General features: G+C 42.2%; 2 protein-coding genes across 3 annotated transcripts; both read right to left on the minus strand.

Annotated features, from left to right (window-relative positions):
* Positions 1 to 6483: 6483 nt before the first annotated feature.
* On the minus strand, positions 6484 to 28177 carry scin (scinderin). Its single transcript, XM_060942851.1, has 16 exons — positions 27864 to 28177; positions 25737 to 25891; positions 24445 to 24606; positions 21821 to 21970; positions 21504 to 21596; positions 21259 to 21391; positions 21001 to 21089; positions 20033 to 20248; positions 16074 to 16207; positions 15862 to 15952; positions 13414 to 13584; positions 13071 to 13248; positions 12557 to 12678; positions 11359 to 11436; positions 11167 to 11227; positions 6484 to 7683 (listed from the first exon to the last, which is right to left on the minus strand). Exons 1-16 carry the CDS (start codon positions 28054 to 28056, stop codon positions 7538 to 7540), a joined length of 2172 nt encoding a protein of 723 aa, XP_060798834.1. The 5' UTR covers positions 28057 to 28177; the 3' UTR covers positions 6484 to 7537.
* An 8794-nt stretch (positions 28178 to 36971) lies between these two features.
* tmem106bb (transmembrane protein 106Bb) lies at positions 36972 to 52645 on the minus strand. 2 transcript variants are annotated; one of them, XM_060942852.1, is made up of 8 exons: positions 52561 to 52645; positions 46384 to 46628; positions 43596 to 43659; positions 41227 to 41386; positions 40903 to 41043; positions 39762 to 39811; positions 38305 to 38358; positions 36972 to 38181 (listed from the first exon to the last, which is right to left on the minus strand). In XM_060942852.1, the coding sequence occupies exons 2-8, from the start codon at positions 46586 to 46588 to the stop codon at positions 38052 to 38054; spliced, it is 804 nt and encodes a 267-aa protein (XP_060798835.1). In that variant the 5' UTR covers positions 46589 to 46628; positions 52561 to 52645; the 3' UTR covers positions 36972 to 38051. The 2 variants fall into 2 exon arrangements, with proteins under 2 accessions (XP_060798835.1, XP_060798836.1); XM_060942853.1 differs by lacking the exon at positions 52561 to 52645 and adding an exon at positions 50709 to 51080.
* Between the last annotated feature and the right edge of the window lie 15410 nt (positions 52646 to 68055).

A 68055-nucleotide genomic window follows, 5' to 3' on the forward strand; every position in this document is an offset into this window, starting at 1 on the left:
TCTTTCAGGACAGTTTTCGCTCCAATGAAGTTTGTTCCAGGATCGGACCAGATCTTCTGCGGATGACCATGGACAGAAGTGAACCTCTGGTAAGCAAGGAGGAAGCTCTCTGTTGTTAGAGTGTTTGCCAGTTCAACATGGATGGCTTGGCTTGACATACAGCAGAATAGTACGCCCCATACTTTCATGCTTGCTCTCCTTCTGACGTCATCCTTCACTTGATATGGTCCGAACAGGTCGACAGATGTGAATTGGAATGGTGCAGCTGGATTGACACGCTTTTCAGGTAAGTCACCCATGATTTGCTGACAGGTTTTTGCTCTTTCCTTCTTGCAGATGATGCAATTGTCGACAACTTTTTGGGCCAGAATTCTTCCTCTGATCACCCAGGCTCTCTTTCGCATCCGCAGCAGAGTTCCTGCCACTCCATCATGTCTCTCACTGTGTGCTTCACAGGCCAGGAGAGTGGAGACCCAGGCTTGGTATGGTAGCAGGGGAACAGCTTCACGGTCTTCTTTGAAGGCCTGTATCCGCCCTCCACACATCAGGATCCCAGTTACTTGGTCTTTGTATACAACAAGCCTGTCAGTAGTTGTGTTTGGGAAGTTCACACCTTCTTGTGCTGCCAGACATAGTTTCAGGAACACGTTTTTCCTTTCGCTGACAGTAATGACACCAGATGAAGGTATTGGCTCCCACTTTGCTTCATCTCCCCTCTTGGCATGCAAGAACTTCTTAGCCGCCCTCCAAGTCCATGCAACTGTCCCGACCAGCCATCTTAGACTGCTGAAGCGCCTTTCATCCAATAGATTTTGGACTGCTGCTACTGTCAGTGGTGGGTTTCTGGACTTGGATTGTGCTTTGTCCTGGACTGCAATTGGGCTTTGTGCCTTCAGCTGACTTCGGGTGAGTACAGCAGTGAATGTTTTCTTCTGCATTTTTGTGACGTTGTCTCTTGCCTGTGCAGCAACATCTTTCGCTGACTTTTTTGGCCACTCACCCTCAGGAAGCTGAAGGAACTGCGGACCTGACTGTCACTCGGATTTCTCGATTAAGTCATCAGGACTGGCCCCTCGGGTGATAATATCTGCAATGTTCTCGGCACCTGGAATCCACCACCAATCTCGGATGTCAGTGCTGCTCTGGATCTCACCAATTCTGTTTGCGTAAAAGATTTGGTATCCATAACTTTCACGCTGTATGGCACCCAGGATGGTCTGGCTGTCGACTAGATGATACCACCTCTTGACCTCGATTCGGCAGTGCTTTTGGAAGTAATTCTTCAGCCGTGCTGCAAAGACTGCTCCGCACATTTCTGCTTTCACAGGGTCACCTTTATGGTCGAGGGGGGTCAGCTTAGCCTTGGCCTCAACTAGCCTTACGACGACACCATGGCTGCAGCTCCAACGCAGGTACAGCACGGCACCATATGCACGCTCACTGCCATCAGAGAAGGTGATTGCACCTGGTCTTTCAGCTGCATCTGGCGGTGTGAGAGCTCTGGGGAATCTAACTTGGCTCAGCTCAGCGTACTCTTCGAGGAGCTTTATGGCATCATCTCTGAGCTCTCTGGGCAAGGCGGCATCCCAGGTGTCTTCTACGCAGTACATGACTTTTGTCTCTTGGAAGGCCCTGCGGATCAGGATGGCTCCCTTCTGTTTTGCTGGGGCCACAAGGCCGAGAGGGTCATAGAGACCAGAGACTTGGCTTAACAGCTCTCTTCTGGTGAGTGGGTCGGGGGGTTGTTCTCTCACTTGTTCTTTCAACAAGTCCTGGCCGAGGCGCATTTTCTTCCTCTTCTTGGAGAAGTTCACCGCAACCATGACATGTAACTTGTCATCGTCAACGGTGTAGCCGAGGCCCAGGGCTTTGTTATCCTCTTCAGTGAGTTGGTTTGGCAGGATCATGGTGTTTGACTCAATCTTCTCACCTCTCGACTCGCTCCTCCCACTTTGATCTGAGTAGATCCAGGACTTCATGAAGAACCCTCCTGCTTGAAGGATCTGCTCAATGTTGGATGTAAGGCATTTCAGGTGGTCGAGGTTGTTGTGGGAAGTCAATATGTCATCGACATAGGTATCCTCTTCAAGGACACGTCTCTCCTCTTTGAAGTGGTTGAATGAAGGCAGGCTGGCGGTCTCTCGCATGGCAACTTGGGCTATGCAACCAGCAGGTTTGTCTCCAATGTTGACTCTTGTTATGGTGAATTCTTCAATCTCTGCATCTTCTGTGTCACGCCACAGAAATCTGTGCAGGTGGACTTCTCTTTCCTAAAGCCAGACAGAGTTATACATTTTGCGGATGTCCCCTAAAGCTGCGAAGACACCAGCACGGAACCTCAGCAGGACACCTCTGATTGGGTTCAGGACATCAGGGCCTTTGATCAGGATGTCGTTTAGGCTGAGGCCACTGCACTTCTGGCTGCTGTTCCATACCAGTCTCACTGGGGTGGAGACTGAATGTGGATTTGGGGCTATCAGGTGACTTATATACCACACTGGCCCGGTCCAGCTCTGCAGAACCTCTTTGGACAGCTTCACTGCAGCTCTGTGGCTCACCATTTCGTGGACTTGTGAGGCATAGGCCACTTTCCACTCCGGTTCCTTCGCCAGCTGCTTCTCAGTTCTGCAGAATGTGGCTTCAACTGCTCTCTTGTTGTTGGGAAGAGATGCTGGGTCTTCTTTCCATGGGTACTTGGCGTGCCAGTGTGGTTCAGGGCTGTGGTGGTCTCCGGCCACATAAGTCAAGCCGTCCCTCACCATCTCCATCTCCCTTTCTTCGGCCAGCGTCATTTCTTTCCCACCAGGCTGACAGTTCCCGCAGCGACATCCTCCGCATCTCGGTTCGCAAGCTGCTCCAATGCTTTCCCATTTCCACCACTTCAGGAAGTCTCTGTTGCTAGTGGCTGTGTTGGACTGGGAGCTGGGATGTCTGGGAGACTGGCAGGAGACTGGGACTTTGCAGGTGAGTTCGGTGTATCTGACAGCTGCAGTGCGCATGGATCTTGCGAAGTGAGTCTTGGAGGTGTGGGCTGTTAAGGTGGCTTCTTCAAAGAGGTCCGGGTGTGTGCCTCCAATGGTCTTGCCAAGCGGGCCATCCCAGAGCACCAAGTCGCCGATGGAACAAACCTTCTGGGGTATGAGCTGACCTTCTTTGTGGCTGATGAGGAGTTGGATCTCATTTGGTCTTGCCAGATCTTCCAGGGAGATGTCTGAGAAGATTTTCTGCAGTTTTTCTGCCAGGACATGTCTGTGGACTTCTGCTATTTTGTCAAGTCCATAGCAGATGAGTTGGTGTGCTTTGAGTGTCCCTCTTGGGGTGCTGACTCGTATCTTAAGCAAGTAGCACTTGGTTGCAACAGATACCTTCATCCCTCCAACACCATGAACTACCAGTGTAACGTCTTCACTTCTCAGGTTCAACTTGCTTGCAGCTTTGTGCAGTTGAAAGATAAGATGTATAAGACAGTAGTGAGACCAGCTGTGATGTATGGATTGGAGACCGTACCCTTAACGAAGAGACAGGAGGCAAAGTTGGAGGTGGTGGAGTTGAGGATTTTAAGGTTTGCGATGGGAGTGACAAGGTTGGACAGGATAAGGAACGAGCACATCAGAGGAACAACACATGTGGAGAGCTTGGGAATTACGCGAAGAGAGATGAGACTGAGATGGTATGGGCCAGGGGCGATTTCTCAGAGACAACAAGGGAAGCTGAGCTTCCCCTAAAATTCTCTCCCCAAACTGCGGCATCTACGACGTTGAATTCTCATTAAAACAATAACTTGCATAACATAATATATGCCCAAGATTGTATTTATGTTCATAACTATCCTGTAACTTATTTGAGTGATGTCTGACGAACTTGCAGTTCGCTACGAGAATCACCTTTGCTGCCAGGCTGTAACCTTTCTTATTTCAATGGGCTCTATGGACTGGCAGCAGTGTTGCCAGATTGGGCTGTTTTAAGTGCATTTTGGCGGGTTTTGAATATATTTTGGGATGGAAAACGTCAGCAGTATCTGGCAACACTGACTGGCAGCCGGGTATCCATTGCAGTCTACGAGATGGCTCTGAACAGCCAATTTCGGCTAGTTGTTATTGGTTAAAATCAACAAAATCGTCACTTCCAGGGAAGCCAGGCTTCTCTGGGACTAAACGAGACAGTGGGAGGGACAAGAAGCCGGGCTGATAAAGGATTATTGGAGGTAGTGTTTGAAAGACATGAGGAGGGCGGTACTTCGGCGAGCAACACGGAAGTATGATCAGTCAGTCCCTAGCGGATGTCGAGAAAGTGTAGTCGTGTGCCAAAGTGCTGTCCGAATTTATTTTCATATAAACGGTTCTTCTCATTGATGTCTCTGTACATTACTCTGTAAATAAATGTAAATATTACTCGTTGTGCTCTGTTAACTTTCATCCATTCTATCAGTTTGATCATTCGTGAATTCACTCGTTTATTTCATTTGTAGTTCAATCTGGTTGTAGGCTAGCTTGAGCCTTATTGGGATCTGCAGTGCGAGCTGCTAACAGAAATTGGTGAAGTCTCTGGAAAGCACAACCAGCTGGTATGGTCACAGACCATTTTCTGGAAAAGGAGCGGAGGGCAGAATTTGTGTATAAATAGTGTTCATGTTCATGAATCTGAAGTGTGTATATTGTTCAGTAATGTTAAGAGAATGGTGGGCTCTGTGTTATAGGCAGAGGTGGAAAAACTGGATTGACAAAGTAAAAGTCCTGCTTAGGTTTTCCTTCTGCCTGTGCTCTCAACACAGGTGATTTCACCAATTAGCTCATCAACCTGGCTTAGGGGATGTGGTAATTAGGATCAGCTGGTTCATTGAATTGACTGGAGCAAAAATGTGGCAGGGTTTTTACTTTCTGCACCTGGGTTTTTCCACCTCTGGTTATAATATTCAAGGTTCTGTGTGTTGCATAGCCTACCTGGTTATGAATTTCCAGACTGTGTTGCAGAAGATGTTCAAGGATGTGTTGCACAGCTGGGTGTTGTGCTAAAGACTCTGTATTGCATATCAGGGTATGATGTTCAAGGCTCTTCATTGAATAGCCAGTGATTTTTGGATGTTTGATATTTTTGATTAAGGATATGAGGCACTAGCCTGGCAAGCTAGACTATAACATGAAATGTACAAGCAAAAATACTTTCTGCCACTAGGTAGGGTTGTCTAGTTCACTATGCTAATGGGGCACACTTTTCTATGCTTTGATATCCGGCCTACAGGTTTTACGATGAATGCGTAAAATGGGTTTCCCCTGTTTTAAAAACCAGCAGCCGCCACTGGTATGGGCACAGCCTGAGAAGAGATGCAGAGCATGTTGGAAGGAGAATGTTGAGGATGGAGCTGCCAGGCACACGAAAACGAGGAAGGCCAAGGAGGAGATACATGCATGTGGTGAGAGAGGACATGAAAGTGGCAGGTGTGGTAGAGAAGGATGTGGAAGACAGGAAGCAATGGAGACGAAAGAGCCGCTGTGGCGACCCCTAATCAGGAGCAGCCAAAAGAAGAAGAGGAAAACACTTTCTTTCAGTTACAAATAATGTTCAGTAACTAAATGAAACCTGAAAAGTAGCTATGGAAGCTTGTTTCCACCACCATAATAATGAGTATTTCTCATACATATCTCATAATAATCACTTCATACCTCAATAATGAGATCTTATGAGATCTCATAATAGTGACTTAGTATCTCATAATTATGGCTTGCTAACTCATAATGAAATATGAGGATGTTTGTCCTTATTATGATTCGGAATTATGAGATATTAAGGCATTTTGATAAAATGTTCTCAGTGAAATAGAGAAGTCATTATTATGCTGCAAGTCATAAAGTAGGCCTGTCTCAGAATTATGAGATATAAAGTCATAGTTATGGGATACAAAGTTATAATTATGAGAAACGTTCCCATTATTATGACATGCTATGTGATTCCTTCCCACCCACCCCACCCCCAAGTGCCCGAAACGGGCTGCCATGGGGGGGTGTCATGTGAAAAGAGGTGAAAAGAGGTGGTGTCTCGTGATCCATCAACATCTTCTATCGGCCAATGTGCCTGAGATGATCCTGTCTATCACACAGATCACCCGGCCATTAACACGTCTGACTTCAAAAGGGCCAAATACCAATACTGGCTACACTGTGTTTCATACAAATACACACCCGCGGGTTTCTGTCGTCTTTGGAAGTGAAATAGTGTTAATTGGGTATCAGTGAGACAGTTTCTCTTTCTGAGGATAAATAAGCAGGACAAATGCTCGGTTTCTCATGTGTGCCATCTAGCGGTCACAGGTTCCCATGTCACTGTATTTTCCCCGAATCAATGTCTGAACTAGGATTATAACTGATATTGATCTTGATTACATTTATAAGATAAAGCTAACTGAAAGCCTACGCCTATAATTAATCACTAAGACGCTCATTCATCACTCAGGAAGGTGTGACTCAAATGAAACTGACAATGTTCTGATCAGTTTTACATTTTTAATTGATTTTTTTTTTTTTTGCATTTTATTAAGCAGTATCACAATCCCATAAATCTGACACATTAGGCAATACAGAGAAGAATAATCCATGCAAGTTCAATTTTTTAAAAAAGCTGAAGGAAACATTTTTTGGGGGAAAAAAGTGTACTTCCCCCCTTGTCTTTGAGAGGGTACGCTCCAGAGTACACCTTTTATATACACTACCGTTCAGAAGTTTGGGGTCACCCAGACAATTTTGTGTTTTCCATGAAAAGTCACACTTTTATTTACCACCATAAGTTGTAAAATGAATAGAAAATATAGTCAAGACATTTTTCTGGCCATTTTGAGCATTTAATCGACCCCACAAATGTGATGCTCCAGAAACTCAATCTGCTCAAAGGAAGGTCAGTTTTATAGCTTCTCTAAAGAGCTCAACTGTTTTCAGCTGTGCTAACATGATTGTACAAGGGTTTTCTAATCATCCATTAGCCTTCTGAGGCAATGAGCAAACACATTGTACCATTAGAACACTGGAGTGAGAGTTGCTGGAAATGGGCCTCTATACACCTATGGAGATATTGCACCAAAAACCAGACATTTGCAGCTAGAATAGTCATTTACCACATTAGCAATGTATAGAGTGTATTTCTGATTAGTTTAAAGTGATCTTCATTGAAAAGAACAGTGCTTTTCTTTCAAAAATAAGGACATTTCAAAGTGACCCCAAAATTTTGAACGGTAGTGTACTAACATACATTTCCTGCACATTTAAGCTTTAAAGTGCATAATTGCAAATTAAGAACCATCGTATTACCTTTAATATTTTGAGCTTTTAGAATAATAATTTATTTCATGCATCTTTACAGGTAAATGATGCCCAGTGATGGTAGAAAAGAAATGCACCAATCCAGCAATGATGAAAGGTAACCAAGGCGGAGGTACTGTTTTAACATACAGGCATGATTGGGATGTTAGTTTTAAGGCATAGCCTGTTTTTACCTAGATGTCATACACAGTCATACAGCTTCCCTGAGCTTAAAATGACATTCTGTGTCTTCAGTTTGTGCTCCTGGTCTGCCACTTGGATGAGTCCCATGCCAGGAACCACCCAGTGAAGGTAAGGGGCTCATGGCCCTGTTTCACTATGACTATGGGTGTCCTCTTATCCCGTCCTGATGGATCTGTGTCAATATACGCCTTGGCTGTAAAGAAATGGTAAATCAGTAATCAGTGAGAGAGTTTTCACCTTTTCATCTCTGGAAGTCTGGGCTTTCTTGATTGTTCAATGTTGTTTACACATACTTCAGTGATAGACACCAGCCTTGACTTTGTGTGTACTGTGTATTGCACTGTTCTCAGACATTTAAATTTCTGTTGAACCCTCTACTACATTAATGTGCTCTTGTTATACTCAAATGCAGTATCTATTGCTTGAATGTTTTTGGGATTCTTGCATGGTTACTATCCTGGCCCTTTCATATACACATAATCAATAATACATATTACTAAAATACATTGTACTCCATACTTGTGTCTGAGTTATTCAGCCCTTAGGTCTATATGATAATGACCAATATGCATAAATATTTTCATAATATCATCTCATTCTCATCTCATTATCTCTAGCTGCTTTATCCTGTTCTACAGGGTCGCAGGCAAGCTGGAGCCTATCCCAGCTGACTACGGGCGAAAGGTGGGGTACACCCTGGACAAGTCGCCAGGTCATCACAGGGCTGACACATAGACACAGACAACCATTCACACTCACATTCACACCTACGGTCAATTTAGAGTCACCAGTTAACCTAACCTGCATGTCTTTGGACTGTGGGGGAAACCGGAGCACCCGGAGGAAACCCACGCGGACACGGGGAGAACATGCAAACTCCGCACAGAAAGGCCCTCACCGGCCACGGGGCTCGAACCCGGACCTTCTTGCTGTGAGGCGACAGCGCTAACCACTACACCATCATGCCGCCCTATTTTCATAATATATATTTTTATTTATGATTTTTATTTCGGGACGGCACGGTGGTGTAGTGGTTAGCGCTGTCGCCTCACAGCAAGAAGGTCCGGGTTCGAGCCCCATGGCCGGCGAGGGCCTTTCTGTGCGGAGTTTGCATGTTCTCCCCGTGTCCGCGTGGGTTTCCTCCGGGTGCTCCGGTTTCCCCCACAGTCCAAAGACATGCAGGTTAGGTTAACTGGTGACTCTAAATTGACCGTAGGTGTGAATGTGAGTGTGAATGGTTGTCTGTGTCTATGTGTCAGCCCTGTGATGACCTGGCGACTTGTCCAGGGTGTACCCTGCCTTTCGCCCGTAGTCAGCTGGGATAGGCTCCAGCTTGCCTGCGACCCTGTAGGACAGGATAAAGTGGCTAGAGATAATGAGACGAGATGAGATTTTTATTTCTTATTTATGATTATTTATCAGAATTATTCAGCCAATTTATGTGCAAAATCGGTTTTCACACGTTCTCATTTTATATCAAGCACCTTTTCTTCCACATCTTAAATTTTAAGCCTGAATTCTTTCAAATGTACAAATCTTTAAATCATATTACGCACAGTGATTAAGCATATACAGTGGTATGTAAAAGTTTGAGCACCCCTGATCAAAATTGCTGTTACTGTGAACAGTTAAATCAGGCTTATTTAGATGTTCATTTGCAAACTTCAGACGCTGAATTTTGTGGCTAGGACACAGGAAAGGTTTTCTTCTGATGACTCTCCTGCTGCATAGTAGAAGAAGAAACCTTTATTTGTCACATGCACACTTCAAGCACAGTGAAATTCATCCTCTGCATTTAACCCATCTGAAGCAGTAAACACACGTGCACACACACCCAGAGCAGTGGGCAGCCACACCAGAGCACCCAGGGAGCAGTCAGGGCACTTCAGCCCAAGGCCGCCCCATGTCAACCTAACTGCATGTCTTTGGATTGTGGGGGAAATCGGAGCACCCAGAGGAAACCCACGCAGACACGGGGAGAACATGCAAACTCCACACAGAAAGGCCCTCGCCGGCCGCTGGGTTTGAACCCGGAACCTTCTTGCTGTGAGGCGACCGTGCTAACCACTACACCACCATGCTGCCCATAGAACAGTGAATAGTAGAATAGTAGAACAGTGCACCACCACTCCAGGGTCTGCGAAATCTTTCTGAAGGTCTTTTGCAGTCAAACAGGGTTTTTTAATTTGCCTTTCTAGCAATCCAACGAGTAGTCCTTTCAGAAAGTTTTCATCGTCCAGACCTCACCTTGATCTCCACTGTTTCTGTTAACTGCCATTTCTTAATAACATTACAATTTGAGGAAACAGCTACCTGAAAACACTTTGCTACGTTCTTGTAGCCTTCTCCTGCTTTGTGAGCATCAATTATTTTATTATTCAGAATGCGAGGGAGTTGCTTAGAGGAGCCCATGGCTGTTGATTTTAGGGACAAGTCTGAGGAGTCAGAAAATTTATACAGCTTTGAAATCTGCATCATCTGACCTTTCCTAATGAAGAATTTGAACAAGCCACAGCTCAATAAGTGAATTAAGGTCTGGAACCTTGGTAAAAGTTACCTGAGAACTCAAATGTATTGGGGTGCCCAAACTTTCGCATGGTGTTCCTTTTCTTTTTTCACTCTCCAATTGTACAAAACAAAAATAACACAAATCTTGCTGAAAAGAAATGTCATCTTTACTTTTATGCCTTTTGGTGATCAGTGTATCTTCTGCTCACTTAACTATTCACAGTAACAGACATTTTCAGTAAGGGTGCCCAAACTTTTGCATGCCACTGTATGCGCTTTTTGATTCAATATTGTCTATAAGCAACCAGAAAAACTAAACCAAATATAATTCATCTCATCTCATTATCTCTAGCCGCTTTATCCTTCTACAGGGTCGCAGGCAAGCTGGAGCCTATCCCAGCTGACTACGGGCGAAAGGCGGGGTACACCCTGGACAAGTCGCCAGGTCATCACAGGGCTGACACATAGACACAGACAACCATTCACACTCACATTCACACCTACGGTCAATTTAGAGTCACCAGTTAAGCTAACCTGCATGTCTTTGGACTGTGGGGGAAACCGGAGCACCCGGAGGAAACCCACGCGGACACGGGGAGAACATGCAAACTCCGCACAGAAGGGCCCTCGCCGGCCCCGGGGCTCGAACCCAGACCTTCTTGCTGTGAGGCGACAGCGCTAACCACTACACCACCGTGCCGCCCCCCAAATATAATTATAACAATTAAAATAAACTCCAGCATTAGTATACTGACAGTAAGCCTGATTTGAAAATAAGTCATTCTGTTACAACCCCTTAAATTAGTGAGTATGTAATTGTGATTAAGACATTTGATATTTTGTTGTAGGTTACATTTGTATAGTAGCGCTTAATGTAAGGCCCAATGCTCAGAAACAATTTGAGAATCTAATATTTCAACATCGTCATTTTCTTCCATTAGTTTTGTCACACAGTACACGACACACAATACATTTTTACAACAGTCCAAATTGATGCTGGCAATGATTTAATCTGTAATGCATTTTAATGCTGTTAGGTGTGCATTTGAGTGCTATTAGTGCTCCATTTGACACACATAATTATGTTAAATGATACTGATATGCTATTATCAAGCTTAACGTAGTGGATTTTATTGCAGGGAAATAAATGTGTGCAAGAGCTGCTCACCCGACTTTACTGACTCTGTTCTTTCCACTTCATTGGCATCAGCTCCAATCCAGATAAACACCTGATCACAGATATACACATGCATATGGAGAGTGGTAAAGATTTTTATTTTTATTTATTTGTTTGTTTACCTAACATATGATCATATTCACTTATCAAAATGTGAAACTCATAAAAGCTCATTTACTCTACCTGATCCCAGACATCCAGTAGCATGACATCATCCTCTGCCAGGTCATCCTGGGTGAACTCACCAGGCACTTCTTCAATCTGAGTATCAACCAGAAGTGGATGATTTATTTCCGGTTATTATGCTATAAAACATGACTGTATGAGATGATGTTATGCCAGTACTTTCTTAAACATAAAGAAAGTCTGCAAGTTATGTTTAGACATTGGAATACATATGTTGCTATTATGAAATGAGTCTCAGTGTTTGCTATATATGATCTTTCGGGCGGCACGGTGGTGTAGTGGTTAGCCCGGTCGCCTCACAGCAAGAAGGTTCTGGGTTCGAGTCCAATGGCTGACGGGGGGCCTTTCTGTGTGAAGTTTGCATGTTCTCCCCGTGTCTGTATGGGTTTCCTCCAGGTGCTCCGGTTTCCCCCACAGTTCAAAGACATGCAGTTAGGTTAACATGGGGCGGCCTTGGGCTGAGGTGCCCTTGAGCAAGGTACCTAACCCCTAACTGCTCCCCAGGTACTGTAGTATGGCTGCCCACTGCTCTGGGTGCATGTGTTCACTGCTTCAGATGGGTTAAATGCAAAGGATGAATCTCACTGTGCTTGAGTGTGCATGTGACAAATAAAGGTTTTGTCTTCTTCTTCTTTCAAAGGTGGTATTTAAAAATTTACACATACAGTATTTTCCAGACACCCTTATCCAGAGCGACTTACTTTTTTTTTTTACACAAATGAGTAGTTAAGGGTTAAGTGTCTTGCTCAAGGACCCAGTAGTGGCAGCTTAATGGTGCTGTGATTTGAAATCATGACCTTCCAGTCAGTAGTCAAACACTGAGCTACTGCCATAAAAACAAATAAATAACCTAAATAATGCAATTTCCAAGTTCTTAGGTTGAGAAATGACAGTTATTTTGTACTAAACTTAAATCAGATTATCAGTCAAACTAAGAAAAGGTCCTAAAACACAGGAACCAAAAATGGCTGCATTACAGCCAAGACAGAATACAGCCAGGAATTACACACGATGTTTACCCAAGCCGTTTTTCTAGCCGAATGTGGAGACCAAGATGCATAAAATAAGCTATAATTTAAAAATGCCTAATTTAATATAGAGCAAAAACAGGAAACACAGTACATTCCAAACTGCCTTAGCACTTACTCTGCAGTTTTACTGGTAAACCTTCACTATTTATAGGCTGAATACGTACAATGAATCTTCCTGTTTTGTTGGAGCAGGCAAACAGACGAGGAGGCCGTACTGTGCTTTTGCTCTCCAGCTTCTCCGATGTCTGGTACTTGGTTTGTCCACCCAGAGCATTCCAGAACGCCTCTTTAAAACATTAACAAAAGAAACATTAGGCATGTCATATTTCCAACCTGTAAATATACTGTATAGGCTAGGTTTCCTGTAATGGGAAACACCTGGAAAAAAGAACATGGATAATTATCTATCTATCTATCTATCTATCTATCTATCTATCTATCTATCTATCTATCTATCTATCTATCTTTAAATAGTGTATGCCATACAAAGTCTCTGTGTAAGTTATCATGAAATGAGAACATACTAGAATGAGCACATTAACATAAACCTTTCAGACAGAACTATCGTCAGGGTTGTGCTGTTATAGAAAATTAATCAACACCTTTTGACCAATAAGTATTGAGCATTTAACAGTGCTCTGGTATAAATGTGTCTAACAGCAAGTGGTGTGCTCTCACCTGGCTCCTTTCCCTCTGTAATATGTTGGGGGCGACACTGCAGCAGCTCACCCATGTATTCAGCTCCACGTTCCTCTTCTTCACTTGCCCCTTTCCCTACCCATAGATACCCATTCCCCTGAGGCACCTTCAATAGGTAGGCATCATTGGAGTTCAAACTAGCTGCTATGGCATCAACCTGTTCGAAAACATAGATAAAAATGCATCTCCCGTTAATAAATTGACTAATAAATTAATAAAGTTATTAGTTTATTAATCTGATTACTTTATTAATATGAATTAATAAAGTGGAAACCACATGTTTTATATCCAATCACCTGTGCACATGTGTGTTGGACCTCACCTCAGATATGCGTGTGATTGTACCCAGGTTTCTGCGCACTTGAAATAGCCGGGTTGAAGGTGAAGGTTTCTGCCCTCCTTGCCTGGATGTCCCATTTTTATACACAACCAGAGGTCTGGCTTTGAACAGACTCAGCAAATGTGCAGGTTCCTTTCCTTGGGTCACCCGGACCTAAACATTGAACGTTTTAAACACAGCTTTAAATATGACCACAAGATGGCAGTGTTTTCCTGAATATCCATCCATCCATCCATTAGCCGCTGTAGCCGCTTATCCTGTCTCACAGGGTCACAGGCAAGCTGGAGCCTATCCCAGCTGACTACGGGCGAAAGGCGGGGTACACCCTGGACAAGTCGCCAGGTCATCACAGGGCTGACACATAGACACAGATAACCATTCACACTCATGTTCACACCTACGGTCAATTTAGAGCCATCAATTAGCCTAACCTGCATGTCTTTGGACTGTGGGGGAAACCGGAGCACCCGGAGGAAACCCACGCGGACACGGGGAGAACATGCAAACTCTGCACAGAAAGGCCCTCGCCGGCCACGGGGCTCGAACCCGGACCTTCTTGCTGTGAGGCGACAGTGCTAACCACTATGCCACCGTGCCGACCTTTTCCTGAATAATTTACTTAAATTATATGTGGGTCTTCTCCAACATTTTCATTATCAACATTGGGCCCCCACCCTGGAGAGTATTAATTCTTAAGCTCCATCTACTGAGGATCCCCACCTCTCCCCTCTTTACAGCATCCCTGAATGTAGCATCTATTTTACTGCTTGACTATCCATGCTCTTTCAAATTGAGTTATTTACTACACAGGAATATCTCCAGTACATTTTTCTAATATGAAGTTGCAATAAAAATAATTTTTAAAAAATTAAAGTAATATAACATGGTTGATGGCTACAGTTGTTTTACGTCACATTTACCTCATATTTTCCATGCAACTGTTTTGAACATTTACAGTGACTTGCATAAGTATTCACCCTCTTAAATTTTTTGACATTTTGTAGTGTTACAATCTGGAATTTAATTATAAATAATTGAGATTATATGTCATTAATCTACACAAAATAGTCCATAATATTTAATTTAGAAGAAAAGAAAGAAAGAAAGCACAACTTTATTCATCACACACTTGTGAAATTCCTCTCTGCATTTAACCCATCTGAAGCAGTGAACACACACATGCACGTGAGCAATGAGCACACACACACAGCAGTGGGCAGCCATGCTAACAGGACCCGGGGAGCAATTGGGAGTTCAGTGCCTTGCTCAAGGGCACCTCAGCCCAAGGCTGTCCCATATTAACCTAACCGCATGTCTTTGGACTGTGGGGGAATTTGGAAACCAGAGCAAATCCACGCAGACACAGGGAGAACATGCAAACTCCACACAGAAAGGCCCCCACCAGCCGCTGGGCTCGAACCCAGAACCTTCTTGCTGTGAGGCGACTGTGCTAACCACTTACACCACCATGCCACCCCATGGTTTGCATTTCTTTCTAAATAAATAAGTGTAAAAGGTGTGACTGAATAAGGATTCAACCACATTGCTGTGAATCACCTAAATTAGTTCAAGTGCAATCAGTTAAATTACTAGAGGCCATCTGTGTGAGGTTAAAAGGTCACGTGATCTCAATATAAATACACCTGTTCCTGGAAGGCCCCAGAGTTTATCAGCAAACATATCAAAACAAACAGAATCATAAAGACCAAAAATCTATCAGAACAAGTCTGGGACTCATCTCATCTCATCTCATCTCATTATCTCTAGCCGCTTTATCCTGTTCTACAGGGTCGCAGGCAAGCTGGAGCCTATCCCAGCTGACTACGGGCGAAAGGCAGGGTACACCCTGGACAAGTCGCCAGGTCACCACAGGGCTAGTCTGGGACTCATTTAAAATAATAATAATAATAATAATAATAATAAACCTTTACCACAAACTACAAGATGTGAAAATGTTTGAGGGGATGAATCAAGGCACTGTATATAACTTTCAAATATTTGTAAGTGTAATAGCATTACTGTAAACCACCTTCAACTTTATACCAGGCACACCTACACTCTCAGAAAATAAAGTACATTATTGTATCTTTAGGGCTACAATGGCTTGTCACTGGAGCAGTACACTCGAAGGTACTTATTTGTACCTTTTATATACTGCTTAGGAACACCTATGTAGACCTCTTTGGCCCTAAAAAGTAACCATAGTTATCTTGAGCTCTAATAATGATCTACCGTAGGCAGTACATTAGTGTTCATTGTATCTTGGGGGACAGAAATGGATGCCTACTGTACCCCTATTTCTAACAGTGTAGCTCATTAGACGTAGTAGTATGTACAGTATATATGCATTTGCTATCTTATCACAATAGATTAATAAATGAAAACTATATTTCTCTTTTTTATTTCTAACGTGTGTCCACAGCTAGTCACCTGGACTGCGCTTCCACCCAGTGACTTGTCCAGTTCAACAGTGAGAAAGGCTGAAGCAGTCAGCTCATCTATCGTACTGCTGGAACCCTGCCTATAAAGAGAGAGCAGAAAGGTCTATACTTTCAGAGCTAATGAAGAAAATACAGGTAAACTAAGTGTCTGTCACATCACTGAATTTAGTCATCGATCATCACTGAAAAAGTGTAACTTACCAGGTGTAGATGATTTGCCCTTTTCCGTAGGTGTATAAAATGATATAACAGTCCCCCCCATAGAATTGCCCATATGTCTTTGGATCTATGGGAACTTTGGTGTCTTTTTTATTACCGGTTTCCACCCTCCAAATCTGAAAAGTAAAACATTGAAAAACAACAAACTCTGAATGAAAAATACATTTCGATATAAAATGTGTCTTTATGTAAAGGCAGGCAGATGCCAAATGCAAACGTAATGGAGATGGTATAATCACAGCAATGTGATTGCAGTTAGCAAAACTGTCTTCTGAAATGTAATAAACAAGCACTGACCACCCCTTCAATGTCCTTCCAAAACTATGCCCCATCACTAAAAAAAAATGCACACTGCTGCCTAAGACAGATTATCTGAATGCTAGCACACAAGTGACACTTCCTCAATTAACTTTGACTGACAGATAAATAGGGATGCCTATTTGTCCTGATTGGTTAGATGATGATGGTCCACATAATTTTGCTTTTTTCTTCTTTTACATGACCTTAGTTTCCACAGAGGCCTGGGTTTTTCTCTGACCAGACATTTGTCAAAATGTGAGGGCAACTTTGCTAAATATTTTAAAGTATTTGGACATTAAACCACTGACCTCATCTTTAACATTACAGTTACTGTGTAACAAAACTCAATCCACACTAGTTAATTTCCTTCTGATGGGGAGACATTTAGTGAAGTTTAGTGAAGCAGTTTTAGGACCATAAGGTCGCTGGTTCAATTCTCTGGACCAGCAGGAAAATGTGTGGGTGGGAGGAGTGAATGAACAGCACTTTCCCTCTTTTGAGCAAGGCAGCAAGGCACATAATCCCTGAACTGCTCCCTGGGCACTGCTGTATAGCTGCCCACTGCTCTGGGTGTGTGTGCTCACATCCCTAGATGGGTTAAATGCAGAGAAAGAATTTCACTGTGCTCTAATGTACATGTGATGAATAAAAGCTTAAAATCCCCAATTATATATATATATATATATATATATACACACACACACACACACACACACAGCGCCCTCCACAATTATTGGCACCCCTCATTCAGATATGTTCTTAGGCTTCTACTAAATTCTTTTTTTTAATAATATAGGACAACAATGCAAAGAAAGAGGAAAATCCAACCTTTAATTCAAGTGCATTTATTCAGTGGGAAAAAAATCCCACATTAAGAAATAATTATTTTACATGAAATCATGTGTGCCACAATTATTGGCACCCCGATGTTAATACTTTGTACAACTCCCTTTTGCCAACAAGACAGCACTTAATATTCTCCTATAACATTTCACAAGATGGGAGAATACAGAGAGAGGGATATTCGACCATTCCTCTTTGCACAATCTCTCTAAACCATCCAGAGTCCTGGGTCCTCTCCTATGCACTCTCCTCTTCAGCTCACCCCACAGGTTTTCAATTGGGTTGAGGTCTGGGGACTGAGATGGCCATGGGAGGAGCTTGATTTTGTGTCTGGTAAACCATTTTTATGTAGATTTGGCCACATGTTTAGGGTCATTATCTTGCTGAAAGACCCAGTGACAACCCATCTTCAGCTTTCGGGCAGAGGCCACCAGATTTTGATTTAAAATGTCCTGGTATTTCAAAGAGTTCATGATGCCATGCACCCTAACAAGGTTCCCGGGGCCTTTGGAAGAGAAATAGGCCCACAGCATCACCGATCCTCCCCCATACTTCACAGTGGGCATGAGGTGCTTTTCTGCATACTCATCTTTTGTGATGTATTAGAGTGTTTGTTGCCAAAAAGCTCTATCTTGGTCTCATCTGACCAAAGCACACGGTCCCAGTTGAAGTCCCAGAATGCTTAGCGAACTCCAGACGTTTACGTTTATGCTTGTAAGTGAGAAAAGGCTTTTTCCGTGCATGCCTCCCAAACAGCTTGTTGGCATGTAGATAGCGCCTGATGGTTGTTATGGAGACTTTGTGACCCCAAGATGCTACTCTTTGATGCAATTCTCTAACAGTGAGCTTTGGAGAACTTTTTATTTCTCTTACCATCCTCCTCACTGTGCGTGGTGGCAAGATAAACTTGCATCCTCATCCAGGCTTGTTTGCCACTGTTCCAGTTGTTTTAAACTTCTTGATGATTCCTCTGACTTTAGATATGGGCAGGTGTAGGCGAGTAGCTATTTTCTTGTAGCCATTGCCTGACTTATGAAGGTCGACACACATCTGCCTTACTTGAATGGTGTGTTCTCTTGTCTTTCCCATGTTGAAGAGTGGATAAGAGAAATAGGCCTCTGTATCACATCATATTTATACCCCAGGGAAACAGGATGTGATGAATTACTAATTAAAGGTTCCTAGATACTCTGATCAACTTTATAAACTACAGTAGAAATGACAGAAATGCTTCAATTACATTTATTTTCTAGGAATTGTTATGGGTGCCAATAATTGTGGAACAGGTGATTTTATGAAAAATAATTATTTCTTAGTCAGGGATTTTTAAAAAAAAAATCACTTGAGTTAAAGGTTACATTTTTCTACAATTTTCAGTGTGAGATTATGCTTCTGCAATAAAAATTGAATTTTTACTGCAGAAGCATAATCATAAGCATAGGCTTTTAACACATCTTAACCAGGGGTGCCAATAATTGGGGAGCGTGCTGTGTGTGTGTGTGTGTGTGTGTGTGTGTGTGTAGGGTCGCAGGCAAGCTGGAGCCTATCCCAGCTGACTACGGGCGAAAGGCGGGGTACACCCTGGACAAGTCACCAGGTCATCGCAGGGCTGACACAAAGACACAGACAACCATTCACACTCACATTCACACCTACGGTCAATTTTAGAGTCACCATTTAACCTACCATTCAAATTATTATATGGCCATAAGTTTGTGAGCATTGTTTGTGAACATTACACCCATATGTAATGTTCCATATTCCCCAAAAATTCTGTAGCCAAAAAGTTTAAAGTGTACATTTGTCTGTCTTTTTATGCTATAGCATTATGAATTCCAGCATCAATGTCCCTGTGTAAAAAGCAAGGTCCATAAATACAAGGTTTTCCAAGGTTGGAGTGGAAGCACTTAAGTCTCCTGCACAGAGCCCTGACCTCATACTGACTGCACCCAAACCTCCTCAACCAACAACAGTGCCTGATCTATGCTATCGTGGCTGAATGGACAAATCTTGTTAGCCACCCTCCAAAATCTAGTGGAAAGCCTTCCCAGGAGAGTGGAGGTTATTTTAACAGCAGAAGGGGACTAAATCTGTAATAGGATGTTTTACGAGGACATATGGGCATTATGGTTAGGTGTCCACATACTTTTGTCAATATAGTGCATTTTTTACATCTAGTTTTGTGGTACTGCTGCACACAAGTCCAAATTAATCCACTTTTAGAAGAGGAAGAAGAACTTTATTCATCACACGCTTGTGAAATTCCTCTCTGGATTCAACCCATCTGAAGCAGTGAACACACACATGCACACACACACACGTGAGCAATGAGCACACACACATACATACCCAGAGCAGTGGGCAGCCATGCTAACAGTGCCCGGGGAGCAGATAGGAGTTAGGTGCCTCGCTCAAGGGCACATCAACCCAAGGCCATCCCATATTAACCTAACCGCATGTCTTTGAACTGTGGGGGAAACCGGAGCACCTGGAGGAAACCCACTCAGACGTGGGGAGAACATGCAAACTCCACACAGAAAGGCCCCCACTGGCCACTGGGCTCGAACCCAGAACCTTCTTGCTGTGAAGCAACCATGCTAACCACTTACACCACTGTGCTAATGTGGATTATGGCAAATAATCCACATTAGATTATTTGCCATTTGTTAATGGCAAATAATCTAATGTGGATGCCAAAAATGAAACCTGATATTGCTATCTTTTTTTTTTTTTAAATCTTTGAAGACCCCTGACATCCTGTTAGGCCAAATATACCTGCCGCTCTTCATGTTGCTCACCTGCGTTTTTCCAGTTCCGTCATCCACCATGTTATACTGGGCTGCCATTTGGTGAGATTCGTGAAGTTTAGAAGCGTCAAACTGCACCTGTTGAATCCTAGCAATCCGTTCGGTGACATAGACCCGGCCCAGTCCTTCACTCTGGTCCTTCTCTTTCCAATCCTTAAAGAACTGCTTGAAGATGGGAGTCTCTCCTCCTTCTGGAAGCACCTGAATCTGTGTTTGAGGAAGGAGGTCTTTAATTATTTGACCATTCCTTTTTCAAAGGCAAGGCAAGGCAAGTTTATTTATATAGCACATTTCATACACAATGGCAGTTCAATGTGCTTTACAGAAGTAAAAACAAAAACAGTAAAACAATAGAGAAATAAAATTACATAAAATAATTGTATTTTTATTCTAAAACAATTAATTAAAAGAATTAAAAGAATTAAAAGAAAATAATAAGAATTAAACAATAGTAGAAATAAAATAATAAAATGAAGTAGTAGTTCAAATAGGAGGAGAAAAAAGAAACCAGCAGAATAGAATAAAGAATAAAATAGAATAAAGTTAAAGTTACAATATCATGATCTTTTAATTCTTTTAATTCTTTTAATTAATTGTTTTAGAATAAAAATACAATTATTTTATGTAATTTTATTTCTCTATTGTTTTAATCATTTCAAAGACAGTGATTATGACTCAATTGGTTTATACTTTTTATGATGCATTTAATTAATAGTTAATAGAACTGTGTGGCAGCCTGGGAAAACCCTTCACACGGGGCATATTGTGCTTTTTCATTTACACAAAAGATACATGACTTGGTAACTCAGAGGATATGAAATTATGAAAACATATTATACGGTCATATACAGAGATATGCACACAGTCTCGTACCTGTTCAGTGGGAGAAAAAAAATTTCACAATGTTAAGGGATTTCCTAAACTGTCACATAATTTATTATTAACATAGGGCTGTGAACCTGTGTGTTTGCAGGATAACCCATCTGTTTGATGAAGCCCTCGGCTGTCTTCATAGCTTCTTTTCTTTCACTGGGGTTTGCGTTGCGGCCTACGTCAGATAGGAAGTGGTTTGTACGTCGTGTGATGCAGCATCAGATAAACCAGAAACTAAGATTTAGAAATGCTGATGCTTCAAACCTAGGCAGTTTTTTCTTTTTAGCAGCAGCAGCAATAATTATGAAGATGCTATGAAGATTATAACGTTCAGTTACACACACCCTTCCATACAAAGATCATCTTGCTTTTGCCGTGATCCAAAATAAAGCACTCTTCGGTCAACAGGTGACTCTGAGAAAAAGGATTCTCTTCTGATACAAGTGTCACTTGCATTTTTCCACTGGCATCAGATACCTGAAAAACAACATAATTCTTTTCTGTGTTGTGATTTCATGGTAAAGTTACATCTGTGAATTTGTATTTGTATACTTTGTTGTGTTGTGGTGCACCTAGTAAACTGTCCCACCATGTAAAGTTTTGCCATTTTTCTGTTAGATATATCAGCTGTGATGTCGTCATTATCATCACCATCTGCAAGGTTTGGCTTTTTACCAAGAACCTGTGACATGAAAAATATTAAGAGCAACTTTTTTCTGTTTTTGTAAATACTATACTAGTGGTTTAACACTTCAAGTTGCTAAATAATTTACACCACACACAGTGCATCCTTCCTGTTGTTTTACAAATCAGCATTTCCTCTTTCCATTAATGAACTGCATGACATGTACAACCAAAGGACCTTATATTAGTTCTATATAGCTTTGATTTAGCATTACATGTTACCTTAATCAGCTCCTTGGGTTCACTTCCCTCTTCTACAATTACAATTTGAGCTCGGCCGTTACGTTCATTATCACGAATGCCTGCAGCAACCTGGGCTGCTTTCAGACGCTCAAACTTGTTGCACATTGAGCCACACCACTGGTAGATAGTCTGAACAGAGTGAGCATGAGAGACAGTGAGAGACAGATTAAGCCTGTAGATCATGGTCATATAAGCATTCAACAACACTGCAATTCAACCTGTTTGCTCTGTACATTACAACTTCTTTGTCTTCATGTTTGAATTGCGTTCCAAATATTTTAATTATCGTTAACTACAAATGGTTGATTTCACTTGTATGGATTATTATTATTATTATTATTATTATTATTATTATTAAATGTTACAACACACACCTGAAATGTACATACTGAATTTGGAAAAGGCTTTTAATTTCAGAGGAAAATGTCTCATTACCTTTCATTATTGCCATTATAATAATAAATCATAAAGCACCAAGTTTCTTATTCACACAGAGCAATACACTCAATGTATCATAAGTCATGTTTTTTTCTAAAACAACTTATAAGGAGACGCTACAGAAACTAATACATATGCAACTCAGTGTAAGCTATAAGTATGTTACAATAAGTGTAAAAGTGAAACACTAGTGCAAATGAATACAAATTTATCCTGAATTATCACATTTATCATATGATGAAAATGTACTGATGTACAGGCAGGTGACAAATTAAAAGGAAAACAGGACATAGCATGTCTTCATAAGGTGTCGGGTCAGCACAAGTTGGAACTGTACTGGACTGGTGAACACCATTCTACTAAAAGACATTCCCTCAACAGGTGGGTTGATGATGGTGTTCGAGAGCCCCGTGTAATGTGTCTCCTATCAGTGTTTAACTGGTCTGAGATCTGATCACTATGAAAGAAATGTGCTGTACACCTCTTTTTGAGCCTCATAAAACAATACTTTTATTATGTCAAGTGCTGAGCCATATACAATAGCATGTTATGCATTGCTGGCGGCCTAGGATATGATTAAACTAAAGTTATGCATAATAGTACACCTTGTAATCTTTCTCTTCTTCTATTGGTTGCTCCCGTTAGGGGTTGCCACAGCAGATCATCATGATCTGCATATTTGACTTGGCAAAGGTTTTTACACCAGATGCCCTTCCTGACACAATCCTCCCTAATCTATTCAGGACTGGATAGATTAGGATAGACAGTGCACTAAGTATGCACTGGCTTGTGCAACCCCAGTGGCTGGGTGTTTTACCTAATAGTATACATTGTAATAGTTTACCTATAATACATGTATACATTATTTTGTATTTGTACTTTATTTACCCATATATTGTAAACTAATTGTGAAATAAATTAAACTGCTTGAAACTCATCTCATCTCATTATCTCTAGCCGCTTTATCCTTCTACAGGGTCGCAGGCAAGCTGGAGCCTATCCCAGCTGACTATGGGCGAAAGGCGGGGTACACCCTGGACAAGTCGCCAGGTCATCACAGGGCTGACACATAGACACAGACAACCATTCACACTCACATTCACACCTACGGTCAATTTAGAGTCACCAGTTAACCTAACCTGCATGTCTTTGGACTGTGGGGGAAACCGGAGCACCCGGAGGAAACCCACGCGGACACGGGGAGAACATGCAAACTCCACACAGAAAGGCCCTCGCCGGCCCCGGGGCTCGAACCCAGGACCTTCTTGCTGTGAGGCGACAGCGCTAACCACTACACCACCGTGCCGCCCTGCTTGAAACTATATTGTTAAATATCTTCACCAGCTGTTATCTATATCTGATATACTTTTTTTTTTTAAAGATATTTTTTTGGGCTTTTTGCACCTTTATTGGATAGGACAGTGTAGAGACAGGAAATGAGCGGGAGAGAGAGAGAGAGAGAGACGGGAAGGGATCGGGAAATGACCTCGGGCCGGAATCGAACCCGGGTCGCCCGCATTCATGGTATGGCGCCTTAACCACCTGAGCCACGACGCCCCCATCTGATATACTTTTGACTGAATACATGTTAAATGTTTTGTTTAAATGTTATTGGTGTGCTTTTCTGATTTCATTACTGATATGACTGTTTGAATGATAGTTGAAGCTGGTCAATATATTGAATAGTAATATATTGCTATACTGTATATTGACAAAAGGCCAGATAAATAGCTTGTTTAAACAAGAATAAGCACATCTTGCTAATCCTGTCCTGTTCCTTGAGTTCTCTCTAATTTTGTATTGATATAACCATGGTTTCAGACTAATCCAAATAGCATTCCCTCCCATTGTACATACACAGCACATGTGTGGTGTGCAGGAGTTCCTGTTTCATACTACTGTAAGTGTAGCGTGCACTGAAGTGTAATTAGAAACTATGTAAATTGGTCCCAGGAAACGAAAGATCATATTACCATATTTTAAACCAAAAATAGAAAAAGGAAATAAGTTAAGTTACAGGTAAACTAATAAATCACCAGCAATACACACCATAAACAGAATTTTCTTCAACATCAATGAAGTTGACCTTATCTGATCTAATCTCTGATGAAGATTATTTAAAGTTATGAAGTGTCTAATGCCAGTGTGTTTTTGTGGGCCCTTACTGCACCCAGGTCCACTATGAAACAGTCGCCCTTGTTGAAGCTGGCCCAGTCCAGAGGTGCTTCTGTAGCCCTGACAACATGCCGGCCCTTGACATGGAAGAGACGCTTGGCACTGAGGTCATTGGTGATCACATGCTGGAACCCTGATGACACTCCTCCTGCCTGGAGTCATTAAAAAAACAATGGTTTTTTTTTTTCCCTTTTCCAAGAACCACTTTTTAACTCCATGTATCAGTCCTGTGGGCAAAACTACAAACATGTGCACAAACATTCTTAATTGCCTCCTTAAAAAAACACTTCATACAAACAGGGCCGCGTTAACCCTTGCCGAGGCGGCAGCCCTGGGCAGACACCCCCCCGAGGCCCCACCCCCACCTGTTGTCAACTGCGCTCAGCAAATTCACCCCCTCAGACGTGCCTGTCTAACTAGACACAGAAACTTAAATAATGACAGTGGCACAATTAGAAATACTATTGAACAATAAAACTTTATATCCATCAACACCTATTTAATCGAGAAAAAGCAATGGTGAAATAGGCAATTGCATGGTGAAAAAATCCATCAGACATCACGGTTAACAAGTCTGGTTAACTAAAGTTTAGTCTCAAGAAGCCTTTGAATGAGTGAGTCAATGAACAACATGTCAAGAACATAACCTAGGCCTACAACAGTTTCTTTAGTATTCAGAACAAGAACATTCATTTGGTATATAACCGTTTGTTTTCATTTTGGAATCCAGGTGACTTTTAACTTGTGAAAACAAAGAGTGATAACAAAGAAAGAAAAATCTCTTGCTTCTCAGAAATAAATCTCAAAATGTTAGGCTATGTGAAACATTTCATCCTTTCACACACGTAATGTCCCAAACAGCAGTGGCACACAGCTTTGCGCATTCAGTTTGACAGCCATGGGTCAACTTACAAGGGCACTTTCCTACTTTTCTGGAATGCGAAGTCATTAATTAAATCATTGAACTCAAGCTGGCGTAGCGTGTGAAGACATGGTGGATAGTGATCATATTGACAATGACGGGTGATTTATGCGACGGGACAAGGTGGGCTTCCTTACGGGTGGCGAAATGCATCAAAAATGTTATCAATATGATCAAAACTTCTGAAAATATCGTTTCATATTTTCCGATCTCGCTACCTCCGAGGCCCCCTAGTGGCCGAGGCCCTGGGCAGCTGCCCATGAAGCCCATTAGGATAACGCATCCTTGCATACAAACACTTCATACCAAATATTAAAGTCTCAAAAAGCAGAAGCTTAAGAACTGTGTTGGAAAACTTACTTTGTATGTGATCCCTCCTTTAAAGTAACTGGTGAAAGCGGTGGATTCACAGCCCTGGAGTTCACGGTATTGAACTGGCTTGCCCCCCAAATAATCATCTAGTTGTACTGTAAATATGGCTGCAGATGTGCTTTCATCCTGAGTGCACTCATTACCTGGACAGATTCAGCAATATACACACAGATAGAAAGATATTACAGAATAAGTCAGTATTCATTATTACACTACTGTATACAAGGTGGCAGCATGGTGGTGTAGTGGTTAGCACTGTCGCCTCACAGCAAGAAGGTCCTGGGTTTGAGCCCAGCGGCCGGTGAGGGCCTTTCTGTGTGGAGTTTGCATGTTCTTCCCATGTCTGTGTGGGTTTCCTCCGGGTGCTCCGGTTTCCCCCACAGTCCAAAGACATGCAGGTTAGGCTAATTGGTGGCTCTAAATTGACCGTAGGTGTGAATGTGAGTGTGAATGGTTGTTTGTCTCTGTGTGTCAGCCCTGCGATGACCTGGCAACTTGTCTAGGGTGTACCCCGCCTCTCACCCATAGTCAGCTGGGATAGGCTCCAGCTTGCCTGTGACCCTGTAGAACAGGATAAGCGGCTACAGATAATGGATGGATGGATGGATGGATGGATGTGTACAAGGTTGGGTGTAATATGGTTTGCAAAATTATTTATTTAAAAAAAACTTAAATGCTGTGATTGCATCAATATTCACATATTCCATAATATTTAGGCACTGTATATGAATTTCATAATACTTAACTTTTCCACTGTTGCATATTACATGAATTTGCATCAGTGGCTTTAGTGTTCAGTGTTATCAGTTTATACTATGAGCAGTTTGTCTGTTTTCACACTTTTGCAAAGCTGTTGGTACTTCTTGTGTTAATTCTCACTTGTTGTACACTTCCACTTTTTTATGCATTGCAAGCAGCTTTGATGCTAATCTAGATGATGCACAGCAGCACTTTAAAACACTTATGCTTTGACACTTATGAGTTCTCCATAAAAGTCCTTGAATGCATTCCTCTCCATTATGTGGTGAACTGCATTAGAGTAAATCCTTTCCTAGGATGAAGATGCGATAGACAAAAAATCCATTAAGAGCCCGTTTGCATCCTCAGTGGTCTTAATGATGTGCATTTAAAGAAAGGCAGCGTTAAGAGCAAAGATAAGACAACAATGAGTCAACTTTATTCTCAAGGTGGTGAAGTTACAGAAATAATAGCACAAAACAGATCTGGTTTTTTTATTGTTTGCTAACTGTATCACGTCAGATCTCGTTTTGCAAGGTTTCACTGGCAATAAGACAATAGTAAGCCAGAGCTAGTTTGAATTATTTACATGCATACAATAATGTGTAGTCTTACATCCTCATAAACCATGAAGTCACTCAGCAGTTAGCCAGGCTGTTGGATATAACCTTAGATGTGCATTGCATTGATACAATTTTCATCTTTTCATCATTGTATATTCTAGTACAACTTAATGTGATCAGCAAAGATCAGAACACATCAGTAGTACAGTTAATGTCATTGCAGATTTGCAGCTTGTTAATTTGCATCACAAAATGTGTCATGCCTGTAATAACAATTAATTATGTTTTGATTGTCAGTTCAAGATACAGTAAGTGCAAAATCATTTTTCATGGTATGCATTTCAAGTTTCCATTGTACAGATCTCTCTTCCCCCCCCCCCCCCCCCAAACACGTCAATATAAGTTAGAGGTCAGTGTCATATGGCACGACAGGATTTAATTATCTTCTACCATCTGCACTTTAGCTTTCGACTGTTAGATTTATGGCCTGTTTTTGTTTGAGATAAATCATTAGGTTGTAAAGCAAATGAGCTTCATATACTTCCTCAGTCCATCTTTTCTACTCATCAGATTATATAAAGCCTTACTTATCAGTGTCCACATCAGCATATCATTAAGGAACTGATACAGCCACAGGGAAATGTCACATCCATTTTGACAGGTTATGTTCATGCAATTTGAATAGACTGAATTGCCCATTATAAAAACCCTTACAACATGAGCACATTGCTCTTATTTCAAACTCCAATCAGATAGAATGTCAAGTCCATGTCAGAAAATACAAATTATGCACTGTAGATGTTCTTTAACTCACCCAACCAGAAGTGCAGATCATAGAAGCAGGCACTTTTCTGTTTGACTGTACGAAGGACTAAGTAGGCATCCCCTACATAGAAGCTCCCATGCAGCCTTTCTGGCACTGGAACCAGCTCCATCTTCTCGATCCTCCAGATCTGGAGGCCTGCTTTCTTTCCAGCTTGTTCGAACTCCTTGTGGTAGACAGCCATGGCTGAGTGCAGTGAGTTGTCTAGGTGTGTGGAGTTGAGAGTGTGGTGTGAGACACAGCTGCCTGTCAGGACTGAATCAATAGTAGCAGTGTCTAACACTCTTCTAGAGAGCTCGGAGTGCCTGTGGGTGTGTTCAACAAATATCCAGCCCAAAAGAGACAGAGGTATGGAGAAAAAGAGGAGAGTGTCAGAGGGAAATAGAGCAACAGATTCACTATGTTTGAAACCACATTTCCATGAAAGGGGAAATGCAGTTAATGCAATGTGATTTTATCTCTGTGGCATTTATGAGAGTGTATAATGCAGGAAGGAACCTCATCTCATAAGAAATTTGAACAGACAAGGGATAATGTGATTGGATTTTGTTCCAGTTCATATATATAAAGTCTAAAAGAGTGCAAAAGCTAGTAAAGGGGCTAACCCTAATCTTAACAGATGTAATTTATTCATATGAATTATGAATACAGAAATAAAAAGATAGCACAATGTAATACAAATATTTGCTTGCTGTAAAGTAATTTGATCTGTGTGAACTATGTGGCACGCGAACTAATGTGACTGTACTTCAGTTAGTGTGCATAAATACAGTACACCTTTGTAATAACAGATAACAGAAATCTCTAAACTGTATGCGCTGTGAGGCAGGTGTGCTGAAGTCAGAGGTGGACAAAGTACCCAACTTCATTATTTAAGTCAAAGTACAGATCCCACTGGTCAAATGTTACTCTGATACAAGTGAAAGATGTACAGTCAAATTTTTTACTTAAGTTAAAGTACTGAAGCACTTGCTTTTAAAAATACTTAAGTATTAAAAGTACATTTTCTGTCAATGGATTGTTGTATTCTTACCACAATGCTTACAAAACCTAATGCTTCTGAAGCAACCGACTAGATTTACAAAATGAACGCGTGCTGTGCCATCATGGTGGTTTAACGTTAAGCTAGCTAGTCAGTGAAACTCCACCTGACATGCTAGCAAACTCTTTTCAAACTCAAAATCATATTGGGTAGCTAATGCTACTAGAAAAGAAAGATTTCTACATTTTGTTTATTTGGCAAGATTATGCTAAAATATTTCTGAAAGGACTTCAGATAAGGTAATGTTATTCATGTTAGCATAATTCTGTTTTTACATGCTAACTAACAGTGTGCAAGTTAACTAGCTATGTGTAAACGTTAGCCGTGGACAAGGCGATGGCAACTTGGCAGGCAAATCCATAGAAAGTTTGTTTTAGGCAAACAAAGCAAACATTTTAAATGAAATGAATCTTTAATCCTTTCAGAAAACTGAAACATGGGTTCTAGGTATGGCCATGGGTGCGTGCATTCTCCAGAAGAACCGCCTCCTTCCATTCTGCCATTGACTGGTCGTGTTCAAATAATGCTGCTGAGAAATAATTGAACTTGGTATTATACAGTCTATGGACGTGACGTGACCCTAGTGATTACTGACAGGCTGTCTCAGTGTCACCTGTGGAAAAAAAACCAATCACGTTTTAGAAAAGGAAAGGAAAAAAACATCCACTTTCAAAGCTGCTTCATAGTAACGAGGACTATCAAGGTCCAACTGTCAAGATCCAATGAGGACCTTGACAGAAATGTAGTGGAGTGAAAAGTACGATATTTGTCTTTCAAATGTAGTGAAGTTAAAGTCATAAGTTTCCAAAAAAAAAAATACTCAAATAAAGTACAGATACTCAAAAAGTGTACTTAAGTACAGTACTCAAGTAAATGTACTTCATTACTGTCCACCTCTGGCTGAAGTAGGGTTGTTTTCCTCAGCACACAGCAGAACAAACATACAGTTTGAAAGGCCTGCCACTGCAAAATGTCAACCTTTAATACAAATCAGATTTAACACAAGCTGTGAGTGATGTGTATGAATAAGGAAAGTGTCAACTTTATACATAAATACAAGAGGAAACGCGTGAGAGGCAATGTGTTTACAGTTTCCTGGCAATGGAAATATGGCGCTCAGAATCTTGTCCGGTCAAGCCATTCATAAAACTCGGGAAGGATAATTGATTTCAAAGTCCTTGGAGTATGTTTATACCTGTATACTGCCTGTATTCCAAAGCAGTGCACACTACTGTATGCAGGGTTCTGGCCCTCAAGGCATCTGGAACACCTCTGTTGACACACCTAAATAAGTCAGGTACAACAAATACCTTGAAAAGCCTTGTATAGGTGTGTTGAGAACTGGGAACGGGTTAAAAAAAAAGCCTGCCTGTGGTGGGAAAAGGAGCATTTTAGAAAACTGGTTTGTTCTATGCCCTTCACTCCTCACTTAGCAATACTACAAACCTTGATTATCTCTATAATCCTGCAATAGCTGCTGAGGAGCCACTTTAACCTCACTGTCGGAGTCAGAGATTAACAATAAGTTCCACTGTACTTAAAAATAAAAATAAAAATACTCACCTATATAAACGCACCTGACATCACAATTCATCCCATGCAGTAACCTACTAGGCTTCATGGCAACTTTACTAGAGAACTGTAAGAGGGGAAAAAGTGTTGCTTTCCTTTTTTTTTACAGGCACTTGATGCTGTAGATGTGAAGATGTTATCTAATGTCGTTGCAGTAATTTCATAATTAAGGGGGGGGGGGTGCTGAGCACGAGTTTCATCTGCTGCTTTTATCCCCCATGCATTACTCATACTCAGAATGTGCACGCACGCACACACAATTGTGAAATTACTGGACAAAATTGTGAAAGACTGGATTGGATATAATTACTGTTGTACAAGACCAGACAACAGATATTAGCCAAGCTAAGGTGGGTTTTTTTTTTACACCTTCAAACGATAAAATCAGCTTTATCAGTGTGACTGGACAACAGACGTTAGCTAAGCAAAGGTTTTTTTTTTTTTACACCTTGAAACAATAGCCTACTACTTACGGCATTAGAGTAATTTTTCATACTTGTTTTGCCACTGTCGGAGGCCAGTTTCATTACATATTACATATTTGGTGCACTGCCTTTGTCTTGTCATGCTCAATTTGAAGTGCTCCCAAACTGAAGCCTTCAGAAATTTGTCTCCAATGTAATGGCCAAGGTGAACTTGACGTCCATTATTGTGAATGAGAGGGATGATGGGTGTCCAAGATGAGATCATATACGTATAGTTCCAAATTTGAATTCAAAAGTATAAATATAGTATAAGAATGTGCTGACAAAATATATTTTGCAGTTTCCCTTTATTGATAGGCTACAAAAAAAAAATCCCACACCCAAAAAAATGCAAGGCAAGGCAGCTTTATTTGTATAGCACATTTCATACACTAGGCAACTCAAAGTGCTCTACAGAGCAATAAAGAACATAAAATAAAACCAGATACTGGCCCAATGAACAAATATCTGTATACTCAGCAATTTGGGTCCATCCCGAAGACATCATGTGCTGGTACTGGCTGATACCCAAAAGGCAATGCCAAACTAATCTTAACTGAGATGAATTGAGATGGGTTTTATCATTAAGGGAAGCAAAACTGAAGGTTTGTGTATGTCATTTATTCATTCATACAACAATCAGTGGAAGCAAGAATACACCATGAAAGTGGTCTCAGATGCATGCGCACACGCAATTATACCCTCCTTCACACCTTGGGGCAATTTAGAGTCACCAATTGACCTACTGGCATGTTTTTAGGAGGGAAAATGTAACCAAAGAATCTGGATTACACCAGCACAGACACTGTTCACACAGACGGTAACCCAGTGGATCTGACCTTTCATCTCCTTGCCGTTAGTTCTATTAACGCTTAGTTCCTTGTTTCTATTTTATCTCACAAAACCCTTCAGCACACTTTGTCAAATGATCTAACCATTTTACTCATAACAGGGAAGTCACCACTGATAGATTTAAGTCTCCTTCAGCTCCTCTTTACTCCAAAGTGCCTTCCAAGCATCACATAAGCATCCCAGTATCTATTAGGGCTTTGTGGTTGTACCTTTCTTCTTTCTCTTTTTCATGAGGAGATGGCATTCACTACTTAAGAAAGGAATGATATTCTATATTAAAAACTAGATTTTTTATAATGTTCTCTCTTTTTTTTACATGCTAAGCTATAAGTGAAATTATTTAAGAGTATAGCTGGGCAATATTGCACTAACACATCGCAACACTAGCATTATCAGCAGGTGTCAGTGTCCCTTTGTGCTTCTTGTAACAAGCAACCTGTCTAGATCTCATCTCATCTCATTATTCTCTAGCCGTTTTATCCTGTTCTATGGGGTCGCAGGCAAGCTGGAGCCTATCCCAGCTGACTATGGGCAAAAGGCGGGGGTACACCCTGGACAAGTCGCCAGGTCATCACAGGGCTGACACATAGACACAGACAACCATTCACACCTACGGTCAATTTAGATGTAACCAGTTAACCTAACCTGCATGTCTTTGGACTGTGGGGGAAACCGGAGCACCAGAGGAAACCCACGCGGACACGAGAGAACATGCAAACTCCGCACAGAAAGGCCCTCACCGGCCACAGGGCTCGAACGCGGACCTTCTTGCTGTGAGGCGACAGCGCTAACCACTATACCACCGTGCCGCCACAACTGTCTAGATATTAAAAAACAATTTTTGTACAAAATCTTTTTTTTTTACTTGTAATATTGTAATAGCCCTTTGCTAGGAAAACCTCAATAAAATATATTTTAATTATACACATCAAGTATGGTGAAGATATCAAGTATGAAAATATTAGTACATTCATATCGCACATTTGTACATACTGTAAATATCGATCATTATACCATTCTATACCCTGTAATTTCTGTACGTTTATATTTGTATATTTCACTTATTTACTGCTATGCACTTCTGGTTAGATGCAATCTGCATTTCGTTGCCTTGTACCTGTGACATGTGCAATGATAAAGTTGAATCTAATCTAATCTAAAATGATATATTTATGCCATATGGCCCACCTGCAGTTGTTAACAGACCTATCTGGTACATTAACTACACATTAATATTTCAAATCACTCAGTGTCTTTTCATTTTCAACCTATTAAACTGTATTTTTTTTAAACCAATAAAATTTTAAAATGCAAGGTTTCATTTTTTATGCACTCTTCCTGAATCACTCTCTACATAATCAAAGGTTTAATTAACAACATTGTAGAGAAGTTCATTGTGCCACAGCAGAGGAAGCACAATCTGAATGCTGTTTTTATGACCTTACAAAGCAAATACAGTGGGGCAAAAAAGTATTTAGTCAGTCACCAATTGTGCAAGTTCTCCCACTTAAAAAGATGAGAGAGGCCTGTAATTTTCATCATAGGTACACTTCAACTATGAGAGACAGAATGGGGGGAAAGAATCCAGGAAATCACATTGTAGAATTTTTAATGAATTAATTGGTAAATTTCTCGGTAAAATAAGTATTTGATCACCTACAAACAAGGCAAGATTTCTGGCTCTCACAGACCTGTAACTACTTCTTTAAGAGGCTCCTCTGTCCTCAACTCATTACCTGTATTAATGGCACCTGTTTGAACTCGTTATCAGTATAAAAGACACCTGTCCACAACCTCAAACAGTCACACACTCCAAACTCCACTATGGTCAAGACCAAAGAGCTGTCAAAGGACACCAGAAACAAAATTGTAGACCTGCACCAGGCTGGGAAGACTGAATTTGCAATAGGTAAGCAGCTTGGTGTGAAGAAATCAACTGTGGGAGCAATTATTAGAAAATGGAAGACATACAAGACCACTGATAATCTCCCTTGATCTGGGGCCTCCACGCAAGATCTCACTCCGTGGGGTCAAAATGATCGCAACAACGGTGAGCAAAAATCCCAGAACCACACGGGAGGACCTAGTGAATGACCTTCAGAGAGCTGGGACCAAAGTAACAAAGGCTACCATCAGTAACACACTACGCCTCCAGGGACTGCACGTCTGAAGTGCCAGATGTGTCCCCCTGCTTAAGCCAGTACATGTCCAGGCCCGTCTAAAGTTTGCTAGAGAGCATTTGGATGATCCAAATGAGGATTGGGAGAATGTCATATGGTCAGATGAAACCAAAATAGAACTTTTTGGTAAAATCTCAACTTGTCGTGTTTGGAGGAGAAAGAATGCTGAGTTGCATCCAAAGAACACCATACCTACTGTGAAGCATGGGTGTGGAAACATCATGCTTTGGGGCTGTTTTTCTGCAAAGTGACCAGGACGACTGATCCGTGTAAAGGAAAAAATGAATGGGGCCATGTATCGTGAGATTTTGAGTGAAAACCTCCTTCCATCAGCAAGGGCATTGAAGATGAAACGTGGCTGGGTCTTTCAGCATGACAATGATCCCAAACACACCGCCCGGGCAACGAAGGAGTGGCTTCGTAAGAAGCATTTCAAGGTCCTGGAGTGGCCTAGCCAGTCTCCAGATCTCAACCCCATAGAAAATCTTTGGAGGGAGTTGAAAGTCTGTGTTGCCCAGCAACAGCCCCAAAACATCACTGTTCTAGAGGAGATCTGCATGGAGGAATGGGCCAAAATACCAGCAACAGTGTGTGAAAACCTTGTGAAGACTTAGACCCTGTCCACACGGCAACGGATTCGGGTGAATCCGATAAAATGTTTTATCGTTTCGGCCTGGCGTCCACACGGCACCGGCATTTTGGGTGCCCCAAAACGATATTTTTTGAGAACGGTTTCCAGAGTGGAAAAATCTGGCAACGGCACCGTTGCAAAGTCGTCTGGATGAGTAGAACGGATTTGTTTACGATGACGTCACAACCACATGACTAGAACAAGCAGCACTCTCGCGCGCATCATTCGTAACAGCAACAATGGCGGACCCCAGAGTAGTAGTAGTTCAGTGCCGGGTAGAAGAAGGGGTTTATGCGCATGCGTCCTACTTCTTCTGTTGTTCTGGTGTCTCCGATGGGACCATCTTACAGCGCACATAGAGGTGTGGCATGTGTATTGCATTGTTTTCAGCAAGTGTTGCATTGCCATATGTACCTGATATTTTACTGATCCGTTGCCCATGTGGACGCGATATTTTTTTTTTACCCGCTAAAAAAAAAAATCTCGTTGCCGTGTGGATGTAGCCGAAAACATTGGACCTCGGTCATTGCCAACAAAGGGTATATAACAAAGTATTGAGATGAACTTTTATTATTGACCAAATACTTATTTTCCACCATAATTTGCAAATATATTCTTTAAAAATCAGACAATGTGATTTTCTGGATTTTTTTTTCTCATTTTGTCTCTCATAGTTGAGGTATACCTATGATGAAAATTACAGGCCTCTCATCTTTTTAAGTGGGAGAACTTGCACAATTGGTGACTGACTAAATACTTTTTTGCCCCACTGCATCTTATGAATATATCTTAAACTGAAATATACTGCATGTGGTTGCTTCTGATCAATGCCATTAAGTCTCTTACAGTGTGGTTTATATGACACAAATTCCCAACTATTCCTGAAAGGAGTGGCCTTTCACAATAAAGTATGATATGCAGCAACAATTACCTGCATGGTTCATAAAAGCATGCTAACAAAAGCCAGTGATGGCTATCAACTTAGCCTGTAGCACTTTCCTGTTTTTTTTTCTTCAGGCATCTGCTGTTATCTTTAATAGTACATTTTCATAAATTTAAAAAAAAAAAAAAAAAAAACACACTGCAACCAGTTTTACAACTACTATTTTGTTTGTCTATCACCAGCGCTCAGAACCTCATTTTTCAAAGCATGATTTAATCCCCCCATACTAAGACGTAGCAGCCTTAGTCTTACTTTAAACGGAACAGATACAGTTTGAAAAGCAGATAATCAACCATCTGCCACTATCTTACCATAAGTAAACCACACAACTATATCTAATAGCTGTGGAACTTTAAGCACACACAAGCAAAAAATGAATAAGAGTCAGAGGAGGATGTAGACCTTTATTCAAGCCAAGAAAATATGCTTCAGATGAACATGTACCAAAACTATTAGTGCACTTTTTAAACACACCTTTTTATTACACAATACTTTCAGCATCTAGAACTATTATCTCTTTGTTAAAACTGCAAACTAATCTTAAGCTGAAACACCACTAATAGTTAATCACAGACTTAAATATATTAAATATAACACCTTCAGTCATTTATTATTTGCTGTATATTTTGCCTATATTAGATATGTAAATCATGATTAGCAGAACAGCACACAGACTTTAAATAGACAAACATATGCCCTTGAAACAAATCAGTGGGTTCAGTGTTTAATATCGAATCACTTTAAAAGGAACAGTCCACCGTACTTCCATAATGAAATATGCTCTTATCTGAATTGAGACGAGCTGCTCCGTACCTCTCCGAGCTTTGCGCAACCTCCCAGTCAGTCAGACACACGGTCACTCCTGTTAGCAATGTAGCTAGGCTCAGTATGGCCAACGGTATTTTTTGGGGCTGTAGTTAGATGCGACCAAACTCTTCCACGTTTTTCCTGTTTACATAGGTTTATATGACCAGTGATATGAAACAAGTTCAGTTACACAAATTGAAACGTAGCGATTTTCTATGCTATGGAAAGTGCGCACTATAATGACAGGCGTACTAACACCTTCTGCGCGCTTCGGCAGCACATTGATATCTGAGCTCCGTATCAATGTGCTGCCGAAGCGCGCAGAAGGTGTTAGTACGCCTGTCATTATAGTGCGGACTTTCCATAGCATAGAAAATCGCTACGTTTCAATTTGTGTAACTGAACTTGTTTCACGTCACTGGTCATATAAACCTATGTAAACAGGAAAAACGTGGAAGAGTTTGGTCGCATCTAACTACAGCCCCAAAAAATACCGTTGGCCATACTGAGCCTAGCTACATTGCTAACAGGAGTGACAGCGCATCTGACTGACTGGGAGGTCGCGCAAAGCTCGGAGAGGTACGGAGCAGCTCGTCTCAATTCAGACAAGAGCATATTTCATTATGGAAGAACGGTGGACTGTTCCTTTAATGTAACGCAAAGTAACACATGGGTTAATAAACCTTAACATGTGTCTGATACACAACACACTATCAGCTTATTATTCTGTTATTTAGTTTTGGTTAATAATGTTTGTACTTGAAGGTTTTATACAAATTGCTTAAAAGTTTTAAAAGTGTTCTGTTATCCACATTTCATGTACAATGCTTAAAAATGACAATTCATCAACAAATGTTGATGTTCGTCAACACAAGCTTATTAGGTTTAGAAATAGCTTTCTAAAGGTTATATTGGATACTTCAGTCAGTATACATTAATGCTTATGCATTTTTGCTTTGGAACGTATGAGCATAAATTCAGACGCTGATGGTGTAATTACTTTGCTCTTTTCCCAGACAAACTTCCTCTTTCATAAGCTGTGTTGAAACAAGTATTTGTTTCAAGATGATTTCTTTCCATCTTTGACAGCTCAAAAACAGAGAAATAAAAGGAACTGTATTAGCAAGCTGAAGAGTGAGACTAAAAGTGCAAAACCTTCACCACCTAGAGAACAATAATATCCACTGCAGGCTGAGATGCAGCAGATGAGGGTCTGTGAGTGCCAGGATTTAAACCAAACATCTGATAAATAACTTTACTTAGCAAATAACTATGCTGCATATACTCTTAAACAGATCTCAAAAACATGCATAATCTATTAGCCTCAGTATGCTCCATCAGCCATTAACGTTAATCTATATTAAAGCAGAGAAGTATTCAAAGTGCATATTTTAACAGAATTAGACATTAAGCGGTATTTTCAAGTTTTAGTGTAGCCTGCAACTAAAGTGTGTGTCAGACTTCTTAAAATATATACAGTTGAGTGGTTCAGTTGTCTTATTTGCACTACTGCGAGTACGTTAAAGAATTCAGAGGTCCTGGGAGAATAAAGTGCATCAATTCATGTTTTCGAAACACCCTGGTTATTTAGCAAACGCATGTAACGGAATCAACCAATCTGACTAAATAGAACGGACACGGTGAATGCAGGGAAAATAGATAAACACAGTGTATCCTCAGCTTGAGCATTAGTCTGAGGTAGGAGTTCTTAGATTGTACTCATGAAGTGATGTCGTGTTTCCCCCACAGTCCACATACTGGTACATCTCCTGAGAGACCTGTTCAGCATGGCCGAAATAAACTATGGTGACTGTAACCCTGCAAAGCAAGAGTCAAAACATGTGAAATGTTCCCTCACTGTTTCACTAAAGAAAAGAATGTGTTATTTGTGCTTCTCGTTCACTTTCAGGAATATCCAGACATTCAGGGTGAAATACTCACTGCATCATGACCACAATATTGTGCACTTTGATAACCTGCAGGGTACAGTAGTCACTGAAAAATAAAAACAACTGACATGTACCAATAGAAATGGACATCTAGCAAAATAATTAGAATATCAGCTGTTTATATAATAATAATAATAATAATAATAATAATAGGGCGGCACGGTGGTGTAGTGGTTAGCGCTGTCGCCTCACAGCAAGAAGGTCCTGGGTTCGATTCCCGGGGCCGGCGAGGGCCTTTCTGTGTGGAGTTTGCATGTTCTCCCCGTGTCCGCGTGGGTTTCCTCCGGGTGCTCCGGTTTCCCCCACAGTCCAAAGACATGCAGGTTAGGTTAACTGGTGACTCTAAATTGACCGTAGGTGTGAATGTGAGCGTGAATGGTTGTCTGTGTCTATGTGTCAGCCCTGTGATGACCTGGCGACTTGTCCAGGGTGTACCCCGCCTTTCGCCCGTAGTCAGCTGGGATAGGCTCCAGCTTGCCTGCGACCCTGTAGAAGGATAAAGCGGCTAGAGATAATGAGATGAGATGAGATAATAATAATAATAATAATAATAATAATAATAATAAGGCACTTTGATACACTATAAAGCTTGTGCTGTGTTTGAGACAGTGTTCCAGTTAAAATTTGGCAGGCTCTTTAAACCTATTTAGAAAAAGCACTTAAAATACTGATTATCTATTGTTGCATTAAATTCATTTAAACACCACAAAAGACTTACAACTCTTTTCTGAATTGATGGTGTAGAAAAACATGTAACTGAAATTACACCACTCATTCATGAGTAAAATAACCACAATTTATGTTTTATTTGAAGTACTATAAATCATATCAATATGATACTATCAATAGGATATATAGCATCAATAAAAAAAAAAAAAGTTAAAGTTAGTCCTTCCCGCGCATCGGGCGGCACCGATCTCCGTTTCCGCAACCCTCGGCCTCTTGCCTATTACATAGCTAGGGTTACAGTGGGGGGCTAGTCCTCTGGTAACCACGAGAGTACATTATAGTATCAATAAAGTTCTATCTAATCTAAAGCGCATAGACCATAGAAAAACTTTGCTTATTGATTATCAAAGGCAAGACTGCCAAGTCAAGGTTGGGCAAAGATACTTGTATTACAAATTTAATTTACAGTGCATCATGTCTTACATTGTATTATGAAGACTGCAACGGGGGGGGGGGGGGGGGGGGGGGTTGTTAAAAAAAAAAAAGTGCCAAACGTGACAAGAACACACTGGTTTCCTCTGGTGACGTGATGAATCCCATCAGGGTACTCCTATATTTGGAGTGCCATGGGCATGCTTATGACCTTCGCTAACTATATGCATTGACTTCAGTACAGGCTGATTCTATGCAAGTCTCCACATGTATTCAAAAAGTACTGTGTGGAAAGGTGTGCGCCTAGTTCTGTTGTGTTTGTATGTACAAACTGAAATGCATACTTACTACATGTAACTCATTTCATCAGCTAAAGTGGTAGGCACCATGTAATCAATCTGAAACAGATAATATCAACATATTGTATCTTAATCCTGATTTTAACAACAATTCTGAAATCTAAAACCAGAATGAGATGTAGAAAGAAAGTGATGTGCTGTGACAAGTCTGGATAATATCAAATGATACTGCTTAACTTTAAGTGTGATTAACAGGGCTTTCCCCAAAGCGCGGATACACGGTGCTCTGCCACTCTGTGCGAGATCAGCGCTGCGCTGTCACTTGCACACCCCAGGGGGATGGGACCCCCACAATACCATAAATTGAACAATGAGTACTTCCCGCACAGCTCCTATTCCCCTCTGCAAATGAGTAAGAACTATAGAAATAGGAAAGACAGTAATATCTAGGTCTAGACTATCCTGGTACTCAACCCAGAAGTGAAAAAGGGTTTCGCTGTGTGAACTGACTGCCATTCACAACCATACATAAAACCATGTTCTAGGTGCTGGTCGCTAGATGGCGCTGTTGCATGACTTGACCTCGATTCTGTTCCTGGCATCCTTGAATTGGAAAATGAAGAGGCGTACTACAAAGCTGCCCAAAATCACAGAGCATTTCAAAACACTAGACACTCTTAGTATTAGGGCTGTATTCGGTAGCCAAGACGTTGCCAGATGTGTACGGATCCGTTTCATGCTAGATCCATTCATGATTAGGTGGCAAAACAGCACATGTTCACTGCTGCTGTCAGTTCAGATACACGTGGGCGATAAAAATAGTATACGTCGTCTACGGTATTAGCATACAACACCACGGGGTACAGTCTCCCATTACACATTATGCTCAGTACCAGATGCTGTGGAGTGTGGTTCTGATGTACAAAAGAAATAATTGTGTCCCAGGTGAAGCAGCTGGCCAGTGCTGGCAATAGACAATGTTGAAACTGAAAATCTGCTGGTGACTTATAAATATCATAAATCAATCACAATAAATATGATTGAATAATACTGAATGATGGACAAAGTTAATCTGCATCTCAAGGCCGACCATCTTAAAACTATTTATTTATTTTCAGTAGCACCGCTCTGATATTTTTTCTGGGGAAAGCCCTGATTTATAAATCTAAAATTCTCAGCAAAAGGCCTACCTGCTTCATGTCGAGTGGGCCGATGGTGGTAATATTGCTCACACGTTTTTTTCCAATCACAGTCTTGGAGAACTGCACCTGAACTGTGATGTTGGCCACCTCCACCGAATAGTAGTTGTTGTTAGTAATATTCAGTGTATTCTAGAAAAGGAACCATAACATTTATATATTTAAAAGAAAAAATAAATAAAAAAAATAAATAAATAAACCCCACTATCTTCAGGTCTACCTTTAAGAAATACAGCTTCAAGAGTGCACATAAACACAAAGCATGTATATAGCTGCGTTCATGAAGATTAACATGAAACGCTGAGGTGTGCTTACAGTAATATTGAGATACACTGTGTGCTTGGCCTGGTCGTAGGTGACATAAACAGACTTCACCCCCACATAGGTCACATCGATAGAACGTGGGAAGAGGAAAAACACTGCCAAGCCTGAGAGCAACAGGCAGACGATGACCGAGGCCGACACATATAACTTTCTATAAAACATACACAATGATCATTAAACAGCTGTCTTTATATTTAAAAATAAATAAACATTAGCAAAAGTAAGCAGAATACAAATTAATGCATAAGATTTAATTAAACATTTCTCTTTACATTAATGTTTCCATATAAATGCATTTTTGTCTGGCAGACCTGAGTGATTCAAATCAGATAAAGTTACAATTCAAAATAATATACAAAGGCTGCTGTACTTTTATGCGTCAAGTAATAACTAATAGCAGCATATTGTGATGTTAAAACATGGAACGTTTATGAAAAATGCATGAAGGTTGGCAGGTCAGGGCTGGTGATTACACTTCCATGACTTTTAAACATTTAAATTAATAAAGGGAAAGCATTAACCAACAGATTAGTGAAGACTGTAGAAATGAATTAATGCATTTATTTTTAATAGCAGTATTCTGTATATTTATCCTGCTTTAGTACTTGTAACTGTGACATCCTAATGATGCGCTACAAGTTCCCTAAGAGTATTTCAATTTCATAAAATATGCTTGATAGGCTTACGACGATGTACTTCTAGAGAACATAGTTCATCTATGGCCCTTTTCCACTACCCTTTTTCAGCTCACTTCAGCCCGACACGGCTCGCGTTTCGACTACCAAAAACCAGCACGACTCAGCTCGCTTCAGCCCTGCTTAGCCCCTAAAACTCGCACCGTTTTGGAGTGGGGCTGAAGCGAGCCAAGCCGTGCCGACTGAGGTTGGGGGCGTGAGCAGACACTCCCCTGTGCACTGATTGGTGAGGAGGAGTGTCCTCACATGCCCACACACGCCCTGCGAGCGCGCTGGGATCTGTAAACACCGCAAACCCGGAAGGAGAATAATTACGAATTAAGAGAATTTCTGAAGCCTTATGCGCCTCGCCTCATCTATACGCTCTTGCCAGTATCTGTCCGCGTTGTCGGTGACAACAAGCCACAGCACCAAGACCAGCAACACTAACGACTCCATGTCCTCCATGTTTATTGTTTACTATTCGGGTCGTGAGACTACCGCTTAAAAGATCACTGAATCAGTGACATACAGAGCATCGTGGACGAGTTCGCGGAGCGCAAGGCTCGTCGTATGCCCTTCAAATAATGCGCGCAGTAGGCTATTGATGTTTTATTATGAGCCATGTACAGTATGTCGCCTAATGTTTTTTTTGTTTCTGAGTTACATGTTCGTTTGAAGGACTTAAATGTACAAAATAACATAGTTGCACCCCGTAGTGTTGAAATTGGTAAACACAGTGCATTCAGTGAGGTTTGCACCGCCCTCCTTTTATTTCTGACTCTTCCTGTCACCGTTGCAACCTCTGAGCGCTCATTCGTATGCCCTTCAAATAATGTGCGCAGTATAGGCTATTGATGTTTTATTATGAGCCATGTACAGTATCCTAATGTTTTTTGTTTCTGAGTTACATGTTCGTTTGAAGGACTTGATGTACTAAATAACATATAGTTGCACCCGGTAGTGTTGAAATTGGTAAACACCGCAGTTGCGGACATTTTGTAGCCTAAAATGATGTTATGATAAGCTTTAATAAAGGGCCCGGTCATTTGCCCCGCCCCCGGCCCGGCTCTGACTTGTTCCGCCACGGTCACTGATGTCACTGTTTGCGCTGCTTAACGACATCACGTGACGTCCACCCACTTTCGCTAACTCCACCCAATGTGTCCACCCACTTCCAGCCAGCACGGTTCAGCGCGGTTGTAGTCGAAATGCAACTCCAACAGCCCCGCTCAGCCCGACTCAGCTCGACTCGGCACGGCACGGCTCAGCCGCGTTTGTAGTGGAAAAGCGGCATTATCTAGTTAATGCCTCGGTCACAACCGGCCATACGTGCTCCTACGGCCGGTCTACGTGCAAAAAACGCAAGAAACGCACAGAGGGCGTGCGTGAAACACACGGAGGGCACGCATGTGACGTGCTGATTTTCAAGCCGTAGACTGGCCGCAGAGGTTCTTTGTCATGTCAAACAAACTCTACGGGCGCTTACGTTTTTTTCAGGTTGCAAGACAAACTTACGGCCAACGTGCGTCTTTCTCCACGAACAAAAAAAAAAAAAAAAAAAGCAATTTGGGAAATGCCAAAAATCGCACGGCAAAAAAAAACAAAACAAAACAAAAAAACAACAATTCTTACGTCCGATTGTGACCTAGGCTTAAAGTATGATTATAGCCAATCTGGTCTTACGTTCTCCTTGGCCTCAGCCTCTGGTCGCTGTATGGAATCAATGCCACCAGCTGGTTTTCCTGACCTGCAAGAAAAGAATCATTCCATAACTTAACCATTTCATAGTCTTTTATAGCAATTTAATGGACAGTGCAGTAGACACCGTGAAGACACTTATCTAAATCTAGTACCATCTGCACCCTGGTGAAGGTACCTGTGTGTGCTTCCCACTGTAGTTGTAAAAGTAGTGTTGGGAGACTTCTGAAGGTTGTGGGCTAATCATTAGTCATGGTCAAGCACCAAATAATCCATTTCTGTTATTAGTGTTAACTAACTGATTAAACACCACTGGAATTCCACTTTTTTCCTTACCACAATTAAAAAAAAAAGGCACATGTTAAAATATAGACCTGTACTGGAGGACTACTATTCTTCCAAAAGATATCCCCTCAACTGTCCCCCCCAATTTATTCACCGCAAATTCCCACCCACCACAGTGACAGTTATTCAACGAAATCGAGTTGTACATGAGCTGAAAGCCAACGAGGCGCATAGCAACGAGTTGGCTATAAGCCACGTACGACGAAATTGGGGGGGAAGAACGGTTTTATTCTATCCACATTCACTGGATTTTGAGAAAGAGCCTTTTTATTTTTTGCAACTTCGATCAATAAAAACTTTATACAAAACGTTTGACAAAATAATTTCTGCTTAGATTGTAAACAAACCAGTGAAATGACAGCAATTTGTGGAAAATAACTCTTAAAAAAGATGCGCTCTTACCATCAAATACTTTTATTCCATGTTTTGTTGCTTTTTTTTTGCATTTTTGGGGTTTTGTTTGAGTTTTTATTTCATCATCGGTTGGTTCAGCAACATGCTCCACCATTTTGTTTCTCTCTACTCACGATATATGAGCCGATAGCCTAGTAGTAGAGTGGCCAATCAGAACGTGCGATTGCTCATATCCAGTGAATGTGGATAGAATAAATACATACAGTGATATGCAAAAGTTTGGGCACCCCGGTCAAAATTGCTGTTACTGTGAACAGTTAAGCAAGTTGAAGATGAAATTATCTCCAAAAGGCATAAAGATGACTCATTCCCTTAATATTTTAAGCAAAAACAATTTATTTTTCATCCTTTACATTTTCTAAATGACAAAAAAAGGAAAAGGGCCCAAAGCAAAAGTTTGGGCACCCTGCATGGTTAATACCTAGTAACACCCCCTTTGGCAAGTATCACAGCTTGTAAACACTTTTTGTAGCCAGCTAATAATCCTTCAGTTCTTACCTGGGGGATTTTCACACACACTTGTCCTTGCAAAAGGCTTCCAGTTCTACAAGTTTCTTGGGCTGTCTTGCATGCACTGCTCTTTTGAGATCTATCCACAGATTTTCAATGATGTTTAGGTCAGGGGACTGTGAGGGCCAGGGCAAAACCTTCATCTAGTGCCTCTTGAGGTATTCCATTGTAGATTTTGAGGTGTGTGTTGGATCATCATCTTACTGTAGGACCCATCCTCTTTTTAACTTCAACTTTTTTTTTTTTTAAACAGATGGTGTGATGTTTGCTTCCAGAATTTGCTGGCATTTATTCGAATCCATGCTTCCCTCGACCAATGAAATGTGCCCTGTGCCACTGGCTGCAACACAACCCCAAAGCATGATCGATCCACACCCATGCTTCAGAGTTGGAGAGGTGTTATTTTCCTGGAATTTGGCACCCTTTTTTCTCCAAACATACCTTTGCACATTGTGGCCAAAAAGTTCTATTTTGATTTCATCAATCCACAGGACTTGTTTCCAAAACACATCAGGCTTATTTAGATGTTCATTTGCAAACTTCAGATGCTGAATTTTGTGGCTAGGATGCATTAAAGATTCTCTTCTGATGACTCTTCCATGAAGGTCATATTTGTTCAGGTGTCGCTGCATAGTAGAACAGTGCACCACCACTCCAGGGTCTGCGAAATCTTTCTGGTCTTTTGCAGTCAAACAGGGTTTTTTATTTGCCTTTCTAACAATCCAACAAGCAGTCCTTTCAGAAAATTTTCTTCATCTTCCAGACCTCACCTTGATCTCCACTGTTTCTGTTAACTGCCATTTCTTAATAACATTACAATCTGAGGAAACAGCTACCTGAAAACACTTTGCTATGTTCTTGTAGCCTTCTCCTGCTTTGTGAGCATCAATTATTTTATTATTCAGAATGCGAGGGAGTTGCTTAGAGGAGCCCATGGCTGTTGATTTTACGGACAAATTTGAGGAGTCAGAGAATTTATACAGCTTTGAAATCTGCATCATCTGACCTTTCCTAACAAAGAATTTGAACAAGCCACAGCTCAACAAGCTAATTAAGGTCTGGAACCTTGGTAAAAGTTACCTGAGAACTCAAATGTATCGGGGTGCCCAAACTTTCGCATGGTGTTCCTTTTCTTTTCTCACTCTCCAATTGTACAAAACAAAAATACACATCTTGCAGAAAACGCTGAAAAGAAATGTGTCGTCTTTACCTTTATGCCTTTTGGTGATCAGTTCATCTTCTGCTCACTTAACTATTCACAATAACAGACATCAGTAAGGGTGCCCAAACTTTTGCATGCCACTGTACTGTACACATGGACTTGTTAGTGTGCCTCACCTTCTGGTGAGAGAGTTTAATAACGACCATCAACACCGTTTTTAAAAACATAGGCTTACCACTGTTGACTCTATGGGTAGCTTCTCTTTATATTATGTGAAGAGCTGCTAACTAGCTTGTGGAGATAATGTGTGCCTTGGGTTTATTTGAATAATGTAATGTTTACCTCGTGGGATTCTCCCAGTGCCTTGGCACGTTGGACAGGTGACACTGTCCCTGCCAGTGAACTCCACATACGGGAACTGAGAGACATCGCCACCGCCCTTGACATCCTCACTTGGCATGCGGTTGTCCTCAGGGCCGGAGGTCAGGATGGTGTGGCACTCTTCATAGCATGTTTGTTTGGACAGATGGGACAGTGCCTTCCCCATGATCACACCCTGCCTTCTGGAGCCAAGCTTTCACTCAGATCTAAAATGCACAAGAAAGAGAAACAACATAACATCTCAATAATATTGCAGTCAAATCAAATAAGACATGTCAAAACTTAAGGCCTGATCATGAAAGACCACACTGTTTTATTCAGCCAGTGTAAACTTCATTCAGAGTAGTACACTATTAACTGCCAGTTTCACCTGTGCGTATACCTCAGCAGCACCTCACCATAAACCCTGTTCAGAACAGTGGGTAATAATCTAACCCCTCCCGAGGTGTCTGTAACCCAGAAATTAATATTTAAGCTAAATGATTCAATTTTGCTGCATAACAGGACATATATATTTTCGTTCCACCTAATGCTTATGACAAGGCCAATTATGGTAACCTGACTCATGATCAGCAAAGGTTTAAAAAACATTTCCAGTTAAGAACACAGACATTAAGCCCATTGCAATTCAAATAGATCTTATTGTAGATATTTTAACAAAGTAAAAATCCAACTGTACATTAATATTTGTATTTAATACATGACATTCAACTGCATCCAAGATCCTGTAATGAAATTATGTCACTGTTTTAGTTTAGACATTCATTAGCATGTTTGTCCATTTTCAATTTGGTTAATGATTTCCTACAATACTGCACAAATACCTACCCATAGTGGTTACCAGTGGAATTTCACCCTTTCTACATCTCCACATATAGAGACTGATACAGCAGCTTTTTAGTCCTTTAATCTGTCCAGGAAATATCACGGTAAAAGCATATTTTACATGCTTTGTTACATGTTTCACTGTGGACTTTTCCTTTATGTTGTATCCTCCTTTAGATACACCTGCCTCTACTAGTGTATTTATGCTAACTGAATTTTATCAGTTACCTCGAGCATATATTGGGTCACAATTATTCACCGTAGTCCATTTGTAGATCTCATCTCATCATCTCTAGCCGCTTTATCCTGTTCTACAGGGTCGCAGGCAAGCTGGAGCCTATCCCAGCTGACTACGGGCGAAAGGCGGGGTACACCCTGGACAAGTCGCCAGGTCATCACAGGGCTGACACATAGACACAGACAACCATTCACACTCACCTCTACGGTCAATTTAGAGTCACCAGTTAACCTAACCTGCATGTCTTTGGACTGTGGGGGAAACCCACACTGACACGGGGAGAGCATGCAAACTCCACACAAAGGCCCTCGCCAGCCACGGGGCTCGAACCCGGACCTTCTTGCTGTGAGGCAACAGCACTAACCACTACACCACCATGCCACCCCATTTGTAGATAAGATACAAAATTGTTAGCCACCCTCTACTCCAGCCATTAATAAAAACTGATCATGACAGCAGCGTCACTGATATAATTTGAGCCATGCGACACTTTGTCAATATTTTAAAGACACATTAATGCCACTGCTGGATTGTGAAATCACCTACCCAAAAAGTCCCAGCAAACAGCACTCCTGGGGTCAGAAACACTGAAAGAGTTTGAGGATTCACTCATTTTCAGTGCCCACTTTATACTAGAGGTGCAGTGAAATCAAAGCTTCTCAGGAACGTGTGCAATGAAGGGCCAAATCTTTGAATAGGACACCATGCACATAATTTTCCACAACTTTTTTTTTTTTTTTTTTTGGGGGGGGGGTGTCAGCACAACCAATCCACCTACAGCCATGTTGTAGGGAAGTGGGAAGGAACAAGGAGAACCCAGAGGAAATCCACATGAACACAGGGAGAACATGTTAAAAACAAACAGTGAGCTCAGGATCAAACCAAGGACCCAGGAGCTGCGAGATAGCAACGTTAAATACTGTACCATCATGCTGCCCAGGTTAGAGGATGAGAACACAACATACAGTCAAGCCAGAAAGTCTGCACATCCCTTTCACCTTCTCCACGTTTTATTACGTTACAGACATTCTACAATAAATTGAGTTCATTTTTTGTCGCAAAATTATACACAAAATAGCCCATAACGACAAAGTCAAAGCAGGTTTTTAGGAAATATGCAATTTTCTTTTACTTACAAAAGTAGGTTATTTAGGACCCTTGGGTTACGTATCTGTACACACCTTTAGCCTAATATTTGGTTGATGCACCTTTGGCAGCAGTTACAGCTTCAAGGTACCTTGGGAAAGAAGCTACAAGCTTGGCACACTTGGTTCTGGACATTTTTGTCCATTCCTCTTGGCATATCCTTGCAAGCTCTGTCAGGTTGGATGGGGAGCATCGGTACACAGCCATTTTTCAACTCCTACCCCAGATGTTCAATTGGATTCAGGTCTGAGCTCTGGCTGGGTCACTCAGACATTCACAGACTTTCTCAGAAGCCACTCCTTTGTTCTCTTGGCTGTGTGCTTCGGGTCGTTGTCATGTTGGAAGGTTAACCTTTACCCCAGAGCACTCTGGACCAGGTTTTCTTCAAGGATCGTGGTGTACTTAACTGCATTCATCTTTCCCTCTATCAGGACTAGTCGCCCCATTCCCACTGCTGAAAAATATCCCCACATCATGATGCAACCGCCATGCTTCACTGTAGGGATGGCATTAGCCAAGTGATGAGCAGTGCCTGGTTTCTTCCAGACGTGATGCTTGGTATTCAGGCCAAAAAATTCAATTTTGGTTTCATCAGCCCAGAGAATCTTGTTTCTCATGGTTTGAGAGTCCTCTAGGTGCCTTTTGGCAAACTCCAAGCAAGCTGTCATGTGCCTTTTATGAAGGAGTGGCTTCCGTCTGGCCACTCTACCATAAAGATCGGATTTGTGGAGTGCTGCCTGGATGGTTGATCTTCTGAAAGGTTCTCCCACCTCCACAAGGATACGCTGGAGCTCTGTCAGAGTAACCCTCGGGGTCCTGCTCACCTCCCTGGCCAAGGCCCGTCTTCCCCAATCACTCAGTTTGGCTGGATGGCCAGGTCTAGGAAGATTCTTGGCAGTTTCAAACTTCTTCCATTTACGAATGATGGTGGCCACTGTGCTCTTTGGGACCTATAAAAGCTGCAGCAATTTTTCTGTACCCTTCTCCAGATTTATGCCTCGACAATCCTGTTTCTGAGGTCTGCAGATAATTCCTTTGACCCCATGGCTTGGAGTTTACTCTGACATGCACTGTCAACTGTGGGATCTTATATAGGCAGGTCTTGGCAATCCCCAATCATGTCCAAGCAATTGAATTTACCACAGTTGGACTCCAATTAAGTTGTAGAAACATCTCAAGCAATATCAATGGAAACAAAATGCACCTCAGCTCACTTCTGGGTGTCATATCAAAGGATGTGCACACTTGCGTACATATATTTTACATTTTGATTTTTAATAAATTAGCACAGATGTCTAAAAACCTGCTTTCACTTTGTCATTATGGGCTATTTTGTGACAAAAAAAATGAACTCAATCTATTGCAGAATAAGTCTTTAACATAAAGCACGGAGAAGGTGAAAGGGGTGTGCAGACTTTCCGGCTTGACTAAATTACACCCTTCGACTATGTATTTACAAGGTGAACCAAAGGGTTCATGTGTCTAATGGTGTCCAAGTGTTTAAACAATACAGCAAACTAGCTGGGCATAAACCACTCATACATCACCGGACTGTTACCTCATTTCCTCAAAACAGTCTACAACATTTGATATTGCACAAGGTTCCCACCCCTGGACTACTCCCTGTCCTGTCCATTCTGACTCGAACAAACAGCTCTTTCTGAGCTAAGGTGGCTGTGTTATAACACAGAAAAACACAAAATGTCCAGGACTGGAGCATTCCAGGATCTATCCAGGTCCAATGCTGGGAACCTGTGTGCTAGATTACAGAGATTAAAAATAAAAATCAATCAACACAGTGCAGTGAAAAACACAGAGTTAGTCAGCAGAGTAACATATCACACAAAGTAGGACAAAGGAGAAAGATGATAAATATCTTTCCAAATTCCCAACAAATTGAGCATCAGGCCAAAATGGAGGTGAACTTTCAACTCTGCTAAATAACTAGCATTAGATGCCATGTATGTATGTATGCATGCATGCAAGCAAGTAAACTATAGCTAACAAACAAACATTCATTAATGTCTGTCCAAAGAGTGTCACAAACTTTTAGACTTCATGAAGTCTAAAAGTTTACCTCAGTGGACGTAGTGGGGGAGAGGAGGATGTTGGCCAAGTTATTATCCTTAATGGTGAACACCTCCCATCCACTGCAGGAGACAGTAGCAGCACTGGGCAGCTCCTTCAGTGACCGGCTCCTCCATCTGCGGTGTGTTAAGGAGAGATACAGCAGCTCCTTCCTCCCTACTGCTGAAAGGCTGTACAACCGGCACCTCACCAAGCACAGCACCAGTCACTCCTCACAATAAATCAACAATACTGTCCAGATCACCTCTACATCCACAGAAACCCTCTGAACGTATACTATGTGCACTGACTATCAGCATCAGTACTTTACAGCAAACTGCTAGTTACACACTGTTAAAATGGCTCTTGTGCAATATACCGACTTACTTGTGCAATACTGGTAATAATACCTGTGCAATACCACCTTTATAATACACTTACGTTAACTATATTTCTGCAAACCTGTTAATTTATGCAAACTTGTAAAAAAATTTAATCTCTCTCATATATTTATATATATATATATATATATATATATATATATATATATATATAAATAAAATTTTGTGCATACCAAGTACTTTTGCACTACTACTTCACTGCCTTATCTTTTTCTCTTTATACACTACTGTTCAAAAGTTTGGGGTCACCCAGACAATTTTGTGTTTTCCATGAAAAGTCACACTTTTATTTACCACCATAAGTTGTAAAATGAATAGAAAATATAGTCGAGACATTTTTCTGGCCATTTTGAGCATTTAATCGACCCCACAAATGTGATGCTCCAGAAACTCAATCTGCTCAAAGGAAGGTCAGTTTTATAGCTTCTCTAAAGAGCTCAACTGTTTTCAGCTGTGCTAACATGATTGTACAAGGGTTTTCTAATCATCCATTAGCCTTCTGAGGCAATGAGCAAACACATTGTACCATTAGAACACTGGAGTGAGAGTTGCTGGAAATGGGCCTCTATACACCTATGGAGATATTGCACCAAAAACCAGACATTTGCAGCTAGAATAGTCATTTACCACATTAGCAATGTATAGAGTGGATTTCCGATTAGTTTAAAGTGATCTTCATTGAAAAGAACAGTGTTTTTCTTTCAAAAATAAGGAAATTTCAAAGTGACCCCAAACTTTTGAAGGGTAGTGTATATTTTGCTGCTGTAACAATGTAAATTTCCCCATGTGGGATAATAAAAGGCTCTCTTATCTTATGAACAGTACAGGTACAATATTTAACAGTGATATTAGATATAACTAAAGCAATTTAGTTCACTAATATTATGATCTGACACTCATGTCGGTGTGTAGTAGGCCCATCTACTGCACTTAAACACAACAAACAGGAAAAATAAAGTGAATAAGTGACGAATATAAATACCTGAATAAATCACTCCGTGTGAAAGCTTGCTAGTCTAATTAAACTGGGAGAACAACCGAATAAATGGCTCCCTATTCTACAAGAGCGACCCTAGATAGCTGCGTTGGAAAGCCACTGTAAGTAGTGCACTTTATAGTGAAAATGGAGCCATTTGAGATGCAGCCGGCAGTATGTTCTCGTTTCTGAACACAACAAACCTAGCTGCAGTGTATGTTAGCCATTTACCAAGGAGATAATAGGAAATCTTTAACTCTTACACAGTTACACGTCTAATACATACACACATACTATAACTAACAAAAGACAGCTAATTGTTGTATCATTGACTTGACTGACATGCTAGCTGGATTGTTAGCAAGAGGTAGCTAGCATTAGCTAACTGTGTAACATGACTTAAAAAAAAATCCTACACCAGATACAACAAAACTTACACTATTCGACCACTATTTTTACTCCCATCCAGTTTTTTTTTTTCTTACCGGCTTCAGTTATTTCCTCTGAATCCTCTGAACCAAAAAACCTACTTATCGCGCAAATCCTGTTCCTTCTTCTTGTTGTTGTAGTTTGCAGGAGCACTACTGCCACCCTTTGGAAGTGCTTTAAATAACTCCATCAGAATGGAAGTGTTTTCTAGGAGAAACGTGATCAGTCAGAATCAGCTTTATATTGAGTGACACTTTCCTCTAAGAGGACACGTGTATCCAAATCATTAAAACAAATGTCCCAAAGCATAACAGAGCCACTGTTTTTCCACCTTTCATTTGTCAGTCTTCAGCATATCTACCTTTCACACACAGTATATCCACACAGGCAATCTTTAGAAGTGGAGGTCATTGGACACAAGGTGGAGCTGTAAGGCAGGTTCAGTCAGTCAGGCCTCTCAGCAATTTTCATTTAGTGTGTGGGTGTGTTTTGTTTGTTGCAGGGACGGAGCATAAAAGGAGGGGGAGAGCAGAGAAGAGCTGGTTTCCGATCACAACGCATGTGTGAGCCACAATGTGATTGAGTAAGGCTGAAAAGCTAAAATAAGTACAATTAAAGCCGCTAGCGGTCTTGACGGGCCCTCGTACGTGTGGTTCTGCAACTCAGGACATTCCACCACCCAACAAAACAGTCACATGTCATATATTCATCAAATGTTCAAAGGTGATGTGCATGTTGCAAATGCCATGACTGCTTGACGCATGAGAGATAGACAAAGACTGTGTGTATGTGTGTTTCTGTGGTGTGAAAATGTACATTTATATATGTACAAAACTATACGTGTCTCCTCCTTATCTCTATCTCATGCTGTAATCTTAAGTCATCTTAGCTTTCCTGTGTCTGCAGTGTGTGTGTGTGTGTACATGCAGAGTTTTCATATGGCTGCAACAAAATGCACAATGATGGCAGGTCACTAATATATAGATTTAGGCACTGTCTAAAAGTGGAGCTTCCATCTGTTTCTCATCTCATTATCTCTAGCCGCTTTATCCTTCTACAGGGTCGCAGGCAAGCTGGAGCCTATCCCAGCTGACTACGGGCGAAAGGCGGGGTACACCCTGGACAAGTCGCCAGGTCATCACAGGTTATAGGCAGTCTCTTTTGTTTTATTTCTTTACTGGCTAGCACTGGCCACTAGGCGGTGTGTATGACTGATAATTACTAACACTGACCACTAGGCGGTGTGTGAGAGACTGGTAATTACTAACACTGGCCACTAGGCGGTGTGTATGACTGGTAATTACTAACACCAACTAGGCTGTGTGAGACTGGTAATTACTAACACTGACCACTAGGCGGTGTGTGTGAGACTGGTAATTACTAACACTGGCCACTAGGCGGTGTGTGAGACTGGTAATTACTAACACTGGCCACTAGGCGGTGTGTATGACTGGTAATTACTAACACTGGCCACTAGGCGGTGTGTGAGAGACTGGTAATTACTAACACTGGCCACTAGGCGGTGTGTGTGAGACTGGTAATTACTAACACTGGCCACTAGGCGGTGTGTATGACTGGTAATTACTAACACTGGCCACTAGGCGGTGTGTATGACTGGTAATTACTAACACTGGCCACTAGGTGGTGTGAGAGACTGGTAATTACTAACACTGGCCACTAGGCGGTGTGTGTGAGACTGGTAATTACTAACACTGGCCACTAGGCGGTGTGTGTGAGACTGGTAATTACTAACACTGGTCACTAGGCGGTGTGTGAGAGACTGGTAATTACTAACACTGGCCACTAGGCGGTGTGTATGACTGGTAATTACTAACACTGGCCACTAGGCGGTGTGTATGACTGGTAATTACTAACACTGACCACTAGGCGGTGTGTCTCATCTCATTATCTGTAGCCGCTTTATCCTGTCCTACAGGCAAGCTGGAGCCTATCCCAGCTGACTACGGGCGAAAGGCGGGGTACACCCTGGACAAGTCGCCAGGTCATCACAGACAACCATTCACATTCACACCTATGGTCAATTTAGAGTCACCAGTTAACCTAACCTGCATGTCTTTGGACTGTGGGGGAAACCGGAGCACCCGGAGGAAACCCACGCGGACACGGGGAGAACATGCAAACTCCGCACAGAAAGGCCCTCGCCAGCCACGGGGCTCGAACCCGGACCTTCTTGCTGTGAGGCAACAGCGCTAACCACTACACCACCGTGTAGGCGGTGTGTATGACTGGTATTATGTATGACTGACCACTAGCAGGGGCAAAGACAGGTTTTTAATTTGGGCACCATGGCGAGCGTAACGAGCCTAAATTTTTTTTTTTTTTTTTTTTTTACTATTTTCGCGCGTAGCGTGCCGAAAATTTTTTGACGTATCATTTTTAGTAATTTTTTAACCAATTATAAATATATCGAGCAATAAAAATAATAGAAATTACATAATCATGTGCAAGTATAAAGTAGTGCTGTATCTTAAAAGTCAAAAGTTTTCTCCAACATTCTGAATAAATAAAAAAGATAAAAAATAGTTCATGAATTTTTTATATGCATGAAAAATGGGAAACAATATGTAATATCAATCTATTTGCACAAGAGTATGGGCAGCAGAGAACTTTAAAATCTCAAACAGTGAAACAATAATGATCTAGAACAATCAAAATATCAAAAATATGACATATGTATCTGTCTAAATTAAGCTATTGATACATATCGAAAAAGCTAGAATATGTCAATTCAACAATATATCAATTAAAATAAAACAAGATATCAATATATAATATAACCACATAAAATAGTTTGTAGTATGTCTTTACATATATTAATAATAGGTCCAGTAGTAGTATAATTAGTATAACAGGCATTCAACAACACAAAGTTATTACTCTTAGAATTATCACAAACCGACAGCCACGTGTTATCATGAATCATTGAGAATTTCACAACATAAACAAAGGAAGTATATTTTACGACATTCAGACGTCAGAGACTCAGACACGGTTTATGGTAGTCGCTAGACGCATTTCATGTTCACTTCATGTTAGGAAGCGACTGAACAACAAATTGAAATATGCCAAAAAATGACATTTAACAATAATTTAAAAATATTTTGGGTTCTCCACCCTTATGAAACAGAATTTTTTTCTTCTAATTTGGGTGATTTTCGTATGTTCTATTTTGGGCCTTTTGACAAGCCCGTAATTTGGGTGCCGTTATACGGTATGTAATTGGGGCTGTATTTGCCCTTGCACTAGGTGTATGACTGGTAATTACTAACACTGGCCACTAGGTGGTGTGTATGACTGGTAATTACTAACACTAACCACTAGGCGGTGTGTATGACTGGTGGTACACTTACAAACCACAAAAAATCGACTCGATGGATTTACCATTTTTTCTTAGGTATGGTGCGCCGCTGGAGCTCCACTATTATTGTGTGTGCGTGTGTGTGTCTGTTTGTCGGAGGGAGAGAGAAAGTGTGTGTGTGAAAGAGAGAGTGTGCTCATAGATGTTGTGTGTGCATACTTGTGAGAGTGTATGTGTGTATGCATAAATATGCATATGACTGTGTGTGTGTATGAGTGTGCACAGAATTGTATATGTTATATCATCAGACTCATTATATCCCGTCTCGTCTTCTTCCGCTTTATCCGGGACCGGGTCGCGGAGGCAGCAGTCTAAGCAGGGAAGCCCAAACTTCCCTTTCCCCAGACACCTCGGCCAGCTCCTCGGGAAGAACACCGAGGCGTTCCCAGGCCAGCCGAGAGACATAGTCCCTCCAGCGTGTCCTGGGTCTTCCCCGGGGCCTCCTCCCGGGGGGACATGCCTGGAACACCTCCCCAGGGAGGCGTCCAGGAGGCATCCGAAAAAGATGCCTGAGCCACCTCAGCTGATTCCTCTCGATGTGGAGCAGCAGCGGCTCTACTCCGAGCTCCTCCCGAGTGACTGTGCTTCTCACCCTATCTCTAAGGGAGCGCCCAGCCACCCTGCGAAGGAAACTCATTTCGGCCGCTTGTATCCGCGATCTTGTCCTTTCGGTCATTACCCAAAGCTCATGACCATAGGTGAGAGTCGGAACGTAGATCGACCGGTAAATTGAGAGCTTCGCCTTTTGGCTCAGCTCCTTCTTCACCACAACGGACCGGTAAAGCGACCGCATCACTGCGGAGGCTGCACCGATCCGCCTGTCGATCTCACGCTCCATCCTTCCCTCACTCGTGAACAAGATCCCGAGATACTTAAACTCCTCCACTTGAGGCAGAACTTCTCCACCAACCTGGAGAGGGCAAGCCACCCTTTTCCGGTCGAGAACCATGGCCTCGGACTTGGAGGTGCTGATTCTCATCCCAGCCGCTTCACACTCAACTGCAAACCGCCCCAGTGCATGCTGAAGGTCCTGGTTTGAAGAAGCCAACAGGACAACATCATCCGCAAAAAGCAGAGATGAAATCCTGTGGTTCCCAAACAGGATTCCTTCTGGCCCCTGGCTGCGCCTAGAAATTCTGTCCATAAAAATTATGAACAGAACCGGTGACAAAGGGCAGCCCTGCCGGAGTCCAACATGCACTGGGAACAGGTCTGACTTACTGCCGGCAATGCGAACCAGACTCCTGCTCCGTTCGTACAGGGACCGGACAGCCCTTAGCAAAGAGCCCCGAACCCCATACTCCCGAAGCACCCCCCACAGAATACTACGGGGGACACGGTCGAATGCCTTCTCCAGATCCACAAAGCACATGTGGACTGGTTGGGCAAACTCCCATGAACCCTCGAGCACCCTATGAAGGGTATAGAGCTGGTCCAGTGTTCCGCGACCAGGACGAAAACCGCATTGTTCCTCCTGGATCCGAGGTTCGACTATTGGTCGAATTCTCCTCTCCAGTACCCTGGAGTAAACCTTCCCTGGGAGGCTGAGAAGTGTGATTCCCCTATAATTGGGGCACACTCTCCGGTCCCCTTTCTTAAAAAGAGGGACCACCACCCCAGTCTGCCACTCCAGAGGCACTGTCCCTGACCGCCACGCGATGTTGCAGAGGCGTGTCAACCAAGACAGCCCCACAACATCCAGAGACTTGAGATACTCAGGGCGGATCTCATCCACCCCCGGTGCCTTGCCACCGAGGAGCTTGCAAACCACCTCAGTGACTTCGGCTTGGGTAATGGACAAGTCCACCTCTGAGTCATCAGCCTCAGTCTCCTCAGTGGAAGACATGACGGTGGGATTGAGGAGATCCTCAAAGTATTCCTTCCACCGCCCGACAATGTCCCCAGTCGAGGTCAACAGCTCCCCACCCGCACTGTAAACAGTGTTGGCAGAGTACTGCTTCCCCCTCCTGAGGCGCCGGACGGTTTGCCAGAATTTCTTCGAGGCCGACCGATAGTCCTTCTCCATGGCCTCCCCGAACTCCTCCCAGTTCCGAGTTTTTGCCTCCGCAACTGCCCGAGCTGCAGCACGCCTGGCCTGCCGATACCCGTCAGCTGCCTCGGGAGTCCTGGAGGTTAACATGGCCCGATAGGACTCCTTCTTCAGCTTGACGGCATCCCTTACTTCCGGTGTCCACCACCGGGTTCGGGGATTGCCGCCACGACAGGCACCGGAGACCTTGCGGCCACAGCTCTGAACAGCTGCATCCACAATGGAGGTAGAGAACATGGTCCACTCAGACTCAATGTCCCCCGCCTCCCTCGGAAGCTGGGAAAAGCTCTCCCGGAGGTGGGAGTTAAAGACCTCCCCGACAGAGTGCTCGGCCAGACGTTCCCAGCAGACCCTCACCATACGTTTGGGCCTGCCAGGTCTGTCCAGCTTCCTCCTCCGCCAGCGGATCCAACTCACCACCAGGTGGTGATCAGTTGACAGCTCAGCCCCTCTCTTCACCCGAGTGTCCAAGACATAGGGCCGGAGATCAGATGAAACGACTACAAAGTCTATCATTGACCTCCGACCTAAGGTGTCCTGGTGCCACGTGCACTTATGGACACCCCTATGCTCGAACATGGTGTTCGTTATGGACAAACCGTGACTAGCACAGAAGTCCAATAACAAAACACCACTCGAGTTCAGATCGGGGAGGCCGTTCCTCCCAACCACGCCCCTCCAGGTGTCACTGTCATCTCCCACGTGAGCATTGAAGTCCCCCAGTAACACAATGGAGTCCCCAGTCTGAGCACTCCTCAGTACCTCTCCCAGGGACTCCAAGAAGGCCGGATACTCTATACTGCTATTTGGGCCATAGGCACAAACAACAGCAAGAGCCCTCTCCCCAATCCGAAGGCGCAGCGAGGCGACCCTCTCGTTCACTGGGGTAAACTCCAACACATGGCGGCTGAGCTGGGGAGCTATAAGCAAGCCCACACCAGCCCGCCGCCGCTCACCACGGGCGACTCCAGAGAAGTGGAGAGTCCAGCCCCTCTCGAGGAGCTGGGTTCCAGAGCCCAAGCTGTGCGTGGAGGTGAGCCCGACTATCTCTAGCCGGTACCTCTCAACCTCCCGCACAAGCTCAGGCTCTTTCCCCCCCAGCGAAGTGACATTCCATGTCCCAACAGCCAGCCGCTGTGTCCGGGGATCAGGTCGTCAAGGCCCCTGCCTTCGACTGCCACCCAATCCACATTGCACCAGTCCCCTACTGCTACCTCTGTGGGTGGTGAACCCACAGGAGGTCGGGCCCACGTCAGCTCTTCGGGCTGAGCCCGGCCGGGCCCCATGGGCAAAGGCCCGGCCACCAAGCGCTCGCATACGAGCCCCAACCCCGGGCCTGGCTCCAGGGTGGGGCCCCGGCTGCGTCATCCCGGGCGACGTCACGGTCCTCGGATTTTTCTCCATAGGGGTTTTGGTGAACTGCTCTTAGTCTGGCCTGTCACCTAGGACCTGTCTGCCTTGGGAAACCCTGACAGGGGCATAATGCCCCCGACAACATAGCTCCTAGGATCATTCAAGCACACAAACCCCTCCACCACAATAAGGTGGCAGTTCAAGGAGGGGCTCATTATATTCTCATTATATCCAATATTTTGTAAAGTTTCAGATCAATCCATCAATGAATTGAACATTTTTCCCCATTTCCTGCTTGGCCAGATGGTGGCGCTGTGCTAGGCATCTGAATTACACGTGAATATCATCACAATCATAATACACAATATTTTGTAAAGTGTCAGATCAATCAGTTAAGGCATTGCCAATTTCTGGCACATTTCCTGCTTGGCCAGATGGTGGCGCTGTGCTAGGCAAACAATAGGGTATTCGCACCGAACGGTGCTCGGGCCCTAATAAAGAGATTGTGTGTGACCATCAACTCTTGCCTGCTGTGTTTCTGTGCTCCACCCACATCAGGAACTACTACAGTAATATTGGATCATTTTCCTCAATAAATAAATGACCAAGTATAATATTTTTGTCTCATTTGTTTAACTGGGTTCTCTTTATCTACACCGTGGCACAGTGGTGTAGTGGTTAGCATGGTCGCCTCACAGTAAGAAGATTCCAGGTTCAAACCCAGCGGCCAGCGAGAGCCTTTCTGTGTGGAGTTTGCATGTTCTGCGTGGGTTTCCTCCGGGTGCTCCAGTTTCCCCCACAATCCAAAGACATGCAGTTAGGTTGATGTGGAGCAGCCTTGGGCTGAGGTGCCCTTGAGCAAGGTACCTGACTGCTCCCTGGGCGCTCTGGTGTGGCTGCCCACTGCTCTGAGTGTGTGCATGTGTTCACTGCTTCAGATGGGTTAAATGCAGAGGATGAATTTCACTGTGCTTGAAGTGTGCATGTGAAGAATAAAATAAAGGTTTCTTTCTTTTTTCTTTTAGAACTTGTGTGAAAATCTGATGATGTTTTAGGTCATATTTATGCAGAAATATAGAAAATTCTAAAGGGTTCACAAACTTATAAGCACCACTGTATGTTTGGAGCAACATATACTGCCTTCAAGGCTACATCTTTTCCAGGGATATTTCAACAACACAATGCAAAACCACATTCTGTACACATTACAAAGGCATGGCTGTGGAATGGGAGGGTGTCTGTCCCCTCCGTCCCCAATAGAGAATGTGTGGTGAATTTTGAAATGAAAAATATGACAATGACAGCCCTGTATTATTGCACACCTTAAGACCTGTTTGCAGGAAGAATGGGACAAAATAACACCTGAAATACTTCATCACTTGGTGCGTTCAGTCCCTAAACATCTTTTAAGTGTTGAGAAGGAGTGGTGAATAAATATATACATATAAAATGGTAAATGCTTTGCTTTCCCAACCTTTTTGAAATGTGTTGCAAGAATCAAAATTGTGTGTGTGTGTGTGGGGGGGGGGGGTTTGGGGTCCAAAAATAAACAGTAAGATTCATGAGGCAAAACATCAAGTAATGAGCTGTTGTATTGTTTTGAGTGCAATGCAGGTCAAAGATTATTTATCAATTACTGTTTTCAGTTTTAATTTCAATTTCAACATACCATCCCAACTTTTTCTGATTTAGGGTTGTATATAGTAGTCAGCTGAATCAGTGATATGAGCACACCAAGGGCATGCCCAGTGAAACCTACATTTCTCTCTCTCTCTCTCTCTCTCTCTCTCTCTCTCTCTCTCTCACGGGTGCAGATAGAGGGGGGGACGGGGGGGATTCGTCCCACCCAGATTTAAATTCACCTCGTTCGGTCCCCCCCACTTATAGGGAGGAAAAAATGTCTATGCTGTCTTTCTTTGCATAAGGCAAACCTCACGGAAAAATCAAAAGACAAATTACCATTCGGTTTATTGAGGTGCACAGCAGTATATACATAGTTGCAACTGCGCAGACTGCATGGGTTGCGAGCTCGAGCTTGGTTGCTATGGTTACCCACAACAAGTTTGACAGGCATATCGGGGACAGCTCCTCCTAGTTCAGGACCCCAACACGGCATGATGAAGGGTACCAAAAGGCAGAAAACGATTGCATCGTTTAAAAAAAAAAAAAAACGACTGTAAGTAAACAGTGCCTTACTTTATCATATCACCTTGCAATTTTTTGATAGTCTGTTCAAAGTAATGTCGTAGTGAAAGTAAAATCGTACGGAGTAGAGATGCCTTTCTGGTAGCCTCCTTCTTTCGGTGGTAGCCTGTAGATACAGTGCTCAGAAGGCAGTTTTAATGTTTAATCTGGCGTGACTGACTGCCGCTCACGCAACACACAGGCATAGTTAGAAAGTCAGGATGCACTGGTTTACACTTTACACACACACACGTAGCCCAGCCTCTCGCTATGTTTAACAGTTGGAACTTAGCGATTTTAAAACTAGTTTTGCAGTTTTGCAATTTCTGTGCATGATGATAATGTGTAAACTTTGGATTTACATAGGCTATGTTAAAATGTTATCATTGTCCTGGCCTGCAGGTAGTTCCTGGTGATGGCAGTGAGGGAGGTGAAATAACATGTATACACACTACCGTTCAAAAGTTTGGGGTCACCCAGACAATTTTGTGTTTTCCATGAAAAGTCACACTTTTATTTACCACCATAAGTTGTAAAATGAATAGAAAATATAGTCAAGACATTTTTCTGGCCATTTTGAGCATTTAATCGACCCCACAAATGTGATGCTCCAGAAACTCAATCTGCTCAAAGGAAGGTCAGTTTTATAGCTTCTCTAAAGAGCTCAACTGTTTTCAGCTGTGCTAACATGATTGTACAAGGGTTTTCTAATCATCCATTAGCCTTCTGAGGCAATGAGCAAACACATTGTACCATTAGAACACTGGAGTGATAGTTGCTGGAAATGGGCCTCTATACACCTATGGAGATATTGCACCAAAAACCAGACATTTGCAGCTAGAATAGTCATTTACCACATTAGCAATGTATAGAGTGGATTTCTGATTAGTTTAAAGTGATCTTCATTGAAAAGAACAGTGCTTTTCTTTCAAAAATAAGAACATTTCAAAGTGACCCCAAACTTTTGAACGGTAGTACATAGATAGATAGATAGATAGATAGATAGATAGATAGATAGATAGATAGATAGATATACACACAAAATGGAATCATTTGCTGACAGCTCAGTCCCCCCCAGTTCAAAAATCCTATCTGCGCCCCTGCTCTCTCTCTCTCTCACACACACACACACACACACACACCTTTTCGCTCATGAACCCCCTTTTATACTTAGGCTGGCTTTATACAACCCCAAATCAGAAAAAGTTGGGACAGTATGACAGGGACCAGGCTGTTTGAGTGGGGTTTGATTTCAGGTTTCTCCAGGTAGGTGGGGATTGGTCTAAAGCCTGGTGCAGGCAGCTACAGGGAGCTATTGGAAGGAGCACAGAAATGGGGTGATGTGAGAGGACCTTTGCTGTGCAATTGTATTTTGGGGCAATTACAAAATTCTAATGAAAGGCAAGGTAAGATCCACTAAAACTGAATTGATGGAGTACAAGTTAAAGATGACAAAGGACTGAATAAGGACCTGAGCAGCTTCTGTGGAGGGAAAATTTTGAATTCTCCTGATGTCATAAAGAAGAAACCTACCTGATCATGTCAGATTAGCAAGATGAACAGAGAATGAAAGCTGCACAGGAACTGCATCAAGCTTGTGTGCATTGTCAGATGATGTGGGTTTTCCAGAGAGATGAAAAGATCTTGACATGGGGATGTACCTTCAGAGATAAACAGTATCTGTTTGGATTTAGGTTCAGGTGGAATTCAGGAGGAATTTATTTAGCAGTTGGGAAATATGGAAACAGACATAGAAAGATGGAGGTTGGCTGACAAGAATGTAGATCCAGCTTATGAGCTAACACAGTGGGTTATAACGGGAGAAAACAAAAATGTTCAGCTCATGGTTTTGAGTTTTTGTTGACTTGTATGTCAAGGTATCTGGATGAAAATGACACATTTCAGCCTTTGCTTGGCTCTGTAATCAGTCAAGTAACAAGGCAGGCTTTGTTGTATTTTAATCTTCTTCTTCTTCTTCTTCTTCTTCTTCCAGCTGTTCCTGTTAGGGGTCGCTACAGCGGATCTGTTCCATATATTTGATTTGGCATAGGTTTTATACCGGATGCCTTCCTGACACAACCCTCCCCAATCTATCTGAGTTTGGGATTGGCACTAAGTATGCACTGGCTTGTGCAACCCCAGTGGCTGGGTGTTTTTACCTAATGTTGTATTTTAATAATCATGTCACATTTCCTATAATTTGAAAATAAGTGCTAAAGATAAGTGCTAAGACACCCATTTGTGTGTGTATGATGCGTTACAGTTGTCCTGTGTTGCTTTTGAGACTATCTTATGAGGTTTCCTTGTTTTTTATTTTTTATTTTATTTTTTTTAAAGCATCATCATCTTAATTGTTTCACAGTTGAAACACACAGCAATTTGCATGACTTACTGTAATTTGTATAAAGCATTTTGTAGGTTACAACTTGGGTTAGTGGAGAATTATCAGTAATATCTATTTTTAGCACTTCATTTGTCATTTGAATGAAAGCCAAACACAACACCTTCATTTAATCATATTCATAAAAAATTTCTCACTGAGATCAGGTTCCTCATTCCTGATCTTGAATTCTCATGAGACTTCATTTGCTCAACTATATTTAAATAAACAGCAATTATTGTGCATACATTAGATGTGTAGAGTAAAATGAATTTATTTCATTTCCATTGCCTATAAAACTTGGCAGACATCTTTACAGCAGTCCTCGAGCATCTGTGGCGATGTTGCTTTAGAGCCCAACAATAGCTATAGACCCCTTTCACATGATGTCACCGCGCCGCGAGATTTTGTTAGGCGCCATATTGGAAGACCAAGTACATGCACTCACAATATAAAACAAAGTACGAGCGAGAGTAAAGTGACACGATGGATGATAATTCTGGTTATGTGAGTACATTACCAGCTGCAGAAAGGGCACGGTATGTGGAGAAACTGGCTGTGATTGATGGGTTTGACCCATATGATAAGACTTGGGGCAAGGGAGAATGGAAACATAAGGAGGACCTGACACCAATTCTGCCAGCTGTTTGCTACCCAGACATTGTAAACTATTTGTTGTTTACACCCAGTGCCTACACTCAGTGTTCGGACTATGCTGATATTTTCGGGGGGTCCCTTTTTTTCCCTTGGGGCGCTTGCGCTTGTCTCGGAGCGCGGATCTCCAAACACATGAGAAGCCTTGCGCTTGTCTCGGAGCGCGGATCTCCAAACACATGAGAAGCCTTGCGCTTGTCTCGGAGCGTGGATCTCCAAACACATGAGAAGCCTTGCGCTTGTCTCGGAGCGCGGATCTCCAAACACATGAGAAGCCTATCTTACGCACATATCACGCGGACTCCACACCTCCACACACGCATCGCGTCTGAAGTCATAACTCATCAGGGGAAATCGTGTCCGCATTGGCATGTTCAAAAAACAACCTCGCATCAACAATGATACCACACGCAAGAAAAAAAAAAAACAGTAAGGCTACTTAACAACCAACTTGGCAGCAGCGAGCAAGCCCCAAACCACCCTAAATTATTATTATTATTATTATTATTAAATTGTAGAAGTCTGGGAGGCTTGCTCCCCATACAGTTATCAACTTGGGCCAATTTAGCATGTTTTAAATCTGAATTTCTTGCGTTTGCTTACCTCAAAGTGTCCGCAGATCATGCACAGACTTATCCATTATATCCACAGTTTTTTGCCAAGTCTCACACAGGTTTCTTTCAAGTCTACTGTTGGGCCAATAAATCATAAATAAAACAGCTCAGATTTGTTTGTTTAAGTCGTTTGCCACTCCACTTTATTCTCGTGGGTTCACATATCGCTGCCGTTATTTCCCCCTAATCACGAGTTTGTTGGTCTTCCAATATGGCGCAGGGTCTGTTTACTTCCGGTTTCGGGTGACGTCAGTGAAAGGGGTCTATTGGAAGCTATTGGAAGCAGAGATTTAGACACCTAATCTTTCCATCATACTTCCACAGTACGGTATATCAGGGCAGCTTATCATGTCTGTGCACAATTATGAAAAAAAATTATTAAAGCTATAACCCTTAAGGGTTTTTCAGTGGTCCAGGGGTTGTCACCTGATGGACTGTGGCCTGGAGGCGAATCTAACAAAATGTTTCAGCAAACCTAACAGAGTACTCAAAAAAAAAATGTATAGCAGAACCAATAAGTGATTGCAAAAAAATTGGCCATGGGTCACTGACTCCAGCATGGCTTCTGTAGCAGAAACTCTTATCCACCTTACCTGCACATGTTAATATAAATTATCAAGCTGAAGGCAGCTCATCAACTATCTTCAGGGCTAGAACCAACAGACAGGGTAGAGTTTTCTTAGACTTTCACAGATTTTTCACTTGATTTACCATCTCTTCTTTGATTAGGAAACTGACAACATGGTTTCTTTTAAAAAGTGCACAAAAACCAAATGCTTAAATACATTCTCATCTCATCTCATTATCTCTAGCCGCTTTATCCTGTTCTACAGGGTCGCAGGCAAGCTGGAGCCTATCCCAGCTGACTACGGGCGAAAGGCGGGGTACACCCTGGACAAGTCGCCAGGTCATCACAGGGCTGACACATAGATACAGACAACCATTCACACTCACACCTACGGTCAATTTAGAGTCACCAGTTAACCTAACCTGCATGTCTTTGGACTGTGGGGGAAACCGGAGCACCCGGAGGAAACCCATGCGGACACGGGGAGAACATGCAAACGCCGCACAGAAAGGCCCTCGCCAGCCACGGGGCTCGAACCCGGACCTTCTTGCTGTGAGGCGACAGCACTAACCACTACACCACCGTGCCGCCTGGGGCTAACTCAGAGACGAATAAACATTCACACTTACATCTATGAACAATTTAGAGTAGCCAGTTGACCAAATGTCTTTCAGCTATGGGAGGAAACCAGAGCCCCTGGAGGAAACCCACACAGGTATAAAGAGAACATGGAAACTCCACACAGAAAGGCCCCAGTCAACAAACAGGTTCAAACCCAGAACCTTCTTACTGTGAGATGACAGTGCTAACCACTGAATAATAATAATAATAATAATAATAATAATATCTTCTTCTAAGGTCCTGGGTTCAAGCCCAGTGGCCAGCGAGGGCCTTTCTGTGTGGAGTTGGCATGTTCTCCCCGTGTCCGCGTGGGTTTCCTCCGGGTGCTCCGGTTTCCCCCACAGTCCAAAGACATGCAGGTTAGGTTAATTGGTGGCTCTAAATTGACTGTAGGTGTGAGTGTGAATGGTTGTTTGTCTCTGTGTGTCAGCCCTGTGATGACCTGGTGACTTATCCAGGGTGTACCCTGCCTCTTGCCCATAGTCAGCTGGGATAGGCTCCAGCTCGACTGCAACCCTGTAGAACAGGATAAGAGGCTACAGATACAATTGTGTGTTTGTGTGTGTGTGTGTGAGTGTTTAGTCTATTTCTTATCTACAACCCCAATTCCAAAAAAGTTGGGACAAAGTACAAATTGTAAATAAAAATGGAATGCAATAATTTACAAATCTCAAAAACTGATATTGTATTCACAATAGAACATAGACAACATATCAAATGTCGAAAGTGAGACATTTTGAAATTTCATGCCAAATAATGGCTCATTTGAAGTTTCATGACAGCAACACATCTCAAAAAAGTTGGGACAGGGGCAATAAGAGGCTGGAAAAGTTAAAGGTACAAAAAAGGAACAGCTGGAGGACCAAATTGCAACTCATTGGGTCAATTGGCAATAGGTCATTAACATGACTGGGTATAAAAAGAGCATCTTGGAGTGGCAGCGGCTCTCAGAAGTAAAGATGGGAAGAGGATCACCAACCCCCCTAATTCTGTGCCGACAAATAGTGGAGCAATATCAGAAAGGAGTTCGACAGTGTAAAATTGCAAAGAGTTTGAACATATCATCATCTATAGTGCATAATATCATCAAAAGATTCAGAGAATCTGGAAGAATCTCTATGTGTAAGGCTCAAGGCCGGAAAACCATACTGGGTGCCCGTGATCTTCGGGCCCTTAGACAGCACTGCATCACATACAGGCAAGCTTCTGTATTGGAAATCACAAAATGGGCTCAGGAATATTTCCAGAGAACATTATCTGTGAACACAATTCACCGTGCCATCCGCCGTTGCTAGCTAAAACTCTATAGTTCAAAGAAGAAGCCGTATCTAAACATGATCCAGAAGCGCAGACGTCTTCTCTGGGCCAAGGCTCATTTAAAATGGACTGTGGCAAAGTGGAAAACTGTTCTGTGGTCAGACGAATCAAAATTTGAAGTTCTTTATGGAAATCAGGGACGCCATGTCATTCGGACTAAAGAGGAGAAGGACGACCCAAGTTGTTATCAGTGCTCAGTTCAGAAGCCTGCATCTCTGATGGTATGGGGTTGCATTAGTGCGTGTGGCATGGGCAGCTTACACATCTGGAAAGACACCATCAATGCTGAAAGGTATATTCAGGTTCTAGAGCAACATATGCTCCCATCCAGACGGCGTCTCTTTCAGGGAAGACCTTGCATTTTACAACATGACAATGCCAAACCACATACCGCATCAATTACAGCATCATGGCTGCGTAGAAGAAGGGTC

Source organism: Neoarius graeffei, chromosome 16 (genome assembly GCF_027579695.1).
Source record: "Neoarius graeffei isolate fNeoGra1 chromosome 16, fNeoGra1.pri, whole genome shotgun sequence".
NCBI lineage: Eukaryota > Metazoa > Chordata > Actinopteri > Siluriformes > Ariidae > Neoarius > Neoarius graeffei.

Bases quoted from the DNA above. Each gene is read 5' to 3' on its own strand.
- scin (XM_060942851.1), bottom strand. From the start codon at position 28,056: ATGGCTGTCTACCACAAGGAGTTCGAACAAGCTGGAAAGAAAGCAGGC. The intron at 20,249-21,000 runs GTTCACAGCCCT...CCTCAAACACAG, and splicing joins GTTATCCTGCAAACACACAG to ATTCAGGTGCTTCCAGAAGG. The intron at 13,249-13,413 runs GTGAGGTCCAAC...GTTTTCGAACAG, and splicing joins CAATCACACGCATATCTGAG to GTTGATGCCATAGCAGCTAG.
- tmem106bb (XM_060942852.1), bottom strand. From the start codon at position 46,588: ATGGGGAAGGCACTGTCCCATCTGTCCAAACAAACATGCTATGAAGAG. The intron at 43,660-46,383 runs GTAAACATTACA...CTTTTCTTGCAG, and splicing joins CACTGGGAGAATCCCACGAG to GTCAGGAAAACCAGCTGGTG. The intron at 38,182-38,304 runs GTGAGTATTTCA...CTTGCTTTGCAG, and splicing joins AATATTGTGGTCATGATGCA to GGTTACAGTCACCATAGTTT.